Source organism: Bidens hawaiensis, unplaced genomic scaffold (genome assembly GCF_021521415.1).
Source record: "Bidens hawaiensis isolate Kalapana, Puna unplaced genomic scaffold, B.hawaiensis_p1.1 tig00063927_1, whole genome shotgun sequence".
Taxonomy (NCBI): domain Eukaryota; kingdom Viridiplantae; phylum Streptophyta; class Magnoliopsida; order Asterales; family Asteraceae; genus Bidens; species Bidens hawaiensis.
In genome coordinates this window covers 10795-74273 of record NW_027506542.1, presented here as the reverse complement: position 1 = coordinate 74273, position 63479 = coordinate 10795, and the positions used below count along the sequence as shown (strand labels likewise).

General features: G+C 35.2%; 4 protein-coding genes and 2 pseudogenes across 5 annotated transcripts; 4 read left to right on the top strand and 2 right to left on the bottom strand.

Annotated features, from left to right (window-relative positions):
• The first annotated feature begins 9524 nt into the window (after window positions 1-9524).
• Window positions 9525-14978, top strand: LOC143618129 (MACPF domain-containing protein At1g14780-like). The gene is made up of 8 exons (XM_077090449.1): window positions 9525-9938; window positions 10015-10256; window positions 11650-11851; window positions 11954-12031; window positions 13004-13187; window positions 13281-13450; window positions 13955-14019; window positions 14105-14978. The coding sequence occupies exons 1-8, from the start codon at window positions 9705-9707 to the stop codon at window positions 14718-14720; spliced, it is 1791 nt and encodes a 596-aa protein (XP_076946564.1). The 5' UTR covers window positions 9525-9704; the 3' UTR covers window positions 14721-14978.
• Window positions 14979-16399: 1421 nt separating this feature from the next.
• LOC143618127 (heat stress transcription factor A-1-like) lies at window positions 16400-18985 on the bottom strand. Its single transcript, XM_077090447.1, has 2 exons — window positions 18697-18985; window positions 16400-17489 (listed from the first exon to the last, which is right to left on the bottom strand). The coding sequence occupies exons 1-2, from the start codon at window positions 18928-18930 to the stop codon at window positions 16734-16736; spliced, it is 990 nt and encodes a 329-aa protein (XP_076946562.1). The 5' UTR covers window positions 18931-18985; the 3' UTR covers window positions 16400-16733.
• A 2063-nt stretch (window positions 18986-21048) lies between these two features.
• On the top strand, window positions 21049-21465 carry LOC143618128 (chaperone protein dnaJ 20, chloroplastic-like). The gene has a single exon (XM_077090448.1). It carries the CDS (start codon window positions 21049-21051, stop codon window positions 21463-21465), a length of 417 nt encoding a protein of 138 aa, XP_076946563.1.
• A 16195-nt stretch (window positions 21466-37660) lies between these two features.
• Window positions 37661-38370, top strand: LOC143618130 (chaperone protein dnaJ 20, chloroplastic-like). Its single transcript, XM_077090450.1, has one exon. The coding sequence runs from the start codon at window positions 37756-37758 to the stop codon at window positions 38218-38220; it is 465 nt and encodes a 154-aa protein (XP_076946565.1). The 5' UTR covers window positions 37661-37755; the 3' UTR covers window positions 38221-38370.
• A 5461-nt stretch (window positions 38371-43831) lies between these two features.
• On the bottom strand, window positions 43832-46706 carry LOC143618132 (putative jasmonic acid carboxyl methyltransferase 1; annotated as a pseudogene).
• Window positions 46707-55094: 8388 nt separating this feature from the next.
• LOC143618133 (putative disease resistance RPP8-like protein 2) lies at window positions 55095-60379 on the top strand (annotated as a pseudogene). The gene is made up of 4 exons (XR_013150958.1): window positions 55095-55183; window positions 56144-56490; window positions 57681-57802; window positions 58262-60379. The product of XR_013150958.1 is annotated as a putative disease resistance RPP8-like protein 2 (transcript).
• The last annotated feature ends 3100 nt before the right edge of the window (window positions 60380-63479 follow it).

The following is a 63479-nucleotide window of genomic DNA, read 5'->3' as shown; positions in this document are numbered from 1 at the left end:
GATTTGCTTTCCCAATCTCACAATATCTTATGAGATCCACCATTCATTTTTTATCCATCAAACTCCACATTTTATTAGTGAAAAACAAGGTAAGGTAAATAAAATAATACTTCATCTTTATCTTCATCTGTTTCATTAGAAGTGTTCATATTTATTTCATTTTCTATTTGTCCCGCTGTAAGTGTTCACTTTCAAAATTTATTATCTAATTTCCAAGTTTACGCTTAAACACACAACTAATATTAATAAACAATATTGATGGACCCACTTTTCAAAGGCATTATTGTCATTTGATAAAAAAAATTCATTCAATCTACCTTAAACTTTGTGTTTTTCAAACCTGAACACTTATAATGGGACAGAGGGAGTAATATATAAAGTAGGGTCAAGATACTGTACAATAATGCCTTAACGTACGATAGGTACGCGAGACGCTCAAAGGCAAAAAAAACAAGGCAAAAATACTAAAACGCTCAAAAAACGCTCAACCAGAAACCTAAAACGCTCAAAAATGGGTTTCATGAAAAAAAAAGTAAAAAATTGATCGATTAACGATCCAAAACTGTTTTTTCGGTGAATCGATGATTATTTGGGTATGTATTTATGATTCCGAGATGCTGGGATGTGATTTCATGGATTGATTCGTGAAAAAAAGGATTCGCGTACCTATTATACGTTAAGGCATTATTGTATTGGATCTTTTGTCATATTAAGTATTACTTAATTCAATAAGATAAATGTGGAGGGCTTCTACAATATCAACAATCTTTTTTAAAAAGAGATCGATCTTAGTTAAGTGATCCGAATAAATAACACAATGCGAACACTCCTAAACTCCTTCAAGTCTTGATCTCCAAGAATCTCTCTATGTTAATCTTCCCTCTATTTTTTTAATTTTTGTTTTGTTAATGTTTTAAACCAGATTATCCAATTCATTTAAGCCATTTTTTACAATTTGTTTTGCACAACCCATGACATAACCTAATAAGCCTATTTAAAAGTTTAAGTGTGTAAACCCAATAAAAAATGCCTAAATTCTTCTCGCATTTGCCCCAAAACTTTATTGATTTTCAGGGACACTCTGGTTACATGACTATATTGTTTATGAATAAGGTACTGATTTAACCGTCAAAATATGTCTCGAGGCTACAACCTCACAACTTTGACCAACTATCTCATCATTGCACCTTCGCTTTAGGCCCTCTCGTGCGCGCACGTGTGTAGGAGGTTAAAATTTAATACAGTTATTTCCTTTCAGTTTAAGAACTAATAATATTATTTTCTTCTATGTTTTTATAGTATACGAACATTTTTAGTCGTTACAACCGAAGGCCTTAATAAATAATAATATGATTAGTTTAACAAAACATCAACCTTAATATATTGTCCCAACTTTAATATTTTGTGTCACTTGTAGCCTTGTAGGGTTACACTACAATATACTAATCTAACCATACAGTAGAATCCAATGAAACATATTAGTCAAGAAAGTAGCATTAACATAGGAACATAATCTAGTTCTCATTAAACTAAATTCCAACTTAACTATACAAATTTGATGATTGTGACAAATTAAATCCATCATGATACAACATATTCTTTTGTCAATATAGAAAAGGATAACATTAGACATGACCAAAGACATTTGAAATATTCAAAGTCCAATAATAAACAAATTATCTAATGCACGTTTAGTTGAATTACAAGGAGGTCAATATCAAAGGTCAATTATTTGAACCAGGCCAATACGTTATTAGAAATCAATTATTTTGTTTAGGTTTCAGTTTGTTCACACATAAGCAGAATATTATATGTTTACACGATGTGAATGCGTTTGTATTTATGAGTAGATCTGGTCCACCTTTGTCGGGATTTTGATTGGCCAGAATTCGATTATCCATGTAAGAATTATATAGTCAAACCCGACAAACTGGAAGGCTGAATAATCCAAGACGGGTGATTGGACGTATAGGACGAGTTTAATATTAAGACACACATACACGATGCATGTTTTCCCTTGTTTTGAAGTAATAAAAAGATATATTAATTCGCAAATTTTTAGGTTTTATATATATATATTTTATTTCTTTGCCTAATAACGTTAAATAAAATTCAAAACAGATAGAAATATATTTGAATATCAGAAGTGGTAATTTTAACAAGCTGATGATTAACTCTGATACACAAAAAGTAATTACTCATAATGTATTGATCCAAATACGAACATGGTTATATAAACGTATGACTCGAATTACCAATAGCTGCCTCGGACATGTCTCATTGACATTCCTAATGGTAGCGATAAGCACAAAGTTGTTTTAGGAGACATTAGAACCCGATAATCACGAGTCATACATTTAAGCAAATGTATCTATATCTATACTATATATAATACATAAGACAATGATAAATTAAGACACTTGATTTTAAGAGTTTTGCAAACATTAATGCATAAAGTACATTTGTAATTAAGGGTAAACTTGTATTTTAAACACAATTCACCCAACTTACAAGTTTGTCCCCTCATCTTTAACCATATCATTTTTTAGTTTCAACTTTAAAAAAAATACTCACCCACGATTTTTAAACGACAAATAAGTTTTTCATACGTTAATATTTTTGTAATAATATTACACCATAAAAACTAGTATTTTATTCTCTTTAATTTGAGTATAATATTCTTATAATTTTTCAATTGAAAAAATTAATATGTTACGTAGGGGTGTTCAATGCCGGTTTTGATTGTTTTTAAACGAAAACTAAACCACCGAAAATTGAAAACAAACTGTTATTAACGGTCTGGTTATGGTTTGGTTTAACAGTTTAAGCTTTGATAATAAAATTTACTTAAAATGATTATCAATTTAACCCTATTATCAATTCCAACTAAGTCAAAATATGATACTTGAAAGGATAAAGGAAGTAAAAAAACAACTGAAAGTAAAAAACCCAGCCGTGAAACCAAACCGATGACCAGTTTAAACGGTTACAAGGTTTTAAACCGAACCATGAACACTCATAATTGTTAAGTGATTAATAGAGTCCACGCTTAAAGACCCGCTGCATCGTGCGGACACCCGTCTATTATATAGCAAATACATGTCATGGTATGATTTTATAAAACCTTTTAGTCCCACAAATTTGGGGGTTATATCGATACTGGATTAATAGGTTTTTTCATATACATTTTATTTAACACCACCTTTATATATTAGAAATGTGGGATAGAGGTGCAAGACATTTTTTGTACACTACTTTCTAAAATTCTTTAAAAACTATTAATTTTATCGACCGACGTCATCACATTGGTCAACTTCAATTTTTATATTTTTTTGATTAATTTTTGGTTTAGGTTCCGATACTATAACACGTAACCGAATCCCACCGAATTTACGTCAACTTACCACCTCAACGACTGAGACCACCAATGTATGGGTTTTACCGACCTGCCTCAGTACAGTGTGCCGAGAAAGACGTTAGTTATGTCTAGTGACAAAAAGTAGGACGCTAATTTTTATAATATATATTTTAAATAAATGATTATGAAGTTGTTAATTTTATATAGGAATCAATCAATCAATCAATCAGTCAATCATGCCCAGTAAAATCCCACCGACAGCAAAGCTATAAGTAGGGTCTGGGGAGGGTGAGATGTAGGCACACCGTACCTCTATCCAAAGGAATAAAGAGGTGGCTTCCAGAGAGACCCTCGGCTCTAAGTACATGTGTATGAAGCAAAATAAAGGAAATCAAAGTTTAACAGTTATATAAAAACTACTACTAATTATAATAATATTAATAATAAGATCACAGTTTAACAGCTATATAAAAGCTAATAATAATAATAATAATAATAATAATAATAATAATAATAATAATAATAATATATGTAAGGGAAATACCATTATGGTATGTGACCTAAATAAGTTAAGTCTAAGCCATAAGGTATTCAATTCTCTCTAAAAATCTTAACTTTAATTCTACTTCTCCACGAATTCCTATCCTCAACCATGTCCTCGGAGAGGTTTAGGTCTATCAAAACATTATGAAAACTTTCAAAGTTTGGTTTTGTGACACATTTTATATTGAATTTTTGACCACTCAACTTTGATAATAATTTTTTTCTTTTACTCTACAACTTTTACCATAATAATTTTAGCCTTAAAACTTTAACCCCAAAACTTTTATTCTTACAGACTTGTGGTTAGTTTGATATTATTTTATCCTTGTTTTCTAGAAATAATTTCTTGCAACCACAAATTGTGATAAGTATTTCCTACATATGTTAAGAGTGGCAAGATGTTATGTATCACATGTTCAAATTGACTCTTTTTTCATGGTTTTATGCTCCCTCCGCGTGACATGTTCAAATTGACTCTTTTTTTCATGGTTTCATGCTCCCTCCGCAATGCGAAGGGGTCTGAATACTAATTATTTTTGTGATTGAGGTGATATAATCAAAATCGTTTGGATATCAAATGTTGATTATATTCTTTAGACATAGGTTAGAATAAGAACCCTAAATATATATGTAGAATCAAATTTGAACATGAACTTAGACATCATATTAATCATATTTGCTTGTTGGAATGATATCTTTGAAAAATAGTATGAAAGCACGACCTCGTTATGTAGCTTGTGATGTTGGATAAGAGCATATGTAACGGACTTCATTGCCCCAGGTCCGATCTAGATGGCATGGTGGTGGACAACAAGCATCCGAACTCCATGGAAGAAAACAAGCCCAAAACACACTTCTCATCAGACCTGGCCGTAGCCTACGGCTAGGTCACTGTAGCCTACGACCTTCAGCCTCCGCCTTACGGCTCATATTATTCCATTTACACACTCTTCTTGTCGAGAACCTCAAAATTCATATATTATGGGTTTCGCAACTCATTTTCTAACCCCATATATGCCCATTTTACTTTAGATGCTCACGAATCACTTACGAGCACCCTCGGTTGCTTTCTTATTGCCCATAACTCAATTCCTTGCCATCCTACGTGTTCCAAATGAGTTTCTTTAAGCCCCGAGCACCTGTAAACATAAAATCACTCAAAGTCGTGTTCGATATATAAAAACACTTAACATACACGAAATTAAACACTTAAAACATATTCTTTTACCCACACATCAAACCCCAAGATGTAATCGATAAACAATAGGTCAAAAGAGGAAGTCGACTCGTCATGAAGACTTTGGTTCACTCGGAAAAGCTTATCGATTTCAAATGTTACATGGGTGTTCTGGAATGTATTGTTACGATAATAATATTTTGTGCTAATAATGTTATAAGTAGATTGTATTGGGAGATATTCTGTAAATGCTGTAATAGAGTGTTAGTTACTAACCGACTAATTGTTTGTTGGTTAGCGTTATATATATTAACAAACGAGCTCATGAGAATGAAGTAGCTTGAACCTAAAATAGGTCTCATCTCTCTAGATTCTCTATGTTCTATATTCAAGCTAACGTTTAACCTAGACCTAATACTTTTGTCATGTTTATGAACAAAATGACAAATAATTGTTCTCAAAGAAGTGGCTTTATTAATCATACAAAGAATATAGTGATGTCAATCCAAGGTGTTCAAAAAGTAGCCATCTTCGACTATAGTTTATTGCACGTGTTTTGTTTAAAAAACATCTTACACAAAATGCATGTCTTAATTAAAACTTAAAACAATGCATGTCTTAATTAAAAAAGGGATATTATATAAATAAGCCATCCAAGTACTTATTTATTTTATTAAGATCATCTAAATATTAAAGCCACATTATAAATCCATGTGAAGAAACAACGTTGGCAAAGTAATATTAAAACACAATAAATGAGTAAGGCCCTGTTTGTTTTTGCCTTTTTTCTCTGAATAGAGGAAAATTTCTGATTCAGTCAGACGTAATCAGACGTGGGGCTGTTTGTTTTTTTCTGGCATTAAGAGGTTCAGCGTCTTAATAGCATCTGAACCAGTAAGAGCTTTTAGTGGGTCTGAAAACCTCTTACCAAAAAAAAAACATACGTTTGTCTCCGGCATCCATTAACTTCTAACCCGGAGACTAGGCTCCATCTCCGACGACTAGAGGTTCGTCTCTAGCCTCCACCTCTTAATTATTCAGATTTCAGACATTTGAACCATCTCTTAACATTCAGATGTGGTATTCATATTCAGACTTAAATCTCTAAAAAAAACAAACGAGGCCTAACTGTAAGAAGAGCAATTACAATACAATAATACTGGTTACAACAGAACTAATACAAACAAGAATTAAATATACTTATTAGTATACTACTTACGGGACAAAGAAATATTAAAAAGTCGTCAAAAATTTGTTACCAAGTTTGAGACGGAAAAATCACAGTCGAAATTAGCAGTTCAAAAACGAATTTTAGGACTTTTATTTAGTGAGACAACTTTTTTTTTTTCTTCTTTTTTTTTTTTTTTTTTTTTGTGTAAGGGCTTCACGTCATAGAAACGGTAGCAAATTTTTGTTCCAAAACTACCAAATAAAGTTATCTAAATTTAGTAATAACATTGATAGTTATAAAGATCTATTCACATTCTCCTAATACACTACCAAATAAAAGAGCACTACAATTAATCTACGTTCTACACTTCTACGATCTCATTGATTCATGCCAACAAATATCCTATGGGCTGTCACAAACTTTTGAAATAATGTTATTTTATATGTTACAAGACTTTTTAAACAATCACTAGTTTTACTTTAGAAAAAGTTAATTGAAAAGAACAATAGTAAAAAACTCTTAAACAATCGTTTTATAAATCCTAAATTTTAATAATTATTTAATATGTTCTTTATTTAACTCGTGTATTATAAAGATTTCTAAATAAATTAATTCTGAATACACGTTTTACCGACAAATAAAAATAGGTTTATAAATACTTATCTAGTTTTCATAATAAAAGTATAAATTATTCACGCATTGTATTAAATAAAAAGAGCACTTAATATAATCTACGTTCTACAATCTCATTGATTCAAACATATATCCTATGGGCTGTCAGAAACTGTTTGAAGAATTTTGGCTACATAGTAATCAATAATTTTTAGCGATCGAATTTTGTTTTTTTACGTAAAACATTGTTTTTATTTTTCAGGACTTGAACCTAGGACTTTTAGGTGATTAAGAGTCTTTGACTCACTAGCTAGGTCACCAACCCCAGGACTGGTATCTTAAGTAAGTACGATTGCTTAATTTTCTTATAAATTTGTTTTGGAACTAAAATTTGCGACCGTTTCTCTATAAGACGGGAATCCCTTGAACAAAAGAAAAAAATATATTTTCTCGTTAAATAAAAGTAATAAAATCGTTGTTGAACTGCTAATTTCGACTGTGGTTTTTCTGTCTCAAACTTGGTAACTAATTTATGACGATTTTTATATATATATTTCTTTGTCCCCGTAAGTAGTATATTGATAAGTAAATTTCCAAGATGATGGTTTATTAATATTTAAAAGTGAATAGAATGATTCTCAAAAGGAATATACGTTAGTCGACTCTAGACTTTGATTATTTTTTTTGGTCGTTCAATAGATATAAGTGTTATATATTTATATTAGTGGTTTACTTTTTAAGCAGACTGTGACAATTCTATTTATTTGTTATGATGATGTTATGTATCACCATTTAGAAGGCTAGACTAATCAATTAATATCTTTCTTCTAGAAAATGAAAAGATGAGCATAAGATTATCAAAGCATAGCGTAAATGAAGAACTTGTTTTGGTGTAATAACTAATGTCAAAAGGTTATGCTGCCTGGTAATCTATGGATACCAAAATACAATTATTATATATGTGTCATATTTTATATTAACTATCTACTTATATTAAATAACTTCGTCCTGACACCTAGGAGTTAAACAATTAGATAATCACACATATAAACAAACAGTTTAACCGATAAACATACCTTACAAAAATACTAATAAAGTTGACTATTTTACGTTTCAAAAGGCAAGCTCTAAATTTCGGAATACTACTCGACAAAGGCAACGACTGGTAGATATTTCTTTAGAACCGAGTTTAGTAATTTTCTGACAGTTGCTTCACCTTCAAGACTTGATCAACCAAGATTTTTAAACGTGCTTAGCATTCCATTTAGCTTACCCAAAAAGTCATTGATCGTCTCGTTCTCTTTTATCTTTAGCATCTCTAACTCACTCCTTGGTTATGTATACGTGCCTTTAGGACTTGATCGACTCCTAATTACAGAATTCGGATCAATGCCCATACATCTTTTGCAACTTTAAGTAGAATTTCATGTGACTGTGTTTGGATGATCATTACTTTCGTGAAATAATTATTCTTTTCTTCAATTCTTGCACCCATACTGTAAATAGCAATGTTTTCATAACCGGACCGGATAGCGAACCGGTAGGGTAACCGGTTCAACCGGTCGAATCGGTCAGACCGGCCGAACGAATTCGGCTTAAAAAATGTTAGAAAAACAAATTTTTCAAAAAAAAACTATTTTTAATAGGAAAACCGGTTCAACCGGTCCGGTTTTCCGGTCGAACCGGTGAACCGGTTCAGACCGGCTGGCTTTCTGGATACCGATCGAGCAGCATAGAACCGGACCGGTTGGTGAATCGATTCCCGGTCGGACCGGTCCGGTCCGGTTTTGACAACATTGGTAAATAGCGACGCCTATCAACTAGCATATGCCCATAGGATCCTCTCCAATTAAATTGCCCATGAAGTGTAGTTTGATTCAGTCAAGCTAGGGCATTTTAGAGACATGTTATCTTGCTTTACGAATTGGTCCTACAACGTTGTTTGTTGCCATGCTTTTTTTCTTTCTTGCTCTTGCTCCTTTCAAAAAATCTTTCTTGCTCTTGCTATTCTTTCCTATGTGCTTCCGATCTTGCTAGCTTTCCCTTGCTTTAACCGTAATTTTTTCTTACCAATCTTGCTATTCACTTGCTTTCCTATTCTTACTTCTTGTTTGAATGCTCTTCTTTTTTATATTCTTACTTCTTGTTTGAATGTTCTTGTTTTAGTATGTAAATGTTAATTAATAAATAAAGTTAGTTATAAAATTTATAATTAGAATATAATACTTTTTATATTGCAATCAATACAATTGATATGAAAGTAAAGGTATTAAATGTTAATCTTCATAAACAAACTGTATAAAGAAGGATTAAATGATAAAATTTCACAATTTCTAATTCTTTTTTCAAAAATTAATCTATGAAATAAACTAATTAATAATTACATATCTCTACATCAAAAAAAAATCTCACAGAGAGAATATAGACGTATAAATACATGTACACTTGTACATTGTTCAAAAACTTTTTCAACATGTATGTACAACAATAACACATAAAATTATTAAAAATAAAATCAAATAATGTCAAACATAATTATACTTTAAATAAAAATAAGTCATTATTTACCTATAACTTAAACGTTTTTAAATAAATACATAAATAATGTACAAGAATAATACTTTTATTACCAATTAAGGTCGGCTTTCCAATGAATACAAATAAGTTATAAGTCAGAGAGAGAATCAACATACGCAACAAAAAAACCAAACCAAATATGAAACTTCCAAGACATCACCACACAAATTCTCCAATCCTGTCTTCATCCATCACACACATATATTAAAACCCCATATTTTCCATATTCACAATTTCATTCTCTAAACCCATAATAATAAACAAACATGAGCGAAAAACTCGTTCAAAAAGCCATAAACAGCCTTGGAAGAGGCTTTGATCTCACATCTGATTTCAGGTTAAAGTATTGCAAAGGCAAAGACCGGTTAGTCGAACTAAACGGTAACGAAACCGAGCTTCGTGTGCCCGGGTTTGGTTCGTTTAAAGGCGTGTCACCGGATATTAGATGCGATAAAGGCGATAGGGTTCGGTTTCAATCTGATATTCTAGACTTTAATCACGTAAGTTTCAAGTTTATATTTTGTAAAAAAAATATGTAACGTTTTTTTAATCATGTTTTGATTGTTGTTTAATTAGATGTCGGAGTTCTTCAACAAAAAATGTTCGGTGCCCGGTAAGATCCCGAACGGGTTCTTTAACGCTATGTTCGGGTTTCAAAGTGGCTCGTGGGCTAGTGATGCTGCTAATACAAAGTATTTAGGGTTGGATGGTTACTTCATTATGTTGTTTAATGTTCATCTTGATCGATATCCGTTGATTCTTTCGGATGAAGTTCGTAACGCGGTTCCTTCGACTTGGGATCCACCTGCTCTTGCAAGGTAAGAAGAACTAATGAACTATCATAGTATCATCATTTTCATATTATTTTAAATATGTGAATCGTTACGTAAAAATCCATCAATAACCTGCTAACCAGCGAAATAGTTAAATTGTAGCTTGGCATATAAAGGAAAAACCATATTTTAATTGTCTTAAATAGATGAGAATCATATGCTTATCAATATTTTCATAGAAAATATTTGTTATTTAATTTGGAAATTAAATTAAGATACCATATTTTTTATAAAAATATTTATTGTTTTGAAAGTTTAATCACTAATTAAAAGATGATAAATTATAAGGTCAAATATGCATAACATGGCATGATCAGGTTGGTGGGTGTGTATTGATTCTGTGGAGGTGCAGACATGGTGGATTTTGTGTTTTTGACCCTATGACAGATGACAAAATTGGTAACTAATGACCAAGTCAAAATATTTGCACAATGTATTATATCATTATAACACATTATAATATTATATATGGTTATTATTATTATTATTATTATTATTATTATTATTATTATTAATATTTTACAATAAATACATCATGGTAAGTTATAAGTCTATTTAAGTTTGTTATTATTTAATTATATAGTTAATTTTTTATTTATGGATAATATCCCGGCAACTTTTAAAGAATTTCAGTAATGTCAACGATGGCCAGATAATTAAAGTTCTTTAATTATTTGACTGGTCATTACAACAATATCAATGGCTGATTTTGCGTGTTCATATTGAATTTAATTTTAATTAAAAGACATCCATTACTCTAATAAAATATTAGAAACTTTTATTAACTAGAAACAACATTAACCCAACACTTACCAAAATCAATCTAGTATCTTGTTTTATTTTCTTACACTCATGTGGGCATTTAATATATACCTGGTATAATATAACGAGCAATATTTTATCAATAAAAAGACATAAAAGCACTACGAGAAATCTTATCTGACACGACGGATCCTATAGCGATTTTGGCTAATATTTCATATTAAAAATTCAAACCTCTTTATTCTTTTTGCGTCGGTTTAAAATGATCAAATTACCTAACCGATATTTTGAAAGTTAACTAAGATTTTTTCAAACTAAATGAGAATTAATAAATGTAACAAATGACCATGACTTATACACAAGAGGTGGCATATGAGTAGTTGATTAGGTGTAGACATCAAGTACCACATACATAGAATTATAAAAAAAAATTTAGTTGAACCAAAATAAATCAAATCAATGTGACATGTTATTGATTTCCTTCTAGTAGTTTAATGTCGATGTTTGACACATTTTTATCATTTACTTTGTGCAATTATCCATAATTGTTTATAAATTATTAATATTGAATTATTGAATATACCTTTCTCTTTTCTTCTTCTTTTTTTTTTTAAAGATTCATAGAGAAATATGGAACACACATAATAGTTGGGATTGGTATAGGAGGTCAAGACGTAATAATGTTGAAGCAAAGCAAAACCTCTAACTTGGAGCCTTCACAACTCAAAAAGCACTTGGAAGACATTGGAGATCAAATGTTCAATGGCTCTTGCACTTTCTCTCCTCATCAACTTAAGAACAAGGAACACAAGAACAAGGTTCAATACTCATTAGGGTTTCTTTTTCTCGTCTTCAATATATATAATAAAAGATGAAGTTTATATAAATTTTAATTAACAAGTTTATTAACGTAATTGTAGACACCTTCCGCGTTCACAACCATTTTCGACCCAGAACTAATGCTCTACAACGGCTTCACGTCTACCACACCCAAGGATGTAGGTTTGATCACCATACACTAAACCAATATATACAAATATATACACCAAATTACTTTTGTGTACTTGCATGGGATATACCATTTTTTGTTTAGTCTAGGTGGTCCTAAGGATATGTTTTAGATCAATCATTGGTTCTAGTTGATCAATGTGTACATGTACACATCTTCAAAATGAGAGTTTTAAACCATTCACATTTGGGCCCACACCCTATGGCTTTTAACTGAGTGACAAAATAAATTATTTTTCTAACATCTATTTCAACAACTTATTGTGTAACAGTTTATGAGGTTTGTAATTACGTACAAACATTAGGAATATATAATTATATATAATTCAAAAGAGAGAAGTCTAACCAGTTTTGAGTTTACAAAAGAGTAAGTTTTGACTTGGTATAATTCTTTAGTTTATTATTTCAACGTATTATTTATTATATATATTCATATATTGTATCTATAAGATTACAAAAGACACGCTACCGTGTGAGGCAAGTTATATCTAATATCAGTTTCATATTTTTTTATTCATACGGCATTTTCTTTGAAGATGTGTAAACGCAAGCAGGTTCTTGACTTGGTCATGTCCACTGAATATTTTTAAGAATATACCTTTTTATTATTTATTTGTATTACACATTATAATTTCTACAATTCATATGTAGGGAAGAAAACAAAAAAAGCTTCGTACTACATATATGTAGTATTTCATGATACATTATGTTACATATCATGATATACGCAGTATATCAGTACTACATATATGTAGTATATCATGATACATATATGTTACATATGTGTGGCATGATATACTACATATATGTAAATATGCAATATAATTTTTTTGGTTTTCTTACTAAAAATAAGTTTTCTCGTAAATACGTATATGTTACACATGTAAATACCAAATTGCAATTATTTGTATAATAAACTATTTAATAGATATTTTTATCTAATACTTGCATGAATGGTGTAGGGTTTAAGTGTAATGTGTTCAAAGAGAGGAGGAGATCTTACTTCCACTACACATTTTGAATGGTTGTTGACGGTGCCGTCAATGCCGGACGCTATAAATTTCGACTTCATCCCGATCACCTCCCTCCTCCCTGGTATTCCTGGCAAGGGTTTCTTGTCGCATGCGATCAACCTGTATCTTCGTTGTATGGTTCATTCTTCTCATTTTTCTTAAAGTAAATAAATAAATGGTGTTATAATAAACGAATAATTATAATTGTTGAAAACTTGAAATGCAGATAAGCCTCCGATTTCAGATTTAGAATATTTTTTGGACTTTCAAGCCCATAAGTTATGGGCTCCGGTTCATAGCGAGCTTTCATTGGGCCCGACTACAAATAGAGCCATCAGAACCCCAGGCTTGAATTTTAACTTGATGGGCCCTAAGCTCTATGTTAACACCACACAGGTAAATACAGCATTGCTTCAAAGTTACCGTAATGATGGTTTATCGAATCGGTTTTCGGGTTATTTGAATCGGATTCGTCGAATTTAGAGTTTTTAAAATGAATTTGAAATCGGACCGAATTTGTCTTAGAACTGGAAAAACTTGTTCGAAATTGAGTTGACTCGTATAATAAACCGTATGATGGGAGAAATGGTAAATTTGTAACCCGATCCAATTTGATTGAATGGATACGGTTTTATTTTATAATACGATAAATTATATATTTATATATTTACTTCGGGTATTCGGGTTGGTTCATATCGAAACTAAGTTCTAAAACCAAATTAGGATTTATCTCTAACATGACTAAAATAACCAAAAAAATGAATTCAAATTTGTTTCCATTTGAATTTTGATATATACAAACCCGATTCGAATACTTAACACCCTAACAAGACTTAAATGAATATATATTTATTTTATCTTAATACTTAATATGCTAATATAAAAAACGGTCATTTAAAGGTCACAATATCGAAGAAGCCTGTAACTGGAATGCGACTCTATCTCGAGGGTATGAAATGCAACAGGTAAACTCTCTTTGTAAGCAATTATCAAAATATGTATATCCATTGCACATTGTAAGAATTCTTATAAAAACATTTTATATATCAGGTTAGCCATACACTTACAACACTTATCAGAGACGCCTGTTTTATTTAGAGATAAAATAGATGAATCTTTAAATTGGCGTGGATCAGAAATTGCTGATCCACGCTTTTATGAACCGGTTCAATGGAAGAGGTTTTCCCATATTTGCACCGCCCCAGTCAAATATGATCCTGACTGGGCGGTCCCAGGAAAAGATGCCTCGTTCATTGTTACAGGAGCTCAACTTCATGTTCAAAAGCATGACTTAAAGAACATTTTGCATCTACGGTTATTGTATTCTAAGGTTTCAAATTCATGCATTGCCCAATCGTCTTGGACTATAGGCCCGATCAATCAATCACAGAGGTCGGGTTTCATGTCAGCAATAAGCACAACATTGACTGGAAATCCCGAGAAAGAGTTAAAATCTTCTGATGTAGTTGTAGATTCAGGTGTTTTCCCCAAGGGGCCGCCAGTGGAGGTACCGACGCCAAAACTTTTGAAGTTTGTTGATATGACACAAGTATGTAAGGGGCCAAGGGACAACCCCGGACATTGGTTAGTTACCGGGGCTAAACTTCACATGAATAAAGGTAAAATATGCCTTCTTGTCAAGTTTTCGTTATTGAACATATGTTGAACTTAGTTAAATTGTAAGAAGTGAATTGAGTTTTGTTGTGATTATATTAGTTTGATGTACCTACAAAGGTTAAGGACTCAAAAGTCCATTAAAATGTTGCATATAATGTCATTTTTGTACATATTTAGAACCACTTAGAACTTGGTATGGTGAAGGAATGTTTTATTCTTTTTAATTTTTAATTTGTTCAATCTTTGTAAAAGTTTATTTTACTGTCTTGTAACTCATACGTTATTTAATATAATAATTTTCGTTTCATGATTTCTAGAAATTCAAGTGTCTTCACAATTAGATGGGCACAAATAGGGTAATTTGGCCTAATCGGTTTCGGTTAGAATCGATTCTAGTGTTAGTCTGATCTTCAAAAAAAATATATTTTTTTATGTTGTCATCGTTGTCTTTCGTTGCTGTTTACTCATTCTTGATGTTGCATTTCCGATTGCTTATGTGTATTTGATATTGAATCATATTTTGACCGGACATATGTCAAACATATTTGATAAATCGTTGTTAAAGTTAGCTTTCGTGTTTAGTATAAAATGAATGTCTTTTCGTTTGCAAATCCAAATCGTAAGTTATTCTTTCAAGCAAGTTTCAACTCCCCCGACATGTAGACGTTGGTTCAATGTGGCGGCACATTTAATGATGAGAGCTTTGTTCGGATCACCTAACATTTCACATAAATCGAAATGTTTCCTAATGTATTGGTTCCTTGTAGTTATGACCGCAAAAGCGATTAAGTTGCTTGACGAATATCCAACACCAACGAAATGTCCGCCTTTGGAAGCTATTTGAGAGGTTTTTGAGATCCAGAATATAGAGAGTGCTTTTGCTTAAACCAACACATCCAATATCTTTATTTACTAGACATGTAGGGCAAAGGCTAAAAAATGTCAATCAGATGTTCATATACCGGTCCCATAAATTGATCCTAGATACCCGATTTAAAACCAAATCATGGCCTAGAAACTCCAAACCGATCCCAAACCAACAACTTGGGTTGGTTCCTAACTAGTTCATGTCTAACCGGTCTCAATACTGGTTCTCGACACGTTTTTTTTTTCACAAGAAGTCACAATTCTATGCATCTGATAATGTAATATGAGCCCATGAACCAACAATTATAAATCATAACTAAGTAAGCTAATTGTTCAAAAACTAAGTGAGGCATAAAGCCCACATTAGGGAGCCTTTTACAGTCTTAACGGGTGAGTCACTCGACCATAAACCCAAGTAGCCAACTATCCAAGTCAAGAGTAGCCGAACCCAAGTTACCCAACTATGATGGTGAGTCGAACGATGGAATCACGACTAAAAAGGATGGTTCTCAATGAGCAAAGATGACTCTTAAGCCTTAACCGCCACTCATTAAAATGTATTGACAAACTAAGCAGCCCGTGAGGCGTGAACTACTTGAGATCGACTCATCAAAAGATTGAGACTACTAGTTTAAAAGACTCAAGTCAGAGCTTAAACGAGCTCGACCCAAAGTTAAGTTTAGATCAATGCCTATAAAATTAATAAATGATGACAATTTTTATAAGTAAAATAATTTTGCATATTAATAATAAGTATATAATATGTATTTATGATAAATAACTAAATAATATAATTTATATTATATATTTAATATTTATGCATAAACTGTTTTACATATATCCAAATTAAAAAATTATATATTTAATAAATAGTAAACTAGTCAAACCTAAACTGCGATAAAACGTGAAAAATTATATACGAGTTGAGCTTAATAAGTAAAACTCAGGCTTGAAATAAACCAAGCTCAAGCTTGAAGTAACTTGACCAAAATTATCGGGCGGATTATAACCCGCTTTCTCAATATACATTCATAACCCGAGAGCAGCCTCGAGAATCCAACTTCATTATAACACCGTATACAGAACATTACAAACAAGAAACTTGACGATAAGCATACAATGTAAACCAAAAATTAACAAAACAGACTTGGCGCGTAATACTAAAGCTAATAAGAATCGGATGATAAAAATACCATCAAATCTCAGTGTACGGTGAAGCCCCCCTTCTCGGTGACACAATCACCGACTTCTCAAAATCTTCGGTCAAAAAACCAAACTCGTGTTCATCATCAACATCACTAGCAAGAAGCTGATCCAACATGTCATCTCCGTCAGGCAGATCATGTAATATCAACGGATCGATAATTTCGGACTCGTTTATACCCACATCAAACGCAGGCCCGGGAACACAATCCATAAAAAGATCATCGACTTCAATCGAATCTTCAAACATCAAACTCGGTTGTTCAACTGGCGGTTGATATTTTACAATCGCACCCTCGTGCGGAAGAACCGGTTTCAATCTAGTTTTACTTTTCGTTTGCACCGGGGGCGATAGCTGACTGATAAAACCGGGGCTTTGCATTGCCATAACAATAAACGACAACATTTGATGTTGGTTTTTTTCCATACCTTTTAACTGTTCACGAAGAACCAACATGTTAGTTTTTGATGTTTCTTGATGTTGTCTCTGTTTCACAAGCTCCTGCATTAACGAGTTTTTATCGGTTTTGAGGCGCTCTACTTCTTTCCATAAGTTGGTGTATCGGGCTGTTTCGTGTCGGTTAACAATATTGAGGTCGGGCTCAGTTGGTTGCTGATGTGAAGGTTTTTGTTGCGCAGTTACAATCGTTGCTTTCTTTCGGTTGATGGTTTTTAATAAATGTTTTTGGCCTTTGATGAAACCATCATTTGCAAACTCCCATCGATCTGTGTCGGTTTTCTTGAATCCCTAAATCCATTGTAAAAAAAATTGTTAGAAATAAAGTAAAAAAGCCAAGAAATCGATCACAAGCAAAGTATCAATCTTTTTATCCCATAAATACCATAGAATATTAGAATCCAAATAAGTCAGAACACAAGCAAATGACTTATTAAATCAATCAGTATAATATAAAAGTAATTGAAGTAAAAATTCTATCAATTACAGTAGCAGCATTCCGTGGTAGACTTCAAGATAAAATTATGCATACGCAGAAAATAAGCCAAATATCACAGAAACTATGTAAAGATCTCAAAATGTTAATCTTTACTATCAATATGAAATTAGACCGGGCTGCCAAAACACGTCAAAAACGTGTTAAACAGGACAGACGAGACATGACACGATTAACACAGGTACTAAACATGAACAGGACACAACAAACTAATCCTGTCATTTTCTTCAAACACGAACCTGTTAAAAAACGTTTTACAGAACACAACCTGTTTAACACGATTATTATCGCCTATTTAGTGACACGACACGAGCCGAACAACACAACCCGTAACATTTTACATAGTTAACAATAACAAATAATAAAAATTTCCATAAACTAAGATCCATAATAATAATAATATAAATAATAATATCCATCCAACAAATATAAATATGTATACTTTCAAAAACATTAAAAACATAAATAGATATAATCGGGTCTAAACAGGTTAAGCAGACTAAGAAATAGAGACGAGCAAATGAAAACGGGTACCAATACCGAATCGACACTGAACTAAGAATTTTTGGTACCAACTCAGTACCCACTTTTTAAGTTTTTAAAAATCCTACGATTAATCGTTAGTACCCGCTTCACTGATTAATTTTGGGCTAATCCGTCAATGGCAAAAGCCGGCAAAAATCAAAATTTATCGGACTTAATCGACTCTTTCTGATGAGATTCGGGCAAAAAAAACGTGTGCGTGTATATAAAATTGAAAATATACATTAAAGTCTTATCCGACTAATCCCAATTAATCTCGACTATTCGCTAGTCCCCACCCCACCGCCCGACTAGCAATTTTTACAACACCGGTCGTGTCTGCGTCATGTTAACAGGTCCGTGTCAGAAATTGTCTACCCCTAAAATTACAAATTAAACAAATAATCCACAAACACTTTCAAATTCAAGTAATAATCAAACAAAACCCAAAACCCAAATCACTCAATTCAAGAATCTCACATAGATATTAAGCTGTCGTTGAAAACTGGAGTAATTGCTATGCTTAAAGTACTTAGGAAGCAACTCAGAAGTAAACCCTGCTTCATTCCACACAATGAAACTGTCATTAGTCTGACTCCAAGAAATTAACGCATCGGTTAACGGGTCATCCACCATCTCATAACATTTGGATAAAAACGGTGCGATTGATGATGATGACCCATCTGCAGATTCTTTTGATGATTTCTTAACCATGGGTTTTAATTTGTGTTTGGTTTGTGATGTTGTTGAAATGGGTTCAGATATTATTATTATTGGAACCCTAAGACGTTGACGAAAACAAAGACTTGTCAAACAAGTTGGGATTACTAGATCGACACATAGAGTGATAGGGTATATATGTTTGGGCCGATATACTAAACTTAGCAATTAAGTTTTCTATCTTTGTTTTGGATTTTTTAGCCCATTTTAGCAATTTAAAAGGATGAATTAGGAGGGGGGGGGGGGGGGTTCATGTTTGAGTTTTGACCGGGTAGAGGAGGAACCAGTTTTGACTGGTCCATCGTCAGTTTCGGGTATGGTTTCTTTGAAAAACTGAAACCTGATTTATACCTACTAGTCGGTCAGATTTTGGGTTAGGTTCGTAATTGGGTTTTATGCCCACCTCTATGATAAACTAATTTTAAATTATTGAGTTAAGTGCAAGTTTTTTTTTTTAGTTATGTTGTTTTGTTTTGTTTATTTAACTTTCAATAATCCTTAGTTTAACTGACAAACGGTAGTTGGATTAAGTGTAAGACAAGATGTATTAGGGTTTGAACTACACATTATGACAAGAATTTTATAGGAACCTCCTAGGGGTCTCGGTTTGACTAGGACAAGTGTATGCCATTAATAGAGGAGATCACCATTGTTCTAGGATTCAAACTTGGTAAGATGGATTGTATGCACGTGGTAAGTCTTTTGGAGTATTCCGGCAACCAGTTGCACTAAAACCATTCAAAAAAAGCCTTTTGGATGGCTCACTACACATGCTTGTTCGGTTGATAATCCTCACACTATGGCCACTTGGGCGAAATCCAATACTACTAAACCTATTGCACACTTAAAGTTACACACCACGCAACCTATTCCTTTGATTCCAACCGATCCAAGTCATGCCCTGACCGATCCTAACTTGTGTAATGAAAAACGAATTCATGGCCTACAGGAAATGATACGTCGGAAATTGTGCCTTGTCCCACAAATCACCTGATTATTAGATACATTTGGTTGGTACACAGACAGAAGATAAAGAATACAAAATTCTCTTATTATCATAAACATAAACAAAACTAATAGTACGATTGTGTAAGGCACACTAAAAAGGGACGGTGTATGTGAAGAGAGAGAAATTTTGAAAATAAAATATGGAATAACTTGGGGGAAGGTGCATATACTTTAATTACAAAAACTCCCTCGTAGAAAATCATGTGAATGTGTAATAAAATTTGACCATCGTATTTTAAACGACTACAAAAGACTCAAAAATACATGTAGGGGGTGTTTGGGATTGCTTATTTTCATCGACTTATAACTTATTAATTTTTCAAAGAGTTAAAAGTTGTTTAAGATTGCTTATGTTGTGAGATAAAAAGTTAATAATTAGTCACAATGCTATGACTTGTTAACTTTGGAAAACTTATAATGACGTGAAACAAAGAATCCTAAACACCCAGTAAGGCATGTTCGGTTAATAATTAAAATAATTAAATAATATATATATATATATATATATATATATATATAGGAGTTGTTTGGCAATTTTATACTAAATTATTAAGAGCTTTGACTGATTAAGAGGTAGCATTTGAATCATTCAGTATTTTCTAAAACTTAACCGTTCATGAATCATTAAGAAGTGTTTTTTTAATGAATAAGAGTCGACGCTCAACTTCTGGCCGGTTCAGATATACGTTTTTAATTGGAATTGTTAAGTAGCTATTGAACAGTCAACCTAAGATGATAAATATTTGTTCAAAATAAATTATTTTTTATTAGGTTAGATTAAAATTAAAAATGGAGAGTGAAGAAGCTTTCACTATCTAAACAATCTAAGCTTTAAGACTAATTCCAACACTTAAATCTATGATATAATAGACACCAAATATTGGAAACTTCCACAAGGACATCACAAACTGACACTTTTTCGTTCAAAAGTGTCTGCTGTTTCAAGACTCGTTAATATTATGATAATAACAATGCTACCTCACTCGTTTTTTTTTTTTTTTTTTTTTTTTTGTAATATGTATACACACCCAACATCTCTTCATATTTATAAACATCAACTCTTTCACTTCTTCCTTACAAAAACACACACAAACCATACTCAATATGTCTCTTACCCTTAATATTGGTGTCAAGACCACAAGTATCATATCTTGTAAAACCAAAGAATTGCAAATAACTAACAAAAAGAACTTGTACCAAGTTCTTTCTGTTGAGTCCCAAAATGTTAGTTTCCATGATCTCAAGAAAGCGTACCGAGCCAAGGCTCTTAAGTTGCATCCGGATGTTTGTCCAACGTCTAAAAAGGGGGAATGCACCGAGCAATTTGTGGAGTTAAGGGAGGCCTATGAAGTTCTTTCGGATCCACAAACTCGAAGAATGTATGATTTGAGCTTGGTTGGAGACCATGCTTGTGGCGAACAAAAGGTTAGTTTTTCGAGAATGGTGTGGGAGATGCAACTTGATGGACTCAAGCAACGATCGACTGTTCGTCCCAAGAGAAAGAGTATTCGTTTCGTGTAAAATATTAGGGTTTATCATTTTTGATGCTACATGTATTGTTTATTTTATTCATTATAATTCAAATTCTTTTTAATTCGTTTTTAGGCTTATGGTAACTAGTTAATTTGAGCTATAATCATCCCTATTGTCGAGGATGTATTTATGCAACACATGTAATGGTCCTAGATTTCAAGATATACAAGTTCTTAAATTACATTATAAACATGAGTGTGTACATGTTAGACCATGCGTACTGGAGGCTTTATGGAGGCATTATGGGGTCATAAAGCCTGGGAACACCGCCCCCCCCCCCAGGCTTTATGAAGGCGTTTTGGCTAAGGATTTTTGAGTGGCGTTTTGTATAAAACGCTGGTGGAGACACACAAATTAAAAAAAATAAACAAATTAACAAATTAAGTTATGGAGGTTTTATGACTGCACCCTATTTTTATAAAAAGCCATATCTCTGACTTGGCGTCACGTGACGCATAATGTCTGGCGATGAGGCTTTATGAGTACTCGTGGTCTTATATGTAGGTAAGTACGTAGAATCCAACGTCAACTCTTTGTAATTTGTATTGTATTGTATATATATTTTTTTAAACATAGACTAATATGTCTTTTTATATATCTTATTAACACAAACCAAGCTACATCTAGACTAATACTGTATTTATCTTTTTCATAGTTTAATGTATGGACTCCATACTCGGTTCTCTAGACTTCCAAAATCAATTCGCTTTTACTTTATTATTTTTTAATTCTTGTATTGGTAATTAAAACAATATTCAACTTAATTCTAGAGCCTGTCAAAGTTGATTTACATTATTGGAAAACAAATAAATATGTGACAATGCGATTTTTCTTCCAAAACGAAGCTATAATACGAATACGATATTGATATTTAAAGTTGTGTGACTGGAACGTTTAAAGTTACGAAAATAGATGGGAAATTGTTTTACGTGGATTGAGCGATTGACGCAATGTAACGCTTTGATGCCACACTATGCACTTGAAGCTACTTCAAAGCCTGCTTAGTTTTTGAAGATGGAAGGTTGGTTCGGTGTTAACAATAGTAACTTGCTACCAACACTGGTTGTATTGTCTCAATCCGTTCTAATGAGTAGTAGGAAGTTCTGCTTACAATTCTTGTTGGTGCATAATAACCTCCAAGAGAAACAATTGACTTTGATCACGATCTAGTTGACCCATCGAAAAGAGGTCGTCGAATCCTCAATGTACAAGGTCTCTAGGGCTGAGCACGGTTCGGTTTTTAGATGAAACCGAAACCGAAAATTCGGTTTCTTCATATATAAAAACCGTTCGGTTTCGGTTTTTCGGTTTTTGGTTTTTCGGTTTCGGTTAGGTTATATTCGGTTTTTATTTTTTATTTTTTTATTTTTTCTTGTTTTGTTTTTTTCGTTCTATTAATTGTTTTATTCAACTAGTTCATATGTAAAAAAATAAATATTAACATTTCCTATTCCTTTCACAAACTCTAATTTCTCTTACAAATCTATTGAACCAACAAACTTCTAATTTGTTTCGGTTGTTGTCGCATATGGCTTAGTATAAATATATTTAACAATCATTTAAATTATTTATTTTAATATAACAAGTTAATCGGTTCGGTTCGGTTTTTTTCGATATTTTTGAAATGGGTAACCGAACCGAAATCGAAATTTCGTTTTTCCAAAAAAAACCGTTAGCCGGGATGCCGTGTTCATCAGTGAACTTGCTATGAAAAGGGCTTCGCGAGCTGTGGAGTTGATGAGCTATCTCCCGCATTTGTGGGACCCTCAATGCGAGCTCCTTTTGCTCCGCTCATGTATGGGAGTTGGAAAGTTGTTGTTTGGTCTCAGAACATGCCAACCTGTGTACGTAGGGGAAGCAGTTTCTGTGTTTGACAATGGCCTTCGGGGGGCGATTGAGGACATCGTGGTTTGTGGTGGTCCCTTCTTTGGAGATTTTCAATGGAGGTTGGCATCACTTCCGACTCGTTTTGGAGGTTTGGGTTTATGTTCAGCTTCAGACGTTTCTACTTATGCGTTTGTGGCCTCGAGGACGCAATATTGGGAATTGCAAGACCACATTCTTTGAGGTTGTGGTATTGATGGGTTTGACTCCGATTATGGGAGTGCGATAGATCGGTTGCACATTTTACTTCCCGATTTTGACGTTAGCGGTTTCTCTAATAAAGACACCGCCCCCCTAAAGCCCAACATGCTTTGGCCAGTGCCCTTTATAATGGAATCATCAAGAGTTTGGAAGTGAAGTTTGATTTATCCCCTCGTCAGAAAGCGGTGTTTGAGTGTCTTTGGGCTCCTCGGGCTTAAGATTTCTTAAGTGTTCTCCCTATTGAAGGATTGGGCCAACATATGTCGGCTTTGGAGTACCGGGCCATCCTGAAGTATCGGTTAATGATCCCTTTGTTTCCGGTAGATGAGCCGTGCCCGGTTTGCCGTAAGGTTTGTTTGGATTCTTCTAGCGAGCATGCGGTTCACTGCAAAGAGTTGCCTGGTTTTAAGTACAGGCATGATTTGGTGAGGGATGTTCTATGCGATGTTCTTAAACTAGCCGGAATTTCGGCTAAAAAGGAAGCCCCCGTAAACTTTCTTACGGATCCTCAAGAAGGAAGATCTACATTACGACTGACCGATATACTTGTTTTTGGGTGGGTAGGGGGAAAACACGCTTGTGTCGACCTCACAGGAGTGTCCCCTCTTGTTGGGATTAGGGATACTAGATTTGTAGCAGGCCAGGCAGCATTGAAGGCGACATCGGGCAAGGTTGCTAAACACGAGAGAGCTTGTTTGGAGAATCAACACGTGTTTATCCCATTCGCCTTTGACACTTTTGGTTTCTTAGCTCCGGATGCCGTGGACATTTTGAATAGAATTCAGAAAGTTGTGTATAGTAACGTATTAGCCCATAAGAATCAAAACTTTGTTTTTAGTCGGATTGGGTTTGCTATCCAAAAGGGGGTTGCGGCGCAGCTTATTGCCCGCTTACCTATCATTTCATTGTAAATCGTTTGAATGTTTTTATGACCTATAATGTTATGATGTGATATAAAAAAGAAAAAAAAAGAATTAACTATACGAATGGCAAATTTTATCGAAACCACGAACCTTCCCTCAACAAATCAACTTTAGCGTCAACCTAAGAAAAAAAGAAAAAAAAACCTTTTAGGATATTAAATTGGGTCGTTATGTCCCACAAATTGACATAAATACATTAAAAAGGACCAAATTTCATTGTTCAAAAACTTCTGGAACGAATTTAAAAAAGACCGCCTAGATTCTGTTCTCACGGATTATTTTCACACAAGTGCATGATCATAATTTAACTATACCAAAGTACCTTGTTAAAAATCATAATACTATTTTACTCTTCTTCTATAATCACGAAAAAAAAAGAGAGAATGTTAGGCGACGTAAATTAAATCTTAGATAACACAATAATAATGTCATGTTGATTGTGTAACAATTACATAATTCCTATATCAACTATGAACAATAGAGATGCTAGCTTATAAAGATTGATTTATGGACATCATATAGCACTCTTGTGTTTTGAACGCATTGAATGTAGATAAGCGAACTCAAAAAGTAGGTATGTTTGAACATTTTAAGAATTAATAATTTTTTTTAACCAACTCTATTCGATTAAAAAAAGAAGACTTAAGACTTTAAAAGTTATTGATTACTTTAAACGTTCACATACCAAATACTACAACTACTTTAAAAGTGATTCGAAATATTAACTCTACCGTTTAATATATAATGAAAAATAATCATTATTTCGTATCAACGTTTTTTTATCTTAAATTCAAACAGTTATTTATAACTAATCAATTAAAACTGAGAGACTGAGGATAGACTTTGTTTGCGTTCTAGTCATTCAATCTTAGGCGATATATCCTACGTACCAGTAGTTCTTGCTATCAGTACGATTTTTACGTTTGTTCTAGAGAACAATAATCGTTATTTGATGACAATGTTTGTAATCTTAAGAAGAATCATATATAATTAAAAATACAAATAGAGCTATGTTGTGTTAACCGGCCCTTATTTAACTCGATCAAGTAACTAAAAAAATGACCTACAAATCAATTTCTTTAACCATAAAGGAACTCATTATCGAAAAACTCACACTACTAGAAAACGGACTATCATTGATGGATACTTACTAATGAACAATATTCGTCAATAACTTCGAAGGATTTTCGAGTGCAAGCGAGTAAATCTAACAATAAAAAAAACTTAGATAAAGTGTTGGTAATATGCTAGTACTCGCGACATATTACCGTTGGAATATTACCTCATGTTTAAACCAATGTTTACCGACATACAACATAAGTAGCCCGTTCTTGTTTGAGGATAAAGCGTTGAATTGGATTGATGCTCAGACTTTTTAGTCAATTTTCAGTGTGTGAAGCATGTAACCGATGGATAGTCCATCAGTAATTCATTGGATTCCAAGATAAAATTTTGGATTTGATTCATCGTCAAAATTTTTGGCATTTTGTCGGTGTGGTGTGTATAGCTAACAGATTATCCGTTGACACTAACTTTCTGTAAATAGTAGTTCAAACTTCGCTTATAATCGTCGAGTATAGAATTCAATCTAAAAATGACAATCTTACTATAGTTTAAAATATTGCACCTCTTTGTTTGAATGTGGTTTATGGGAAGGGTAAATGGCATATCGTTGTTAACATGTTTGTTGAAATTGGTCATCTCCGAGCTTATACACTTAGGTTGTGTTTGTTTTTGCTTATAAGGTCTACACAGAGCCTATGTCTGCGGGTGCGCAGACATAAACTCTTGAATACTGTTTGTTAAAAAAAAGATCTAAAAACTACTTTTATGATCTTAAAAAATAAGCTAATATTATCATCTTCACACTTCTTCACAATTCTTAACATCATACCAACACCCAATGTCCAACACCACCACCACCACCATCCACCGTCCGCCGCCGCCACCACCCACCGTCCGCCACCACCACCGTCAACCACTCACCCCCACCACCACCCGCCACCACCACCACCATCACCCACCGTCTGTCGCCACCACCACCCGCCACAACCATCCACCACCACCATAGTCCACCACCCATTGTCGGCCACCATCACCGTCCACCACCCATTGTCGGCCACCATCACCGTCCACCACCCACTACCACAACAGTCCATGACCACCACCCACCACAATCGTCTACTGCCACCCACTTTCATAGTTAGTACACCACTACCAATTATTTTAGCAGTTTACAAACGTTAAATGACTTTTATCTACTGAAATATATGATAGGTAACTAATTTTCAACTTATGTAGACGTTATCCAGTTTATAAAACAAACAATATTATATTTTCAGACTGTAGACCTTTAGACCACATCTTCAGTTGCATGCATTATATCAGATGAAATCAGATTGCAGACAATTTTTGTCTTAAAAAACAAACAACACCTTAGTCATTGGTGCGGATTCTAACTTTAAACGTAACATGTATGTGTGAAAATCTAATTTAGAGGCAGATCGGTACCAGAAGTTGGTTTTCCCATGTGTGCATATTCTCCCAATCGCACGGATGTAAAGATATTTTATGTGTTGCCCAAACCGAACTATTAAAACTTGTAAGCTCACATGTAAATATATATACTCCGTAGTTCATAATTTTATATGTTGCTCTGTCTATCCAGGGCATTCACATTGTAAGAAATATATATGTTTGCCAACTTAGAATTGAAGTTTCTAATTTTTAAAGTTGATAATTACGTTTACAAATTCGATATTCAAAAACATCAATATATCTTTTAGTTTTCCATTCGTTATACAAAATAAAATATTTATAGTCTTTTAAACAAGAAATTTACACAATTAATCCCTTCGTGCGGACTAATACAATTTTTATATTAGTCATGCTCCAACAAGTGAACAAAAAGATCGCCAACTTACTCTGAGCATGAGTCGTCAGCATTGAATGGAACGACAACTATGATTATTTATGTCTCTTATATTTGAATTTAAAATCTATTTATATTCTCCATTGATATAATTATATTTTGGCCTTTTGGTTGTTTATATGACCTTTTCCTGAACTTCATGTACAGGTCCTATTGGATGTATGCTTATGTCCTCAAGCATATGTTGGGACACAATCTAGAGAGGATTGACTTCTTTTATAACCAAAGATATGATCGAATCTAAAAAATAATAAACGTTTTATCCTCCTATAAGCTTTGAATTGTTGAATATAAATTAATCATGGGTGATGGTCAAGGATTGGGATCTTCTGATCTCATGCTCTTAGGTTCGAAACCTTACTCAATGGGTTTTTCGATAGTGGCGGGTTTGTTGGGTTTATTGTGGAGGCTCGATTATTTTGGGTCCGGTTCAAGAGAACTATGGAGCAGAAAATTAGAGATCAAATGGGTTGGCCCGATTTGTTTTAATTAAAGCCCATATTAGTTGTCTTGGTGAACAAGTAGAAAACCCTAATCTTGTATCTATATATTTAGACTTATACTTGTAATTCCTCATCACGAGTGAGGCATTAGCAACACTAAAATACCCTGGTTGCAGCCTGTGGACGTAGGTCAGTTTAGACCGAACCACGTTAAATCTCGCGTGTTCATCTTCGTTTTTATTTCTCATGCAGGTTATATTGTGTTTGTGTGTGTGTTGAAATACCCGAATCCCTAACAGTGGTATCAAAGCCGAGGTTACGGTTACACACGGGAGGAACACGATCGCTAGAGAATTTGTTTGGATCGAACTAGGGTTAAGTTTTTTTTTTGGGCAGCCGTCCATTAAAAACCAAGATTTTCGATCGGAGGTTAGTTGTTCACCATAGTGCCATACTCGCTGTTTCTTTGAATTCATCACCAACAAAAGATTAATAATAAACAAGAAAGAAAGGTGATCTTGGAATTGTTCTTTCTAGTATTTGTTTTTTTGTGAGATTCACACACAGCCACCACGACGCCAAGTAATATCAAAAAGTCAATAAATATTTGTTGAGTGTAATCATCCCAAGAATAGAAAAGAAAAGGCAGTAGCTTTTTTATTTTTATTACATCGATCAACAGGAATAAGAAAGCAATTAGATTGCTTTGTTTTTTAACCATCTCTGATCAGAAAGAAAGCTCGGAGCAGGTTCGTGTTTTTAGTTCGTTTCAGTTTCTAATTATTAATTTGGTTTGGGGGTGGTTTGTGAGTTTGCAACGGGTTTTTTGATTATCGAGTTTTGACGCATTTGTCGGGCAGTTTAGCCGGGTGGTTTTGTTGTGGTTGTCAGGGGTGTTTTTTTATCCAAGTTTTCGTTTAGTCATTGTCATGGCAGAAGACGGAAAAGTTATGATACAGAAGTTTGATGGACAGAAGTTTGGTTGGTGGAAGATGCAGGTTGAAGCGCTACTTTGTCAGAAAGACTTGGATGTAGTGCTAGAAGATAAAAAACGAGAAAAGATGTCAGAAGTAGATTGGAAGAAGTTAGACAAGAAGGCTCGGGCATGTATTACTTTGTCGTTGTCGGAAGATGTGGCATTTAACATCTTGAAGGAAACCACAGTGCGTGGTATGATGGATGCACTATCCAACATGTATGAGAAGCCCTCTGCAGCAAATAAGATCTATCTTATCCGAGAGCTAGTGACTACAAGAATGAAAGAGGGTGAGTCTATTGCAACGCATATTAATAATCTCAATTCGATCCTGTCCCGCTTAGTGTTAGTCGACATTAAGTTTGATGATGAAGTTCAAGGTCTTTTGTTATTATCCTCTTTGCCTGGCAGCTGGTCGCAAACAGTGACTGCGGTTTGTAGTTCGTCTACAAAAATCACTTTTGATGGGATTCGGGATTTGATTCTTGGAGAAGATTCAAGACGCAGAAGTTCAGGTGAATCACCAAGTAATATATTTGTCACATAAGGTAGAGGTAGGGGAAAACAACGAGGCAGTGGGAACAGGAAGAGGAGTCAGTCTAGGACTCGTAAAGATATTGAATGCTGGGGTTGTAAAGAAAAGGGACACTTCAGGAATCAGTGTCCAGATGATAAGAATGAAAAGGAAGAAGTCAACACTGCAGAAGAATGCCTAGAGAATGAGTTTTATGTTCTTAGTGTTGATGATAATGTTGATTCCTGGGTCATGGATTCTGGTGCTTCATTTCATGCTACCCACAGCAGTGAAGCATTGCAGAATTTGAAGGAAGGTGATTTTGGTAAGGTTAAACTGGCGAACAATGATGTTCTTAATGTTGCGGGCATGGATGACATGAATTTAGGTACTTCAGCCGGTTCATGGACCTTGAAGGATGTCAGAGTGATTCCAAGCTTAAAGAAAAAGTTGATTTCGGTTGGGCAGTTGGATGAACAGGGACATGAGGTTAAATTTTGGAACGGGCAGTGGAAAGTTGTTAAGGGAAATCTTGTCATAGCTCGAGGAAGAAAGAGGGGTTCATTGTATATGGTTAGTTTATCGTCTGAGGGAGTGACCGACCCAGTTCAGAAGAAGACCAAAGTCCGGTTCACAGAGTCTAGTGGGCAGAAGAAGGTTTGTTTTGCAGGAGATAAATTCAGAGCCACATGTCAGATTCAGGTTGAACGTGCTAGAAGAGGTTCAGAAAAACCAGTCAGAGGTTTTCGCGGCAGTGGGAGCACTGGCAGTCAGTCAGTCAAAGCTTTAGCCAAAGCTACCAGACAGTGGGTTAAGAGAACCAGTATTTCAGTGGTTAAAGTCTCTCCAGAAGATTACCTGCTTAATATAGAGAGTGTTGTTTGTTCTCAAGGTATTCCAGGATTCGGCAGTTCGTGTAAGTGGGAGCCGGTAGGGACAGAGAATGAGTCAGTGGTAGTTGTAGCCATGACTGATGTGTTGGAGTTCGGGGGAGCTTCAATGGGCGTTCAGGTTAACTGATGAGAAGGCAGATGCAACCAGGAAGACGAGGAAGATTACAAGAGATACAAGCGATCATCGGTAGGCAGTTTGAAGATTATCAAGCCTCCAAGTGGGAGATTGTTTGGGTTTATTGTGGAGGCTCGATTATTTTGGGTCCGGTTCAAGAGAACTATGGAACAGAAAATTAGAGATCAAATGGGTTGGCCCGATTTATTTTAATTAAAGCCCATATTAGTTGTCTTGGTGAATAAGTAGAAAACCCTAATCCTGTATCTATATGTTTAGACTTGTACTTGTAATTCCTCATCACGAGTGAGGCATTAGCAACAATAAAATACCCTGGTTGCAGCCTGTGGACGTAGGTCAGTTTAGACCGAACCACGTTAAATCTCGCGCGTTCATCTTCGTTTTTATTTCTCTTGCAGGTTATATTGTGTTTGTGTGTGTGTTGAAATACCCGAATCCCTAACAGGGTTTTCTCCTTGATGGTATTCCTGGACGAATCAGGCCTAAAGCGTCAAAGTCAGTATATATGGTTGACATCCCGTCTCAGAAATGCTCACTCAGGTGTTAGAGTTAGTTTCAAACGTTCAATTTTTTTTAAATATGAATGTATGTCATGGCAGTAAACTTTCAAATTGCTTTGGTTTTAGAGAAAGAAATGTTACTGGTTTAGTTATATATAAAGATCAAAGAAGTTTGTGTGGCATGGGTCACGGATAGACGGAAGAGAGGGAATGAGTGAGAGGTGATGTGGAGAAAGTACATCCTGTGCAAAGCAATTAATAACATCTTTATGGATTTGTGGAGTCATTTTGCTATTTTTTTAAATGCATTTTGTGGTATAACTTTACCAATTGATTCATTTAGGGGGGGGATGGTGGATGTGATGGCATCACTCATCACACACCCTACTCAATCAAATAGTGTCACATCACCAACCCAAAATCCATCACATGTGATGGTTTTTACTAGGGGTGGTTGTATGGTGTGGTGGTGTGTGATGGAATTTTTTTTGTTTTTGTTTTTTGCAACTTAAAAACAATATATATTTTACTAAAACTTAAAAAATAAAAACAATAGTTTATTAGAACATAACTCAACTTAAAATTTAGAAATAAAAAATAAAAATTACAATAAACGTCTACTACTCGTCTGAATCCGGAAATTCCAAACCTAAAGAACCTATATGCTCAACAAGATCCCATTTCAACCGATGATGAAAATCTTCATCCCGCAAGTTTAATTGGACATCATCGGGAACGGGAACTTGAGTCGGAGGATCCGGTACCCAATCTGGAGAAATTGCATTTCCATATTCTTTTATCAACATATTGTGTAATATGATGCATGCATACACTTAGCTAGAGATCGTGGGTTTTTTCATTGCACGAACCGGTCGACTGAGTATGCACCATCTGCCCTTTAAAACACCGAAAGCTCTCTCGACATCTTTTCTTGCCGATTCTTGCAACTTCTTGAACGCCTTTTCATTGGTCTCGACAGGAAAAAGGCTTTCACAAAAACAGACCATTGCGGGTAGATACCATCGACAAGATAGTAGCCACGTCTGTAATATCTCTAGTTGACAAAGTATGGACAAAATGGTGCGGTGCCATCTGTTACGCTCTGAAACAACGGTGATGTAACATCCTAAAATTTTAATGATGAATAAAGAAAGTTATGTTTAGTGATTTCGCGTTAATTAATATCGGGTAAGGAGCGGGCCATGGACTTGGATTAATTGAAATAGGTTAAACGAGAATGGGCCTTAGATCCATGGGATTTCAAGGATATAAATATCCCCTAAACCCAAAAATATCTTCATTTCCACCACTTTTCTAAACACACTCCAAAACACACACACCACACACCACCCTCACCGGCGGCCGAGGAGAGAGAGAGAGAGGTCCGAGAGAGAGAGAGCGGTTAAGCAAGTAAACGAGATCCAAACAAGCTCAAAAAGGTATGATTCTTGATCTTTGAAGTTTAAAGCTCCGAGCTTTTTAGTGTATAAACGACCGAAAATGGTCGGGAAGCGTAGTGGGTGATGTTGAACCATAACAAGGGTGTTAAAATCGCTCGAAATGCTGGTCAGAAACCGAAACAGCGGCTGATCTGGGCAACTTTGCCTGCAACTGGGCAACTTCGCCTTCAAAGCGATAACTTCGCCTGCAAGCTAAAGTTCGCCTGATGAACTTCGCCTGCAAGCTAAGTTCGCCTGATGACAACTTCGCCTGAGGCCAAGTTCGCATAATGGATAACTTCGCTTACGGCTAAGTTCGCCTGATGACAACTTCGCCTAGAGCTAAGTTCGCCTGAGGTTTAACTTCGCCTTAAGCTAAGTTCGCCTAAGGTTTAACTTCGCTTAAAGTCAAGTTCGTTTAGAAAATAAATTAAAAATCTAATGAAAAATGTGTTAAGACAGTTAATGGAAATAAAATTTTTCCAAGCTGACCTGGCAGCTCGACCCCAGCCAGGGGCTCTGCCCCTTGGACCCTGCTAGGGGCTGCCGCCCCTAGACCCCGCTGCCAGGGGCGCTGCCCTCGGACCCCCGTTCGTTGTGGGCCATATAAAGATAGAAATACATTATGAGAAGTGATAGTTAATTGATACGTATACTTGTTATACAGTTAGCCGTGCACAACTGAAGAAAGGGATTACGATTAACGGTGAACGTAACCGTGTTCAGGTGAGTTTCTAGCCCCATTCCTTGTTATGTTTTCGGGGCTGTGTGCATACTCGATGTGTTGTTAATACGCTTATCCTAAGTGATAAGTGTATGCCATATGTGATATATGTGATAGATATGAATGATTGCTTGTCGGTACGCGAACGATCTTCGGATATTGCGCGTACTGTCAGGTTAAAAAATAAAGGTACGAATATTATATATCGAAGATGTATGAATATTTCAAATGAACACTTGTCGGGGCGTGAACGATCTTCGGATATTGCACGTATCGACAAGGGGTATGGTTAAATGAATGATGTAAAGAACGCCTAGAGTGTTCTTATGTTCTAATATAATTATCGTATATGTGAAGTATGTGTATATAGGTACACGAATGGCATGTGAGTTCTATGTTCGACATGGTAAGTTAGGATGGCAAATCCATCTAGCTTCTGTCGGACATAGACTCGGCAGGTGATGGCGTAGTTAAGGACTGTGAACCTTATACGTGCTGGTTTTGTAGCATAGGGGAGGACTGCGAACCTCGTACGTGCTATGAATTAGGTTGCAACATAGGGAAGGACTGCGAACCTTGTACGTGTTGTGGATGTATGTCAGCATAGGAAAGGACTGTGAACCTTATACGTGCTGGTTTTGTAGCATAGGGGAGGACTGCGAACCTCGTATGTGCTATGAGTTAGGTTGCAACATAGGGAAGGACTGCGAACCTTGTACGTGTTGTGGATGTATTATGGTATAGGGAAGGACTGCGAACCTTGTACGTACCATAAATGGTGAACATAGGTAAGGACTGCGAACCTTGTACGTGTTCACGACCTTGAGTACGGGTATAGACGGCGGACTATGATCGTACTCTCGGTAGACTGAGGTTAGTGATTGTAGATATGTATGTATGTATGTATGTATGGTAGCAAGTAGGTACGTAGAACAGAAGGGTAACTAATGATGTACGGATATGTATCTACGGATATGTATGTATGTGTATGTATTGTATGGCGTTCGATTAACTAGAACTCACTCAGCGTTGCTGACTTTTAGTATACACGCAGGTGAACTGATTACAGAGTTAGCATGAGGATGACGCATGGCATGGTTTGAACGGTTGGCATCTGAAGAAAGAAGAAAAGATGTTTTAAATATAAAGTTTTGTGTTATGGTATCGAAGAAAAGATTTAATATTTTGTAACAAATGATTGATGTTTTGCATTCCGCGAAAGGTTTTACTAAACTCTGATTTGCAGAACTGTGTTTATGAGTAAATCCGACGCTAAAGTAGGGCTACCGGGTTCGGGGCCTTACAGGTGATGTGTACAGAACAGTGATGTCGTTGTTTGAGCCGGGAACACCAAAATAAGAATGTCAGATCCATAAATCATTTGACGCAACCGCTTCTAGTGAGATGGTCGGTCGTTTGATATCACCCCTAACATACGCCCCTCGCAACTCCCGTGGACAATACCTCCAATCGATATGTGTACAATCGATGCTACCGAGCATCCCTGGAAAATGCCATCTAGCCTCGTGCGCGGCGTAAAGACGTGTAATTTCGTGTCTTGTTGGTTTTCGTAGAAACTCTTTGCCATACAAATTTATAATCGCGTTACAAAAGAATTGTAGACATTCACGTGAAGTTCTCTCAGCCATTTGTAAGTATTCATCGAATTGGTCGGGTGGGTTACCTGTCGCTAGTTGACGAATAGCAGATGTGCATTTTTGAAGCGCCGTAAAACTTCGTTTACCCCTCGCGTCGTAAGATTCTTGAAACCATTCTTCGTTTGCTTCGACGTTGGCTACAATCTTTAAAAATAAAGATTTCGGCAAACGAAGCGTTCCATAAACGTCTCGTCATTGTATTTCGGCTCCTCCACAAAATAGTCGTTCATTAGCACGTCGTGGGCATGTATACGATCACGCTCCACCATTTTTTTCTTTGGACGGCTCGGGCCTTCAAGTTCGTTATATAGCAACGGGAACCATTCAAGAATCTCATCGTCCGAAGACGATGAGCTATCGGTGTCTAAGGACATCGAGTGTTTCGGAAATGCCATATTTTTTTGTTGTGAATGAAGGGGAAGTTTGAGAGTTGGATTTGAGTTGGATTTGTGTATGTTTTGAAGATATATTGTAGTTATTTATATAGATAAAATATGTTTTTTTTTAATTTTCCCAACCCTCAACGGTCATCCCTCCCCCCCCCCCCCCAACGGATAGATTTCTTGGTTTCCACCCCCATCACACGCGTGATGGCCATCACGCAAAGGACCTCCATCAAGCTTGATAAGGGAGTGGCGGCGGTGTTCAAAAACCCATCACGCATGATGGAGCACCCATCACGCGATGCCCCGGGTGCTCTTATCTCACAAAATAATTTTACCAACTCGAAGTCGTAAGCCTTCTCTCGAGTTGTAGTTTTTTCTTGCAATAGCACTAAACCCTAAAGAATGTCAATTAGTAAACATTGTTTATATGCATTTTTCACTAAGGATGAGCTTGGTGTCGAAACCGGGTACCAGAAATATCTATACAGAAAATCCCCAAAAATGGATACCGATACTTAAAATACTTGGTATATATGGTGCGATACCGGTTCGATACCGGAGGCAAAAATTCTGTTAATATACCGGCATGTACCATACGTTCCTGAAACTTCAAAAAGTAGATACCGATAGTACCGATTTTGTACCAATACCTGATACCATTTGCTAATTCCTATATTTCCCACTACATCTTTATGTTTAACAAATTGTTTTTATCACATACTAAAATTATACGGTAAACAACTGTTTCGATAGAAATGGAATAATACAGCCCCTTGATTTCAAATTTTATATTATTTAGAATATTAAATAGGGTCCCATCTTTTAACGACATATATACAGTAAATCCAAATTTTCATATGGACTTCTACAATAGATTTAAAAAAAAAACCTCGTTTTGGTTCTCACGGATTTCAACCTTGAATATTATTATAATACCAAATGATTTGTCTCTTTGAAATAAACAAAGACGTTTCCTTAGAGTTAGTTTGTTGGCCTTATGGATTATTTTTAATTTCAGGTTGAAAACAACCAAAAAATAATGTTTTGTGGCGACTACGTGTGGTAATTTTCAACAATAAAGTCGATTTATAATGGCAAAATAAAGAGTTTCCAAGTATGTACATAACAGAAAAAACAACCACTAGTTGCCAGTTTTGTATTCAAATTAGGACAAAGATCGATTAGATAACAAAACTATCGATCATATAAGGGGTAGACCTATTACGGGGTTAGCTGTCATCTATGAAAACAAAAAACTTTTTAGTATTATTATAGGGTAAAAATCCCAACCAACCTCAGTGAGTACATCACGATAATTAACTAAGAAAATTTTCGATATCCGTAGAAAATTTTCTAGGTCCGTCACTACATTTTAACTGATTATGTAACTATTTAAAAGTGAACACTACTAGTCAAGCTTTTAATTCTATTTTATTTATTAGCTTTTCATTGTAACAAACATAAAAAGGAGTTGAGCCACTTAAAAATGGCCAATATGTGTAACCTAGAATGTAGAATAATATTTTTATTATAGATTAGTTTTGTATATACATGTTAATATATTGAAAAAATAATAATAAATACAATACATTTTGTTTTGGGTCGTCCGGCCTATGGTGCACGTAAAAATAGAAGAATATATGCACATGTATACCATCAAAATTTCTGTTACCTTTTAATGTAAATCATATACACACCGCAAGATTTAAGGGGCGATTTGATAATTACCTTGTGTTGACCAATTTAAAGGTTGACTGTAAATCGATCAACATGTTTCTAATTTAAAACATACCCAATAAAATACTCGATCTTTTAAGCAAGTCAAACACTTTATCCTAACTTATTTAGATGCAGTCTTTTAATGGAATCATTAAGTTGCTACTAAATAAATGCATAACCATACGACGGATCCAGTGTATGGTTGGTCAGGGAGGCACTCCCTCAAATCTATAGTTTTCTTTATAAACTTCTAATATACTAGGCCCAAAGACCAAGTGTCACATCCATAAGTTTATTTTTGTTTTGAAAAATAACAATTAATGCTAGATTGCTTAATTGTCTAAGCACTTTATCAATTGAAAATTTGCAATCTTCAACTTATACGGGAATGAGATACGAACATGTGCCTTCCATTTCACATCTTAGGTAAGTACATTGATAGTGTGCCAAAATACGAAGGATCAAACGCTTGGTAATTTCTAGTTGTTGAAAAAATAACACTTGCAAGTGTCACGAATGAAACTATAATTGATTGTTTTCAAAAGATGAAACTATAATATGTATTTTGTTTATTACTTATGTCTAATAAAGTTTGTTACTTGCATTTCAATACATTATTACTTATTTAATCAAATTTTTTGCCCGACCCAATTTGGTTTTACTTGACCCGTTTTACGTCAACTTCATTTGACATCCGTTGGCTAGAATTTCTGGATCCGCCACTACTCGTATAAAGGGTTTTACACACTCCCCTTTTATATATAATGAGTTTCACTATTATTCAACTTGTCTAAAGTTTATAAGCTCCATATAAGTAACACTTTATTATTTGGTTCTCTTCATCCCAAACTTCACCTTTAGATCTCTCTCTCTCTCTCTCTCTCTCTCTCTCTATATATATATATATATATATCAAGCACACAAATACAAATATTGTGTTCTCTCTGAAGATGAATATTGGATTGCAAAAAAGAGATTTCGTGTTCAAAAATGAAACAAACAGCATCAAGAACAAAACTATATCTTGCAGGATGAAAGAGTTGCCCATGCAAAACAAGAATCTGTACCAAGTTCTTTCACTAGAATCGCGGAACGTTAGTTTCGAAGAGTTGAAGAAGGCATACCGTGCCAAGGCTTTGCAACTTCATCCAGATGTATGTCCACCCTCCATAAGAGAGGTTTGCACGAAGAAATTTGTAGAGCTACAAAAGGCGTATGAAGTTCTTTCGGATCCAAATTCACGAAGAATGTACGATAATGAATTGATCTTGGTTGAATCTTTCGGGTCATGTGGTTCGTGGTATAGCCATAACTGTGATGAACAAAAAGGGAAATATTCAAGGCAAGTGTGGGAAACACAACTTGATGGACTCAAGAAACGATCAGAAGATCGAATAGAGCGTATGAAAACTTAATTTTATGTAGGATGATACGATTAATATTCTTCATTTCATTCACATCTTGTTTGACATGCTGATAACAATGTCTTGTTTGTTGATTCTAATCCAACTTTTGATAAACTATTTTAGGTGTTGAATGAGTTGCGTATTAGAGTATGTAACGCGTACTATTATCTAGTTATAGTTAATTTTGGATATGAATGCTAAAGTCATAATCACAGTTTAATCCTGCCAATTAGCAAGTCAATGATGCATGGTTTATAGTTGGTTATAAAGTCGAAGGGTTCTTTCGTCATTTACTGAAAGTATTAAGGTATTGTTCCGGCATGCAACATCTTGAAAACTTTAGGGGTGTAATATGTAATTTTGGTTATCAAAAGTTTGTTAGCAATTTTTGGTCCAATTGCATGGTATGATGGTTAATGCTTGAGATTTTATGGACTCAAGTAGAAAACCTGATTTAAGGAGGTTTTTTCACAACGGTGGATTTCCTCCTTGATGATGTTTCTAGATGAGTCAGGTTTTATAGCGTCAAAATCAATATTGATGGTTGACATCTCGTCTCAGGAATACTCACTTGTCCACTTGAGTATTAAGGACAGTTCCAAACGTTGTTCAATAAAAAAAAGGGAAAAAGCTATAATATAGCCATTTGATAGACCAATTAAGGCTCATATCCAAGTCGGTTAGCCATCTGGTTTCACAGATTCAACAAAAACAAAAATTATGGATGATTTCTTCTCAAGCCTCAGTACGCAGCACAATTATTAATACATTGAATTAATTTTACATAGGGGTGCAAACGAGTCGAGCTGCTCGAATTTCTACTCGAGCTCATATAGGTAAAAAGTTCAAAATGAACCAAGTTTTTTTGAGGTCGAACCTATAAGAAAATGATCAACCACATCTTGTATTCATAACTAATACAATATATATACAATGGTGTCAAACATAACATACCTATAATTAATACTAATAATAACATTTGATTAGATAAAATGCATTCAAATATACATTAATTAGTATTCATATCCGCCACAAAGCAGAAACTTTAAAGCTTTTGTTGGAAGTCACAAAGCATAACTTGAAGTGTAGATATAAGAAGTAATAACATAACTTTCTTCATTCTCCTAATGAGAATGTGAGAGAGGGAAATGCTTTGAACAATTCTATTCCTTTGAAATTAGATATAAGAACAACTGGTTTAAAGTAAACGGCGCACACCCAAGCCCGGCCCGAGGGGAGGACAAGGAGGGCTCAGGGCCCAGCCACTCTCCCTAAGGCTATGAGTAGTGGAGCGGCTACAATTGGGAGCGAATTATGACACGTGGCGCCCAGTCAGCTATGTTATTACTTCTTATAACAACTGGTTTAAAGTAAACGGCGCACACCCAAGCCCGGCCCGAGGGGAGGACAAGGAGGGCTCAGGGCCCAGCCACTCTCCCTAAGGCTATGTGTAGTGGAGCGGCTACAATTGGGAGCGAATTATGACAAGTGGCACCCAGTCAGCAAGAAGTGTGAATTTGTTTTTGGGGTGTAATGGTGTAGGGGCTACAAGTTGGGTCCATGGTGTCTTTTTTTTATAATTAAATTAATTAAATAAAAACCAATTAATTTAAATAATTAAATAAAAATGCATTAAAATTAAAAAGAAATACAAAAAAAATACATAACTAAAAAAAATACATAACTAAATATAAAAAAACATAACTAAAGAAAAAAATTAAAAAAAAAACATAACTAAAAAAAGAAACTAATATCCGTAATATTCGCGCATTTTTTCACGTCGTCGTTGAAACAATAATGCGGCTTCCTCGTGAACCGGAGGCCCGTGCCGTTTGCGTCTCCGGCACCGTCACCAGCTCCGACTCAGGTGGTGTAGACCTGAACGTCGGCATTGTGTTTTGGGGGCTAAGATAGTTGGCGTACATGTTTAGGTTCGGGTCGGAAAAGTGAAACGGATAGCTCGGTTGGTTCGGGGTCCATTGTAAGTTCGGTTGGCTCGGTTGGCTTGATTGCGAACCATACGTTTGACCGAAACCAGGGAATTGGTAGTTCGGTTGGTTCGGTTGGCTCAATTGCGAACCATACGTTTGACCGAAAGAATTGATAGTTCGGTTGGTTCGGGTTGGTTCTAGGATTCATTTTGTTAATTTTTTGTAAGAATTTGGGTATGATTTATGTATAAAATGGATATAAAATGGAGAAGAAGGGTGTATGTTTATATATATATATATATATATATACTAGGTTAGGTACCCGTGTCTTACACGAGTTAAACAATTTAAGTTCCGCAAGTCATAAATTAATAATCAAAGAATGATATGTTGGTTGTGTATTACAATAATAGACAACTAACTTACAATTATAATTCATAAACTTATAAACAAGTCATAAATCTCTAAATAGTTTCTTGTACATAACCACCCAAATCGACTCATTTCTAGGTATTCCTTCTGGGTTCAATCACTGAATGGTAGTTCTAAGCTCCACGTTTTAAACTTCTTATTGCATAATTTTGGTCCCAAAATGACGCATATATATATCTAACTCGACCTGTAAATAAAATTAGCTTAGAAAAAGTGTGTGACATAAATAAACTTTCACACAGAATGAGTAACAAATAACATGTAGGAAATCAATTATAGTGAACCTTTTAGTTTCGTTTCCAAAAAAAGGGCTTCCCAAATTCAAGAAATAGTTGTTTACAGGAATATTACACTTATTAGTAAAGCTATTATATCAATAATATTAAGATTAACCCAATACTAATTGTAAATATATAGTTGAACTAACTTAAGGTCCAATTAAACTAAAAGCACTATTGTATTTAAGGTGGAATGCATGATACAATATTAATCGACGCATTTGTGGAGCATGTGAGTGCTTTAAAATGATTCAAGAGTTCAAGCACTATTTACATCTTCAACTACCATAATATGAAAGGCAAAGCAAACTATTACCTAGACATACAAACATACATGCCTACATCACCTGGACTAGCAAGGACTCACATGGTTATTACAAACTTATCCTGATATTTATATCTTCTTATTAGCAAATAAAAGCCATTATTATTGCACATTTAACACTGAATAATGTATACTACCAAGCCTCACAAAAGATAATAAACCTCTTATATATCACCAAAAGGAATAATTACAAGAAAAATAGAAAAAAAGAACATGTGGTGAATCAATGCTTAAACAGTATGATGTTACAAAGTCATTGAAATAAAATTTAGAATTAAAATGTCAGGATAAGTAAAAAAATGTGAAAGGTGTAAAGAAATGGAACGTTGTTAATTAAATGAGTGCCATTTTAGGTGATTTGAGGATCCTTTAGAACATGATAAAGATTAATGCATTCTTAACAGACCGAAAAGAAAAGCAACTGCACTAATAACAATTAAAAATATGAAAGTTATAACACGTACATTATAAATCATATAAAAGAACGATGAATGGAAAAGGAAGAAATAAAATAAAAACTGGTTAAATAACTTATGTAATCGAGTACATAATAAATTGTACGTATCTCATTATCTAAAGAATAAACCAAGTGAATACACAACACAAAAGTAAATATGAGCAAACCTTTGCTACATAATATTGTGATATTGCCCCACTGTTGTTGTTGCTTGCTGAGATGCAGTGATCTCATATGAGGTTGCAACAATGTTGATTATAAGCCCATCAAACAGCGCCATGCAAAAGATTCTATGAGCACTCGTATACAAAAAATTGCATATGAACTACCATTGAAAAAACGTCAAGAGAAATAAGAAACTTATATATAACATTGAAAGATTACACTTCAGAAAGTTGAAGTAAAATTCTTTAAAAAGTCATAAAAAATTAGTACCAATTACAATAATAGTACGTTTATATTTATCCAAACTTATAATGGGATACCTTTCAAACAACTTTTTCATGGTTTAACGCATACATGGCATGCTCACCAATAATAACATGAAGACATTTGTTTAACTGACACTGCATAGAATATTCACCAATAAAAAGCAACATGAGTCCTTACTTAACAGAAGTATAAACTATACTATAGTAATCAAAGTATTATTGTAATAATATATTGTTGTGATTCAAAGCGTTGTTGTAATAAAAATAAATAAATACATAATTGTGAACATTATGAGAAGGTACTAATTAAGATGATCATGTAAAATTCATGTTAAATAACAGACCATTATAGCAAGATGAACAAAACCGCTAACCTATGAAAACAAAGACATAATTAATGTTAATGAGGTAGAAACAAATTATACATCAGGCAATTAATGAAATTGTAATGGTTGTTACATACATAATCTTTTAGAGTTTATAAAATTAATTAATTAAGCAAACCAAAAGGATAAAGAAGCAAATAAAAATATAAGATACCTTCACTGCAAGAAAAATGATGAAGGGGTAGACGATGATTCAGATTCATTTATAGAGATTAAATATTGATTTAACAGTAAAATTGATTTAGATATGATAGAAATCGAAGAACACCATTTGTAACATTGTACAAGTCGATCGATTAATTTTTGGAGTTTTCAAAACAGAAAGATTGAGGTTTGAAGTTTTCAACCTTAGCCGCCAGGCAAGTGAAAATTGACCATCGAGAAGATGATGATGATAAGGAAAGGGATTGGCAAGTGAAGATTTGGGAAAACGATTTAGGGTTTGTGTATCAGAAAGGGATAATATGACATTAAATTCGGGTCAAATAAGGGATCCATGAGTCAATGATAAAGGGTCATGTTTTAGGCGGGATTTTGTGGGTGAGATGGGCTAATTGAAGGACTTGTGGCAAAGAAAAGTTTTATTTATTAAATAGTATAGATATTGTTTAAATTAAATATATATATATATATATATTTTAAATTTGACCGTTGTCAAACGGTCCTTTTTATATAATATTATTATTTCTCACACATCGCCGACGACAATTAAACCCCGCCCCCGCCCCAAATCGTCCAAATATCGCCGGGGGGGGGGGTGTTTGCGCCCTTTCTCGCCCCATTTCGCCCCTAACCCACGCTCACTACACAAAGCCTAAAGGCCTATAGGTTTATAAAAGACTTTTATATACGTGTGTATTTTTTTTTGGACCAGGCCCAACACTCCCATCACTTTTACAATTAAAAATAACAATAATAAATAGAGTAAAGTGTCATTTTCGTTTTTGTGGTTTGACAAATAATTAACGTTGTAAACCCAAGCCGTTGATTGTTGAATTCCTACTAGGTAATCTCAAGCAACTTCAAGTCTACAACGCCCATTTAATCTCAAGTGTCAAAGACCAAATGAAAGCCGGAGCAAACATGCGGTCGTAAAAGAACCCATGAGACGAGTTCAAATAGAAGTTCATATAGCCGAAGACATCATCGATATGTACGTGTTCCATGCACCGGTCCATAAACATGACTATATATGTAATTTTCCACAGAAAGATTGATAGATAGTCAAAAGGCCATAACAAACTCAAATGGCGTGACACATATGTATCGAAAATTATCTTTTTTTAAAAGCGTAGAGTGCGGTTCATGATGTTCATTGCGAACATCGACAAATACTACATCAATGAACACAACTTACAATAACTATTAGTGATCACTTGTTCATGTTCTGGTCAACGCGACGACATGAATAAAATGTCGTGTTTTCTTGCTAGACATATGCTTGGTCACATGGTCTCCATACATGTCAAATAGCACATCAATATTTAAGGAGCTCCCAAAATGAGAAATCAACAAGGGCTCGGTAACAGCTCGTCTACTATTTGCTGAGTTTTTTCCATGGTTGCGGCTGAGCTCATTAATAGTACCCGTAGTACTAGTGTAATCAGTGTCATATGGATCCCAATTGACTTCAAAATTACTCATGCCATCAATAAAAAATGACCCCTCATTGTTAACAATGTTGATAACTTCTTCACATGCAGTATAAAATGGGAGATTGAATGATATAATATCTGATTCTTGAACAAGTCCCTATAATAGACACACACGCACACACATATATATTCGTTCATAGTAAATGGTTAGTTTATATAGGGGTGATATCCAGTACAAATGAAATTAACCAACTACAAACATGTAAATAACTAGCTATAGTTCTTTGAACATTTTATACGTTAAAAGCTAGTTGTTTGTATTTGATTATAACACATACAACTTATATATAAGAGTCCGAAAGAAGTATAATTATACCTCTTTGAGCATATCGACGAGTGATAACGCGAGTAGATTCCAGGTACAACAATCATCACTAGTTGGATCAACTATGCTCCGACCAAGTAACGTGAACACCATGCCGCCACCATGTACCATTTCCAAAGACCGCATTTGTATAAACTTTGTAAAGTCATTATGAAATTGCTTTCTGTATGCTTCGATTACATTTTGGGGGCTTGTTTTCGTTATATATATATTTAATGAATTACTTTCTAGACCCTTTGGTACCTAGCACATGTCATCCAAAATGGTTATTTATCAAATATCAATTAAATATAGTTTGTAAGACTGCAAGATGCCCTAAAAAAAATTTTAGTTGGGTCGTCAAACTTGATATATGATTTGAGTTGGGCCGTCAGTTGGATTCCCCTTGTTAATAGTCGTTCTTTTAGTACAATGAATTTCAAACTTGAAAATAAAACATGGATTATATCAGGGGCGAGCTTTTTTTCCTAAATACTCGTACCCGTACCTGTACATGTACGCATCTATTGGGTATGGGTATGGGTAAGCAAATTTACTGATTATAGGTGCGGGTACTTTCGGGTACAGGTACGGGTATTACGGGTATTGGTACCCGTTTAGAATATGTAGGGGATTTTATTATGTTTCCAACACTTATGACTTAACTTTCAAGCGAGATTTTCAAAACATAATATATATATATATATATTAGTTAAATAAGTTCATTCTCAATTTATATGTGTATATTCATACATTGTGCATTCGTATATTTTTATTTCATGTATGTATAGTTGTGTATATATTTAAATAACATGTATTAACTTTTTCTCATGTTTTTATATAAAAACTGAGGAAGCAATAAACTAAGAAAAGGAAAAGGGAATGGATTTTATATTATGACTGATTTGTTTCATTTTTAGTTTGGTATTATGTTTTGGTTGTGGTATTACGGTTTTGGTATTATAGATAATTGTGATTGTCGGTATTGTACCATTACCGATACCTAGTTTAGTGGAGATTTTAAATAAAAAAACAAAAAGGTACCAAAGCGGGTACCGTACCCAAAGTACCTGTACCCGTACCATATAGTTCGGGTACGGGTATAGATACCAAGATTTACTGATTTTAGATACGGGTACTTTCGAGTGCAGATACGAGTATAGGTACGGGTACGGTCCCGATCTCATCCCTAGATTATATTAGAGCCATTGAAACTTAATCTAATATGAACTCGCACACAATTATCGGTTTCATAAATAAGTATTCTTATCATACAAAAACTAAGAGAGATTTTGAACCGTTGATTTAAAACAAATAAACGTTGATAGAAAACCTAGATCACACATATTTTGTGATTTATTTTCAAGTTCTTCAACTTTTTCGGATAACAATTTATATGACATTATTTAAATAAAAATAAATTATAAAATCGAACATTTTATTCTCTTTAATTCTAATACATTGCTAAACTATTTAAGAAAATCAACTTTTTGAAAACCCAAGGGGTGCTGTCAACGATTTTGTTCATGTGTAATTATTTTTCTTCACGTATAATTGTTTTTCTTCATGCATAAGTATTTTTCTTCAAGCGAAACTATTTTTTTCATGCGTAATATGGCACATGGGGACTTTGTACGACAACGAATCTTTGTACCATAAGCCCTGTATTACTTCATGTTATAAACATATTATAACTATAGAGCTGAATATAATGCAAACCTGAGAAAGCCAATGAAGACTACTAGTGGAGTGAACAAAGTGTAAACTTTTATTTGGGAAAAGTCTACCACAGAAGGAACCTGGAGCACCGTAAACAAAACATGGGCCAAAGTTTTCACCTTTTTGGTTCTTAAGCTTTTCATAAAATCGGGCAACATTTTAAAAACAGTATTGAAATCATTGCCAAAGAGGTCATTTAAGCACACTTGAAACTGTGGTAATCTATGATTACTTTCTTGACACGCCTCTTGGACTGCATCAATAATGTTAGATAAAGCCAATAATGTATTCGGGCCACATGAGCACCCTAAGTCCGCAATCATAAAGCAATGGTTGAAAACATGTTTATCAACCATGCGCCGAATCGTATGCTTTATAAACGGTGTCACTTTTCGTATGATGTTTTCCTACAAATATATATAATATGTGCGATAAGATATGAGACTATAGTTAAATGAAAACATAGGAAAATTTATGGTATCATGTTGGTTATAAGAGATACCTGAATAAGAGAGTTGTTTGCATAGCTTGATTCTCCATCACTAGTATTCATATGAAGGATATTTATTAATGCCATGCTTATTTTTCTCTCCTTATCTTATAATTATATTACCTACACCATGCCTTTATAAAAGTCACAACTTCTTTTTAAATGTTCAATAAACATAGAATGACTAGGTATTCTGTACGGGATGACCAAATGACAAAAAACCACCGTCAGTTGGCCCTACCCAGCCGTACGGAACCCTTAATTGCCTCCAAGTTATCTCCAGTTCCAAGGAAAACCCACCCGCCCGAAGGCCCACTGGTGGTAAAAACCCGAACGCCTTCAAGATCGAACTGGAAATCACAAATATCCCGATCTTCCTTCATTGAACCACCCATGCCACCCCCCACCCCCCGGTGTTGTAAGGGAGAATTGAAATTGGGTCTCCATTGAGAAACCCAACTTCCTACCCCTACACCACATTGGAAAGGACTTTAAAAGTCATAACTAACTACGTCATTGTGTTTTCTCTCGTATATTTCAAGGCCGAATTACAAGGGAAAATAAATAACTGAGAAAAGGATGAATAATGCATGTCCATGATATATAATATAGAATAGAGTAGTAAAAAAGATCCAAAGATCCATGAAATGACACCCGCGGGTCATCTAGGATACCCGTAGGAGTCACCCACGGGTCACTCACAACACCCGCGGGGAATCATATGCCAAAGCTCTGCTATCAATAGCGGTGCTATAGCGGTTATCGGTCCGGCGGTAAAATAGCGGTCGAAATATCGGTCCAAATAGCGGTTCCGAAATTTGCGGCGCTATTTACTGCTATTTCACCGATATTTGGTCACCGATATATCGGAAATAGCGGTGAGATTATCAGTTTAATATTTTTGACCAAATTGTTACTTTTTTGGCCCAAACTGTAAGCCCATAGCCCAATTTCATTATGATTATTATTGAACGATCAGCTTATTACCCTAAAAAAATACCTCAATCGCTGCTGATGCTCATCTCCGATACCCGTTTCTTCAGCCGCTGCTGATGCTTATATATTTATGGCTTTCGATTAAGTGATTAAATCATGTCTTAAATTACAAATATTGTTACTTTGTGTTTTGAACTATTGACTTTTATGATTTTGGTATTAAGACTTAAGTATTATTATTATTATTATTATTATATATATATATATATATATATATATATATACCGTTATCCCACCGCAATAACCGATATCTCAGATATCGTTCATTGACCGATATCCGCTATTTTTTTGGCATTAACTGCATAGTGCCAAAGTATAGAAGTCCAAAATATCCTCCCAAAACCACAACAGGAGTCATCCATAACTGTGAAGGCTTCCAGCATGCAGAAGAATATATAGGTGACTTCATAAGAGAAATGCAGTTACAACAAAATGACATTTAAAAGATTGGGGGAGATATTTCCTGATAGCGACGTTTATCTTCCCATGGAGAGCACGTGATGACACAGCCAATCAAGAGAGTCCAGCTGGATACTCTGTTACAACCATGCACATTGCTAGCTGTCATTTCCTAGCAAATTCGGGCACGTGTCCATTCATGTAAGAGGAAACATCTCTCAGATAATGACAACTCCACTAATCATATTTCCCCACCCCTCGGCTATTAATACCCTCTCCATCATCATCAGGTAGGCATTCACACTTTCGATATTACATTAATCACTTCGTACTTTCTCTCTCCAAAAGAACAGTATTTATTCTCACGCTTGAGGGTGGTCTCGAGAAGACCCTCAATCTTGTCCTTCCTGTAACGAGCTCACGGTGGTTCTGTCTTGAAGGATATTCATCTGGATCTAGCTTGACTCTATACTTGTTTTAACCTAGTCTCATCCATTAATCCTTACCCGGTGGAAATATGGATTTAACCACAACTGGTTTAGATCCGTGTTTCTTCATTGGCGCCATCCGTATTTTTGTCTAGAACAATTTTTTTTTGTTGCTTTTATGGTTGAAATGAGTTAGATCCGGAAAAAACCGGTTAATACTCAGGCAACTGCGAAGCGAACAGTTGTTCTTGGAGGGCCTACTCTTGAAGATGACAGACGAGTGACGGTTGAAACTCGTCGGAACCATCGGACTTTAGATCTAAGTGATTGATCTAGAGATTCTCCCTAAGATAGGGGAGACGTCGCCAACAACTCAGATCTGAAAAGAAGACCCAAACCCCAGAAGTATGGTCGCAGAAACAGCAAGAGCGAATTGCTCAAAAGTTTGAACGTATGTTGTGGAATGAGCGAGTGCAAGCAAGGACACTAACATACGAGGATTATCCTTCCTCTTCTCCATCTCCACCGTCGGCGATTAGGCATAGTCAACTTCATGACAACGGACAAATTATGACGTATTATGGAGAATTGAAAGGTGGAAGCCGCGACAGAGGTTGTCGGGTTGGGCGGAGTTATCCCGCAAAACCACGTACGATCAGAGTCATGCTTCCCGCGGGTATCATGATGATACTTATCGTGATGATAATGACGGCTATCCAATTGATGATAATCAGATCTATGGCAGAGAGGAGACAAGTCGACCGCAGATGATGGTTAAGCATACAGAGTAGTGTAGTGATGCGGAAGCGGACTTCACCGAACCATATCGTCCCACGACGTTTGCGGAGAAGTCTAAGTTCATTCCACGGATTTCCACTGCCCCTTTCCCCATAAACATGAAGATTCCGAGTAATCTTGGAAAGTATAATGGCAAGACAGATCCTAGTGATAACTTGCTTAATTTCACCGCATTTGGAGGTATTAGCGGGTGGACTTTACCATATTGGTGCCACATGTTTTCTCTTACCTTAACTCGAACCGCCCTTGAGTGGTTCGAGAAGTTACTAGATAGACAAATTCAGAGTTGGAATGATTCAGTGGCAAAATTTTCAGAACACTTTAGTCAAAAGAGGAAACATATGCGAGATCCTTCCAAGATTTTATATGTAGTCCGACGGGACAATGATTCGGTGGAGGATTTAATTACTCGCTTCAATAATGAAAGTTTGAATATTGGTGGAATTAGCGAAGACATGTTAAAGGGTGCTTTTAGGCAAAATGACTGAAGTAAATATTTGATAAGATGTTTAACTGAGCGAGATTGAATGCCCAAAACGTGGGATGCTATCATGTCTGCCACAAAAATATTTGCCGCAACAAAGAAAGTGTTAGGGCGCGACAGTCCAAAATAAGCATCCAAACCAGAGTTTAAGATTGCGCAGTCCAATATACATGCACGGGGATCCATTTGTTCACGTATTAAACCACCTGCAGAGTCCTCTCAAAAGCCAGACGCACAAAATTTAATTGGTCAGAAAAAAAAGATTATAACCGCAGGCAAGATGAACGCAAATGGACTTCTTTTACAAAAACACCAACGGAGATCCTTACGATTGAGAACTTAAACTTCAACAAACCTAGACCTTTGGTGGGAAGGATACTTGAATCCCAATAAACATTGTATGTTCCACAATGACATTGGCCATAACATAGATGATTGTGTTAGTTTGAAAAGTGAAATTGAAGACGCAATCAAATTGGGAAGCTAGAGCATTTGTTGAAAAATGTGAGACAAGGGGCGTGCAAGCAACCAGTCCTTATTGATAACGATTCGCCAAAAAAGCAGGCTAAAGATCTTAATGTACACATGATTTAAGGAGGAAAAATTCTCGGGTACAAGAGATCTAAAATTGAGGACGATGATTAGAAGGGAGAACCATTAATTTTCCCAAGAGTGAATGGGGTCCTGCATGAAATACCCACTAGTTATCACCACAATCATTGGTCATTATTGGTCTCAGTATGCGTTTTTCGACACAGGAAGCACATCCAACATCAAATTTGAGCAATGCTTTGATCAACCTGATGGCGAGGACAAGGCTCGGTTAAAGCCCATTCACGCGTCGATGTCAGGGTTTGGCTATGAGGTTATGCACCCACAAGGGGTAATAAGCTTCCATGTCATGAAAGTGATGGATTTCACTTATGAACCGAAGACGTTGAGTTCTTGGTACTTCCCGCAAGGTCAAAACATGATGTAATTCTCGGAAGGGAAGCAATCAGTGATTATTCATGTTAATAAGCATTGCTTATTATTCATGCTAACCCATCTACTGCAAATGGCACACTAGGAGTTCCCATGCAGACAGGGGTGGCAATTATTCATGTTAATAAGCATTGCTTCGCAACTGAAGGATCCAAGCCAGCTAAAACGCCAAAAATATCCGCAAGAACAGAACCAGAAAAGTGGGTTCTAAATCCACATTACCGGAAAACACGGTGACAGTTGGGCCAACCATTTCAGAAATTGTGCAGACATTTTTAAAGTAGTTGCCCACTAAGAATATAGGCGTCTTCTCTTGGCAACCCTCAGACATGACAGGGGTACCAAGGAATAAAGCTAAACATAGATTGTAGGTGAATCCGGCATTTATCCCTATAGTTCAAAAGAAACGTAAGATGGGCTCGGACCAAACTAAAGCTATGAATGAACAAGTACAAGATTTACTTCACGCAGTAATCATCCGCGAAATTCGTTATCGGAATTGGGTTGAAAATCCAGTCATGGTCGCCAAGAGAAATGGAACTTGGCGGATATGTTCTGATTTCAAATATTTGAATAAAGCGTGCCCAAAAGATTGCTACCCGTTGCCATAAATAGATTTAAAAGTCGATGCGGTAGCACCATTCAAGTTTAAATGTTTTTTTGGGCGCATATAAAGGGTATCATCATATCCGCATGGCCGCGGGAGATAAAGATAAAACGGCTTTTAGAACATATCAAGGTACCTTATGTTACAAGATGATGCCATTTGGTATGAAGAATTCGGGTGCAACCTATACCAACGATTAATAGTTATTGCATTTAAAGATCAGATTCGGCATAACTTGAATGTGTACATGGATGATCTGGTAATCAGGAGTGTCGAGGAATGCCAGATTTTGCGGGATATTGAAGAAACATTCCGAACATTAAAATAAATAAATATGACACTTAATGTTCTTTTGTTAATTTTTCTTGTATTTTCCTTGTATTTTTTGTTACAAACTTATGTACTTGATGTGTAAATTAATTAATGATAATATTGTCACTTAATAGTGTCACATGTGTTTTGAACAATATGTACGTCACACTCGAGCGTATTCCGCGTTAGCCGGGTGTTACATATATCTCTAAATATATTATGTTTAACAGAATACTGAGCTTACCGATGCATCGTACTTCTTTTTTCCGATGTTTTGATATAAAATTTATACAATACCAAGGTACATATTATAATGTACAACTCAAATATGAAATAAAATGTTTAAACACATAAACATAAGTACAACCACCCATGTTCTGTTTTAGTTTAAAAAATCTGAAATTACAAAGTCAGTCCTCCTATTTATACAACTCACATTACAAAAACAAACACAATAAATCAACTCAAATTAATGTTATACGAATTCCGGATTTGTAACCGCTTCACAAAAAGTATGAAAGCCAAACTGAAACCACTAACATATATATGGTTTGCTTACCTAAAAATAAGTGGCGTATAAAGCTTAACATTTTTCAATAAATGCAAAGAATATTTTCCTCCTATCAATAAATACAAATAAATTATTAATATCAATTTAACCATTTTTTTAAAATATCTATACTAACCTGTTAATACAATATGCTCATATGCAATAGAAGTGTTCGTCGGCTCGTTGATTATTCCAGCACCACTTAAAACACCAATCACAACATCATTGGTAGCCCATTTGTGCATCATTGAAGAAAGTTGTACCATTAATCAAGAAACAAACAATTAACCAACACCCAATTTAATGTAAATAGTTTTATAATGACATGTCTATTTTTTTAAGAAAGAAAAAATAATTTAACGAGAAAAAGATAATTCATAAACCTTATATCTATATTATATATAATACATAAATAAAGTGAAAATTAAGATGCTTGTTTTAAGAGTTTTACAACTTCTAATGCATAAGATACATATGTATAAAGGGGCAATGTGGTCTTTTAAACACAATCCACCCACGTTCATCCAATTTCAACAAATATAATTAAAATTGTGGTACCTCAACTTTACTTGAATTTTGTAATTTAAGAAATACTTACAACTCTAACCCTCATGTTTACCCACTTTTAACTCAACTTTATTCTTTTTTATTTTAATCTTATACGCTTTACAAAAATATGATTAAAAAATCCGAGCATACCCATTTAAACGGGCTTATTTTTTTCGACATTCCAGTATAATTTTTTTTCAAATTAGAAGAACGGTTTAAAATGTACAACTTATTTTTGCATAAATATATGCATGAATGTACACGTTTTTTAATATGATTATAATTTCATCATAATAGTCACAATTACACATCTAACCCTTTATCTATTTGATAAAAAAAAGATAAATAATCTTGTTACAATTAAAAAAGGTTTTCACTTATCATTATATTCTACTATTTAATGTTAACTTTGACCCCTCACGTGTAACCAAATATTACTCAACTTTATTCTTTTTTTTTATCCATTTTATATGTTTTACAAAAATATAATTCAGAGTACTCAAGTTATATAAATATCAAAATAATCAAAGACGAACTCGAATTTAAGATTTCAGCTTTAGTTTGGAGTTGAGCTGAGTCAACTTGGTGTAAAGTTCGAGTCAAGCTAGCCTTTGCTTGCGAACAACCTTAAAATGTTATTCCCGCTACATCATGCGGGTACTCGACTAGTGTGTGTGTGTCTATATATATATAAAGCATGAGTTAGGGACCTCTTAAATTTTAAGAGGTAACAAAATCATTACTTTACGTACAATACACATTGCAACTTAAATATAATTATCAGGGGCAATCAAGTCTTTATTCACAAGTATTTCACAAGTACTACATAAGCTCATCTTTCCAAATTCACTTACAACTTTGGTCCCTTAACTTCACTCTTTTTTTGTTAATTAAAAAATAGTTACACGTATACCCCATAATTCAAAACCAACTACCCCGTGACTTTTTAATGGTCATAACTTTTTCACACATTATTATTTTCTTCAAAAAAATCACATCATAAAAAACGAGCATTTTATTCTCTTTAATTTAAGTATAATATTGCTATAGTTTTTATTTTTACAAAATTAACATGTTGTGTGATTAACATTTAGAACTAGCAACATGTCGAGTCGGCGAGCCCGCGTTATTTATAAAACTTGATATGGGTCGGAACGAGTCTATACAAAAAAGGTTAATAAGGTTCGGGTCGGTACAAGTTCGAGTAGAAAGGGGATAGGTCAGAATGTTGTCGAGTCGGAACGGTTTTGGGGCCAAAACAAGTTCGTTTACTTAATGATTTATTTGAAATTATTGTATATCTCAGATTTGCTTCTTGATTTTCGTCATTGGTTATGCAAATGTTGTTGCTTACATGTACCGGGGCCGATAAACGTGTATCCAACACCACGTAACACACATAGTCCAATCATGGTAAGCGCTCAACCCATAACCCAGGGCGGCAATCGGCGTGAATTACACACCTGGTGTTGGTTAAGCATGTTTTAATTTTGGTAACGTGCTTTCCGGTCTTGTTACGCGTGTTCAATCTTCGGTTACACGCAACCGGCCTTGCATAAGCTACGCATCAAATGTCGGTCTACGTGCGCACTATCATCAAGTGACTTATGTACCGACAATGACTATGCATTCAATGTCAAGTTGAGCGTGCACCCCGCCGCATCGCGTGGACATTTAGCTAATATATATACACACACACGCACACACATTTTTTCAAGCATGTATACTTTGATCGGTTTTTGCCGGTTTCGATTCTGTTAACTTCAAAATCCATATCCTAAATCCCCAAATATCGTAAAAATTCAAACCCTATGATGATATGGAGAAAGGGTTTGGGGATTTAGGATTTGGATTTTGATGTTATGATTTGTGGATTTCGTGTTTACCAGATATAAGCGTTTAGAAGAAAAGAAAAAAATAAAGAAAATAACAAAGTTACCAAATTATCCCTAAATTAACGAAAAAAATAGACACGGTTAGAAAAAAGTACTAAAAATGCAAGTTTTTTGAAACTGAGGTAGCCATATGCACAAAATAAAAAATAGGTACTAAAGTTGCGTAGTTGGCCAAAACACAGGTACTAAAAATACACTTAACACTATATGTAAATATTACCAATTTAATGATTAAAATAATGAGAAATAAAAAAAACCCGTAAGGATTACTTTATGAAAATAAATAAATAAATCTTGCTTTTAATTATTATCGGTCCCACACTCCCACTAAGACAACTTTCATCGATGACTTTAAACCGAGTAAAGATTCGATGAACTTGCAAGGAAGATGATAACCAATTTCCTTGCAAATAAACCATTCATCCACTATACAATATAATGATATATCAATCATATATTCATATTTTTATGTGACCAATCCAAATATTCAAATTCCAATGGCTGATGCAGCTGTAGAGTTCCTACTAGGCAATCTCAAGCAGCTTCTAGTCTACAACGCCCACTTAGGTGCTGTTTGTTTTTCAGAGGTAAAATGTCAGAAGACTGCGAAACCACATCTGCCAACATCTGTAGCAGAAGAGGTGGACCAAAACTCTGCAGTCTGCAACAAGAAGACTGTTTGTTTTTTAATAACTGCAGACTACCAAAACTATTCTAAATCTAATCTAATCTAATCTCAGAAGACATATAACAAGTTAATGTTTGATATATTAGCTAGCATTCACAGTTCAAGTAACTTCAAAGCAACTATCTTTTCCACAAACTAACGCCTAACATAGCAACAATTATCAAGTAAAATCATGAAAATGTTTATAGCATAAAAATAACAATCAAAACACGTATTCATTACCACGAGACAAACAAACACACACTCTGGTTCAATAAGCCCTAACAATCACCAAAATCAATCAAAACATGTATTAACCACTACGAGATAGCATAATCTGGTTCAATAAACCCTAAAATCACCAAACTCAATAATAATAGAACCTACACACCAAACATCAATAGTAACAAAAGGTATGAAATTAAACCTGATATGGGGGAATAGAGGACGGCGGGGTTGCAGCGGTGGGGCGGCACTGGAGCAGTAGAGCGGCAGCGGCAGGTTGCGGCGGTGGGGCGGCGGCGCTGGAGCAGTGGAGAGATGGGGTTGCAGCGGTGGGAGAGTTGGGCGGCAGTGGAGTGACGGGTTGATGGTGGGTGAGTTGGGTGGCAGTGGAGAGGATGAGGGGATTAGGGTTTGGGAGTGTCTGATGGAATAAGAAAGATGGAAAGAAATTGGTTAGAAGAGGTGAGAAGTAACAATACCAACACTTCTGGGAGAAGAGGGCGCGCAGACGTTTTTTAATGAAACGTCTTCGGAAAAACAAACACACTGCAGAGCCCAACGTCTGCGCGCCCTCTTCTCAGTGCAGACAAAAGAGGTGGAGAAGTGCTTTTGAGGAAAAACAAACAGCACCTTAATCTCAAACGTCAAAGACCAAGTCGAGTCGCTATGCAACGACCTCCGTTTGCTCGCGGCTTTCGTGAAGGAAACAACCGAAAGCCGGAGCAAACATGCGGTCGTAAAAGAACTCGTGAGGCGAATTCGAATAGAAGTTTATAAAGCTGAGGATATTGTGGATATGTACGTGTTCCATGCATCCGTCCAGAAAGCCCGGACCAACTTCGTGAAAGTGCTCGTTCACTTGCCCGATTACTCGATCAGGCTACGAGGTGTTGGGAAAGAGATTCAAGATATTAGAGGCCGTGTCAAGGAGATTTATGATAATAAGTTGTTTGCTAGCGAGGTTTTTAATTAGACGGGTGAGTGTTTCGGTTATTCATTTATTATACGGGTTGAATAAATAATATATTAATAAGTAAAGGTGTATAATGTGGTTAATGAGCCCATACCGGATTGGTTTAGTCAACGACCGGTCAAAACTGGTTTGGCCCTACTGGTTCGGGTTATAAATCGGTTTAGGAGGTGTACAAATTGAATGTTATAAACTGGATATAAATGATATATTGAATAGTTAGTAACTGTGTTGTAGAAACCGTTGATCGGACGGTGAGATAGAGACTAGCGATTAATCGGGATTAATCGAGGTAAATCGGGATTAATTGGATCAAACTTTAATGTATAATTCTTCAATTTTATATATACACGTACACATTTTTAATTATATTTAATTTTAATTTTTATATATAAGTAAATACACACTTTGGCCGGAAATTGGCTAAAATCTTGTCGGAAACCGCTGATTTTAGCCAGATTCTCGTCAGAAAATGCCGAATAAATCCGATTAATCCTGATTTTAGCCGGATTTGACGATTGACAGATTTGCCCCAAATTAATATGTGGGGTGGGGACTAGCGATTAATCAGGTATTAATCGACATCTAGTTGGGATTTTACAATACTGGTTGGTAATAGAGGTACAAATTGGTTAATAAGGCCAAACCGGTTCAGGTATAAACCGGACCGGTTTAGTCAACAACTGGTCAAAACCTGTTTGGCCCAAACTAGTTTGGGTTATAAACCGGTTTAGGAGAAAAAATATGTTCAAACCTTTCAAATCTATTCGGTCCGGGATATAAACTGGGTTTGCATCTTCAAAGTCCGAACCGCTATACGAACCTACATGTTGGGTCGGTTTGGAAACCAGTTTGGCCTAAGCCAATATTGGGCTATTTTTATTTAGTTATATGAACTTATTTATTATGTGCATATGAACTAGTAATGAAGATTTATGAATTATATGAACTTATTTATTATGTGCATATTTACTTTTGATTGTGTTTCTTCTATCAATTTAATGTTATATTTCTTCTGGTAGTTGTGAATAATTTGTAAAACATGTAGATTGATTTAGTCTAAGTGAATCATGAATTATTTAATTATGGATTACAGAAACCATTTTTTTGCTTTAGTTTCATTTGATTTGTATATTTCTCGCGGTAAAAATATTGGCATTTTAATTTTAAAAACTTCTTTTATTATTTGTGTTACAGAGACTTTTATCAGATCTCCTCCATCTGTGGAGGAGGAGAATGTTGTGGGATTCGATAAGGAAGTCGAAAATGTTGTCGGGTGGCTCAAGGCGGAGTCAGAAGAGCTCGAGATACTCTCGGTTAGAGGTGCACAAATCGGTTTTTTTAAAAAAACCGGTTCGGTTAATAAACGGACCGGTTTTTCTTGGCCTGGAAAAAAACCGGTTTTTAAATAACCGGACCGGTTTATTAACCGGTTTTTTTGGTGCAAAACTCGGACCGGTCTAACCGGTTAGGACCGGTTTAGAAACCGGTTAGAACCGGTTAATAACCGGTTTTTTTAATTAACCGGTTTTTTTTTTAAATAACCGGTTAATAACCGGTTTTTTTCATAATAACCGGTTTTAAAATTAACCGGTTTTTTCCATAACCGGTTCAGTAACCGGTTTTTTCTCTAGAACTTGTAACCGACATACGAACCGGCGGTTACTAAACCGGTCAAACCGGTTTTTAAATAACCGGTTTTTGTAAAAACCGGTTTTCGGTTTAAACCGTTGAACCGGTTCACCAACCGGTTTTTTTGCCCATCTCTACTCTCGGTTGTGGGTATGGGCGGGTTAGGTAAAACCACTCTTGTTAAGAAAGTGTACAACGATTCAGTTGTTCAATACGAGTTTTTCATCCGCTCGTGGGTTTATGTTTCGCAAGTTTACAGTACACGCGAGGTGTTTCTCAAGATTTTATACGATGTTACTCGAGAAAACAAAGATATGTCGCAATGGAGCGTGGAAATGATCGCGGATGAGCTTCGTAATAGATTAAAAGACGGGAAGTATTTAATCGTGTTAGATGATATTTGGACTAAAACGGCGTGGACCGATTTGAAGTCGGTGTTTCCCAACACGAAAAACGGGAGTAGGATCTTGATAACGAGTCGGAACAAAGATGTTGCGGTTCATGCTAACACGACTCTCCCTCCTTATCAACTTCGGTTTCTTACGGATGACGAAAGTTGGGAGCTTTTGGAGAAGAAAGTGTTCCCGAAAGGAACACGTTGCTCGAGAGAATTGGAGAGTTTAGGGAAGCAGATCGCGAGAAAATGTTACGGGTTGCCTCTTGCGATAGTTGTGATTGCGGGAATATTAAAAAAGAGGGATAATACGCCTAGTTCGTGGGAGAAAGTCGAGCAAAAGGTGAATACTTATGTAGCTATGGAACCGGAGCAATGTATGGAGGTATTAGCATTAAGTTATAATCATTTACCCTATGATTTGAAGGCTTGTTTTCTATATTTTGGTGTTTTCCCGGAAGATTTTGAGATACCAGTGTGGAAGTTGATTCATATTTGGGTCGCCGAGGGGTTTATTCAGCGAATTGGGGACGCGAGTGCAGAAGAAATGGCGGAAGAGAATTTGCAGGATCTTGTGGATCGAAACTTGGTTTTGGTCGAAAGGCGAAAGGCCAATGGTGGAATCAAAACATGTCGAATTCATGACATGTTACATGACATGTGTGTTAAACAAGCGGAAGAAGAAAACTTTTTTAAGGAAATCAAAGGTTTGGAACAATCTATTTATAAATCCATCGATCCGAACGTCTTTCGTCGTGTTTCTGTTCATTCTCGGGTTTCAGATTACATTTCCTTAAAGCCAGATTCTTCACATATTCGGTCTTTCTTGTGTTATGGTCAGGAAGAAACTGTATTGCGTCCGGAACTCAAAACATACTTTCCAGGCACTTTTAACTTGCTTAGAGTTTTGGATGTTCTCCCGATTAGTTTCACTCGGTTCCCGAGCATCCAACTCGTTCATTTAAGGTACATTGCGTTGCTAGGCACGTTTGAAGTTCTTCCGGCAGCCATCACGAATCTTTGGAACCTACAAACGCTTATACTCGAGACAAGTTCTCGTAAAATTGAGGTTAAAGCGGATCTATGGAAGTTGTTACAGTTGAGACATGTTTACACAAGTGCAGCTAGTGTTTTGCCGGACCCGTCTTCAAGCTCACGAAAGGGCGGTAAAGATCCTTTGGTTAACGAAAACCTTAGAACCATGTCTAAAGTTTCACCGAGTAGTTGCACCGATGTGATTTTAGCTCGGACGCCAAATCTACAAAAGCTCGGTGTTCGTGGGAACTTAGCCTTGCTTTTGGAAGAGAAAAAGGGTATATGTAAGTTCGATAACATTGCGAAATTAAGTCATCTCGAGAAGTTAAAGCTGTTAAACGACACGTACCCGATATCACCATTGGATGGTAAGTTGCGTGCTCTACCCGATTGGTACAAGTTCCCACCGAAGCTAAAGAAACTTACATTATCCGACACTATGCTTGACTGGGAACAAATGTCGGTTATTGGAAAGCTACGAAGCCTTGAGGTTCTTAAACTCAGGGACAATGCGTTTGTGGGTGAACGATGGGTGACGCCCGATGGTGGGTTTGTTCAGCTAAGAGTTCTTCAAATTGGGAAAACGGATTTGGTGCATTGGGAGGCTACTGGTCATCAGTTTCCGCAGCTTCAACGGGTTAGTTTGAAGCATTGTGAACAACTTGTTGCGGTGCCTTCGGGTTTAGGGGACGTAACCACTCTTGAGGTTATGGAGTTGTCTTGGACTTCTCGGCTAGCGATTGCTTCGGCGCGTTTGATTCAAAAGAAATTTAAGCTTCTTGTGTTCCCTCCGGATCAAGAGACTTAAACTTGAAGTCTAATGGTTGTTAATTGTTACTAATATGAGGTTTTGACTGTGCTTATTGAGTTAATGATACTCTAGCTCTGTTTGTACAATTAACACATCCAAAATGGTTTGGGCCAGACAATAGGCCCAAGCCCACTAAAGGTTTTGATCATGTGAAATTGATTGCTATTATTAGCCATTATGTTAGTTCTTCATGGATGTTTTATGCTAGGTGCTTAAGTTATTAAACAATTGTGAATTGATATCGCACATATATTTTCAATTGATAACATCACACAAAATTGCATTTGACATCAATATTTTGGATGGATGAATGCTCACATAGTAAATAACGAGTCATTTTAATCATTTCGAAAACTTGATCGAAAAGATTTCAAGTTCGAAAGGGTTTATATCCTTAATTTACAATCTACAGTCGGTACAAACAGTCTCCGAAACCAACTGGTTTCAGCTAAACCGGAAAAAATTCGAGTAATACCGGTATTGTACCGATCCTGAAATGTCAAAAGGTCAGTGTCGAATTGATACCGACAATGTTGAATTTGGTACCCGTACCCGTTTGCTTATCCCTAGTTTCGCATATGATGGTCTTTTATGTTTGTTAAAAGTCCAAATTTCTTGGTTAACCAACCAAACCAGGGGGGACCCACTAGCCGTGAACCGGGGTCAAGCAACCCAGACTTTCTGAATATTTGTTGCATTTTTTTTCCGAAAAGTGAACTTTTATAAACATGCCGGCAAGTGGCAACAAACCAACACCAACGACCGCGCCCCTCCCCACAACCCAGTACGGAGAATTCGTTGCATATATTATCAGAACTCATTTGGCTGATACTTTTTTGAACAACCCCCCCCCCCCCCCCAACCACTATATAAATAATGGTGATGAATATAATCAATGGTAAAAGATAATGTAATTGTTAACATTGTTTTTCCTTATCCCTTTCATTAAAATTTATTAGTTCTAATTTCCACTTGGGGCAATTTGTTTGCAGTTTTTTACTTGAAAGTAAGTTGTTTCTGTTTTGTTTTGTTTTTTTTTATGATTTAGTAGAAAAACTAGTAAACAAGGCATTTAGTTATCAAAAAAAAAAAAGTAAAATATTATTTAAACCAATGTTATAGAAGTAGGTCTCTAAGGCCGAGTACTCGCAACAAGGTATGACGCCGAGGAGAGATTTGTTAGCTCCGCCTAATAACTAAGAATCAATCAAATGTGGTCAACCTTAGTCAGAATCACATATAGTCGGTCAACTTGAGCCGATTTTGACTTAATAAACAAAACATAATTCGTATTTCTATTATATTAACAAAAAGAATATCACTTTTTTTAGTTAATGGTTAGCAAATTTATAGCAATTTAGTATTTCAAAATGTATTTCTCTCATTTAAATTGATATTCACTAATTTTGTCATAAATATTAGTATACTTATGATATTTGAATTACATATAATATCCAAAATTACTTTTCTTTATATTTATCAATTCCGAATACTCTCTGAGTACTCTAAGTACACCCAACTCCTCAGTCGGTCACCTAAGGTCCGCCTAACGATTTTTGCAACCTTAATTTAAACAAGGAATAATATTATTTAAACTTCCTTATTTCTCGTGTAAACATAATACTTTTAAACAACGTCTATGTATTATTTTTGAATAATACAAACAAAAAAAAAAGAAAAAAACTAATTCTCAATGATTTGTATAAACATAACAAATTGAGGGGCTGTAGCCTGTAGGAGAAACTCACATAACGCGTTGGGATAATCTGTAAATTATGTAATTTTCAAAATGCTATAATATCGGATATTCAAAATCAATTCCTTAATTAGGACTATATAGTTATCCGTTAAAATCTAGGGCAATCAAACTTGTACATATATATAAATAAGTAGTTATAAGTTGTAACTCAATACCATAAATATTTCAAGCTACAGTCGGTTAAGAATATTTGCTTCAACAAACTTGTGTTGCAAGTTTTATACAATGAAGAACGAGTTCTTGGATGCAACGATTCAGGATCGTTCGGTCAAGATTGATGGAAACATTAACGGGGAGAAAGAAGAAGAAGAAGAAGAACTTGTTTGTGTGATTTGTCAGGAAGAATTTCGAACGGGTGAGATGTGTGCGGCACTCGAATGCAAGCACGGGTATCATATAGAATGTCTTGAGAAGTGGTTGCGGCAGAAGAACGATTGTCCTATTTGTAGGGCTCAAGTTTTTCGTTATTTGAGTATGATTTGTATATATTGTGTAGGTTCTTGATTTTGAAACTACTATAGTACTTTTTGTTGCATGATCATTGTTAACCCAAACATGTTATTTTGGAAAACTCATGTCAATTTGCAGTGTTTATGTTTGGAAAATTACATAGAATTCAATATTATTTGTTGTGTTATTTTGATTAATCCGAACTGAAATTATTAGTAGTGAAATAGTTGATTATCAATGTAACGAAAGATTATTGTTAACTGATTAGATATGTGAAAGTTGGGGAAATTACAATTAGAAGAACTCAAATGGTTAACGTGAAAATTATAAGTATGGTATTAAAGATGTTAAGCGGCGGTTTGGATGAGATCTTTCAATAACTTGGTGCCTAAGTTATCATTTTATCAAAAATTATCTAAATTAGCAGTCTAGTTTGATTGCTTTTCTTACTTTAAATTTGTTGTTGATTAAGTTATTAGTTGTCCATAATTAAGGCCTCGAATTTATTAGTTTGTATTTTTCTTCTCGTTTATTATTAATAAAAATAGTCGCATACGTTTTATGCAATATCATGTTTAGTATCTTGATTCACTTGGTTGAATAAGTTCAATAGGAAATTGTATCCATGAGTTTAGTTAAGTTAGAAATATAGATGAAACTTAAATTGATGCAAGAATATGAAGTGTAGGGCAAAATACGTGTAGTTTAAAAATTATAGAGACCAAGATTGCTTAATTTACTTTCTGGAATAAAAACTTGCACATAGAAGAAGTGTAAAGCAGTTTCACTAAATAAGTCAAAGAAGACCATGTTAAGATGTAAATAAGTCAAAATTAGAAACTGGTAGCATCACAAAAGTTAAAATTACAGGAGGCGTGAGTTGTGTGAAATATGCAAAAAATAGTAATATTTGAC

Excerpts from the sequence above, each read along its gene's own strand:
- LOC143618129 (XM_077090449.1), top strand. The coding sequence starts at position 9,705 with ATGAGCGAAAAACTCGTTCAAAAAGCCATAAACAGCCTTGGAAGAGGC. Across the intron at positions 9,939-10,014 it reads ATATTCTAGACTTTAATCAC|ATGTCGGAGTTCTTCAACAA; the intron begins GTAAGTTTCAAG and ends TTGTTTAATTAG. Across the intron at positions 10,257-11,649 it reads GATCCACCTGCTCTTGCAAG|ATTCATAGAGAAATATGGAA; the intron begins GTAAGAAGAACT and ends TTTTTTTTAAAG.
- LOC143618127 (XM_077090447.1), bottom strand. The coding sequence starts at position 18,930 with ATGGTTAAGAAATCATCAAAAGAATCTGCAGATGGGTCATCATCATCA. Across the intron at positions 17,490-18,696 it reads AACGACAGCTTAATATCTAT|GGATTCAAGAAAACCGACAC; the intron begins GTGAGATTCTTG and ends CAATGGATTTAG.
- LOC143618128 (XM_077090448.1), top strand. The coding sequence starts at position 21,049 with ATGTCTCTTACCCTTAATATTGGTGTCAAGACCACAAGTATCATATCT.
- LOC143618130 (XM_077090450.1), top strand. The coding sequence starts at position 37,756 with ATGAATATTGGATTGCAAAAAAGAGATTTCGTGTTCAAAAATGAAACA.